Source organism: Staurois parvus, unplaced genomic scaffold, assembly GCF_062004578.1.
Source record: "Staurois parvus isolate SC_StPar_1 unplaced genomic scaffold, SC_StPar_1.0 ptg000132l, whole genome shotgun sequence".
Classification (NCBI taxonomy): Eukaryota; Metazoa; Chordata; class Amphibia; order Anura; family Ranidae; genus Staurois; species Staurois parvus.
In genome coordinates, this window is record NW_028317928.1 from 4,790,189 (window position 1) to 4,862,277 (window position 72,089).

Consider the following 72,089-nt stretch of genomic DNA (forward strand, 5'->3'; position numbering starts at 1 on the left):
TTTTGATGGGGCTATTATATACTACAAGAATTCCTCCTGATATCTGCCTAGCTTGGACATTAAGCATTACAAGTCATTTGTCTTATGTATTTCTCCTGGGAGACTCTTGACATGGACTTGGATGTGCGGAATCTTTGCGACTCCCCTTTGTGGAAAATCTGGTTTGGGATGCTGGTTGGTGATGTTGGTGGACATAAAAAGAAGTTTTTAATTTATTGGTGATTTGGAAAGACCAAGAACAATTGGATGGTATGTAACACATGTACTGTATGAGAATGTAGTTCTCTCACTCCTATAATTGCGGACGTGGATTCTTATTGTTCTCTAATGTACCCATAGAGCTCTTTTCAGACATCCTTCTCCTCTTCTCTCCATCAGTTGAAAAAGGAGGATTCATTTCCACATCAAGCTTGCATCGCCTGTTCAGCCACCTTATATATGGTGTTTTTAGCCCGATGTGTTCTTTTGTGACGATCCAATGTTTTTTAACCATTTGTAATAAAAATGATGACATATTTTTACTTTGGTGTGTTGCCTTAAAAGTCCCACTACATACTAGGGGAAAAACTTTGTTGGCATGCGGTACATAACACATTCCTGAACCCTGCACTCTGTACATAACACAATCCTGAACCCTTCACTCTGTACATAACAAATTCCTGAACTCTGCACTCTGTACATAACACATTCCCGAACCATGCACTCTGCACATAACACATTGGATGAACCATGCATTCTGTACACAACACTTTCCTGAACCCTGCACTCTGTACATAACACATTCCTGCACCCTGCACTCTGTACATAACACATTCCCGAACCCTGCACTCTGTACATAACACATTCCTGAACCCTGCACTCTGTACATAACACATTCCTGAACCCTGCACTCTGTACATAACACAATCCTGAACCCTTCACTCTGTACATAACAAATTCCTGAACTCTGCACTCTGTACATAACACATTCCCGAACCATGCACTCTGCACATAACACATTGGATGAACCATGCATTCTGTACACAACACTTTCCTGAACCCTGCACTCTGTACATAACACATTCCTGCACCCTGCACTCTGTACATAACACATTCCCGAACCCTGCACTCTGTACATAACACATTCCTGAACCCTGCACTCTGTACATAACACATTCCTGAACCCTGCACTCTGTACATAACACAATCCTGAACCCTTCACTCTGTACATAACACATTCCTGAACCCTGCACTCTGTACATAACACATTCCCGAACCCTGCACTCTGTACATAACACATTCCTGGACCCTGCATTCTGTATATAACACATTCCTGAACCCTGCACTCTGTACATAACACATTCCTGAACCCTACACTCTGTACATAAAACATTCCAGAACCCTGCACTCTGTACATAACACATTCCTGGACCCTGCACTCTGTACATAACAAATTCCTGAACCCTTCACTCTGTACATTACACATTCCTGAACCCTGCACTTTGTACATAACACATTCCTGAACCCTGCACTTTGTACATAACACATTCCTGAACCCTACACTCTGTACATAAAACATTCCTGAACCCTGCACTCTGTACATAACACATTCCTGAACCATGCACTCTGTACATAACACATTCCTGGACCCTGCACTCTGTACATAACACATTCCTGAACCATGCACTCTGTACATAACACAATCCTGGACCTTGCACTCTGTACATAACACATTCCTGAACTCTACACTCTGTACATAACACATTGGATGAACCCTGCACTCTGTATATAAAACATTCCTGAACCCTGCACTCTATACATAACACATTCCTGAACCCTGCACTCTGTACATAACACATTCCTGAACCATGCACTCTGTAAATAACACATTCCTGAACCCTGCACGCTGTACATAACACAATCCTGGACCCTGCACTCTGTACATAAAACATTTCTGAACCCTGAACTCTGTACATAACACATTCCTGAACCATGCACTCTGCACATAACACATTCGATGAACCATGCATTCTGTACACAACACTTTCCTGAACCCTGCACTCTGTACATAACACATTCCTGAACTCTACACTCTGTACATAACACATTGGATGAACCCTGCACTCTGTATATAAAACATTCCTGAACCCTGCACTCTATACATAACATATTCCTGGACCCTGCACTCTGTACATAACACATTCCCGAACCCTGCACTCTGTACATAACACATTCCTGAACCCTACACTCTGTACATAACACAATCCTGGACCTTGTACTCTGTACATAACACATTCCTGAACCCTGCACTGTGTACATAACACAATCCTGAACCCTGCACTCTATACATAACACATTCCTGGACCCTGCACTCTGTACATAACACATTTCTGAACCCTGCACTCTGTACATAACACATTCCTGAACCCTGCACTCTGTACATAACACATTCCTGGACCCTGCACTCTGTACATAACACATTCCTGAACCCTGCACTCTGTACATAACACATTCCTGAACCCTGCACTCTATACATTACACATACCTGAACCCTACACTCTGTATCCAATGCACTCTTGTATCTTTCCCCACTTTATGTAACGCTCCACAATTTGTGAAAAATCATTTGTAATGGAAGTTTATTTATTTAATGTTTTAAATGATTGTGCCGGGGTTGTGTCCGTGAGACTCTTGCTTGTGGCACAGCAATGAAAGCATATTTTATAGGTACAAGAATGCTTGGGTTTTGTTTATCCACTCCCCTTAAGCCCCTCCCACTGTCAAGCATTTGGCCACACCCATTTTGTCACAGTGCATTAGGCACACTACAGGACACTGCCATTCTCAGGTGTCCCTCCTTCTGAAGTTCAAAAGTTGGGAGCTATGGTGAGAGGATCTCTGGGGACTCTTATGTAAGGAAGGCTCTGGTGACCAGAGACCTCCTTACATCACAGTTCCCCTTTACATCAAAGTCCGCAGCATTCTCCTTCACACATATACAAATATTTTATGAAGAAAAAAAGTATATCTTTCTTTTTTTTATTGGGGGGGTCATCTGAATTCTCTGCCTATAGGCTCCTGAGATGTAAATCCGGCCCTGACACTTTAGTTCAGCTCTATATGCTCGATATGAGACTAGCATGCAAAAAAAACCAGATGATAATTCGTCCAATATTCTCATCGTGTGTACGGGGCTAAAGTGTTTAGTCAGTTTGACTTAAAATAAAATGACCATATATCCCTGGTTTCTGGGGACCGATCCCACTTTCAGGTTGTTGTCTCTGGATAAAATGTGTCTCCAATTCTTTCTCCGGAAGTGGCTGTGCTCAGGTCGGCAGTCATACTTCTGTCAGTACGGACAGAGTCAGCCTCAACAGACATCACTCAAGACAAATGTTCCAGTGTCCCCAACCCCAGACCAGCCCAGCATGAGAAGGGATAAAGGATTACTAATGCAGGATTACTACAGCTGCACTGCCTTCCATCCCACTGCTTCAACCAATGGGGACAGGCATGACTGAACCTCCAGTACCCCATCTATTCTCCTACCATTAATTCTACCATTCTCCTACCATTAACCCACCATATCTGTATCCACTCCAGAGTCAAGGGAGTTATTTATTATTTATTTATTTATTTCAGGTACTTATATAGCGCCGTCAATTTACGCAGTACTTTACATATATATATATATATATATATATATTGTACATTCACATCAGTCCCTAACCCTCAAGGGGTGTACAATCTAAGGTCCCTAACTCACATTCATACCTACACATACTATGGACAATTTAGACAGGATTCAATTAACCTACCTGCATGTCTTTGGAGTGTGGTAGGAAACCGGAGTACCCGGAGGAAACCCACGCAGGCACAGGGAGAACATGCAAACTCCAGGCAGGTGGTGTCGTGGCTGGGATTCGAACCAACGACCCTAGTACTGCCAGGCGGACATGCTAACCATACTTGGCCCGGTCCCCAGAAACCAGGGATGTCTGGAAGTGAACCCACTTTTGTATCTTTTACCTCCAGGTAAGCTTACAATAAAGCTTACCTGTAGGTAAAATGAATATCTCCTAAACATGCACCGCTTAGGAGATAGTCGCTCTTTTTGTCCACTGGCACATGCGCTCTGAAGGAGTTTCAGAGCACTGTGTCGTGTCCAAAGGGATAAAGGATTATTAATGCAGGATTACTACAGCTGCACTGCCTTCCATCCCACTGCTTCAACCAATGAGGACTGGCTTGACTGAACCTCCAGTACCCCATCTATTAACCCAGGGCTTGAAAAAGCCGCTCGGCTGCTCGCCAAATGCGAGGAGACATTCCTATGTGGCGAGCAGCTGCGAACGGTGAGCACAGATGAAGCATGGAGCGACTGCACCTGTGCTCCAAGCCGCATTGTGAAGCCGAGTTCCGGTTTTCAAATTCCAGTTTTCGGCTTCTGCGGCACCGCCGCTGATGGGATAGGTGCAGGAAAGGTCCGCTCTCCACCGCCGCGGTGGACTCGGGGGGACAGTAAGTACTGTATACAACATGTCCTATCACTATAATGGAGTACAGGGGAGCTGGGATATACATTACTGTGTACATGCCACATCACAATAATGGAGTACAGGGGAGGGGGGTTATACATTACTGTGTACATGTCACATCACTATAATGGAGTACAGGGGAGGGGGGATATACATTACTGTGTACATGTCACATCACTATAATGGAGTACAGGGGAGCTGGGATATACATTACTGTGTACATGTCACATCACTATAATGGAGTACAGGGGAGCTGGGATATACATTACTGTGTACATGTCAAATCACTATTATGGAGTACAGTGGAGCTGGGATATACATTACTGTATACATGTCACATCACTATAATGGAGTACAGGGGAGCTGAGATATACATACTGTATACCTCTCACATCACTATAATGGAGTACAGGGGAGCTGGGATATACATAATCTGTACATGTCACATCACTATAATGGAGTACAGGGGAGCTGGGATATACATTACTGTGTACATGCCACATCACAATAATGGAGTACAGGGGAGGGGGGTTATACATTACTGTGTACATGTCACATCACTATAATGGAGTACAGGGGAGCTGGGATATACATTACTGTGTACATGTCACATCACTATAATGGAGTACAGGGGAGCTGGGATATACATTACTGTGTACATGTCACATCACTATAATGGAGTACAGGGGAGCTGGGATATACATTACTGTGTACATGTCAAATCACTATTATGGAGTACAGGGGAGCTGGGATATACATTACTGTATACATGTCACATCACTATAATGGAGTACAGGGGAGCTGAGATATACATACTGTATACCTCTCACATCACTATAATGGAGTACAGGGGAGCTGGGATATACATAATCTGTACATGTCACATCACTATAATGGAGTACAGGGGAGCTGGGATATACATTACTGTGTAGATGTCACATCACTATAATGGAGTACAGGGGAGCTGGGATATACATACTGTATACATGTCACATCACTATAATGGAGTACAGGGGAGCTGGGATATACATTACTGTATACATGTCACATCACTATAATGGAGTACAGGGGAGCTGGGATATACATACTGTGTACATGTCACATCACTATAATGGAGTACAGGGGAGCTGGGATATACATTACTGTATACATGTCACATCACTAAAATGGAGTACAGGGGAGCTGGGATATACATACTGTGTACATGTCACATCACTATAATGGAGTACAGGGGAGCTTGGATATACATACTGTATACATGTCACATCACTATAATGGAGTACAGGGGAGCTGGAATATACATTACTGTATACATGTCACATCACTATAATGGAGTACAGGGGAGCTTGGATATACATACTGTATACATGTCACATCACTATAATGGAGTACAGGGGAGCTGGAATATACATACTGTATGCATGTCACATCACTATAATGGAGTACAGGGGAGCTGGGATATACATTACTATGATTACTGTATACATATCACATCACTATAATGGAGTACAGGGGAGCTGGAATATACATTACTGTATACATGTCACATCACTATAATGGAGTACAGGGGAGCTGGGATATACATACTGTATACATGTCACATCACTATAATGGAGTACAGGGGAGCTGGGATATACATACTGTGTACATGTCACATCACTATAATGGAGTACAGGGGAGCTGGGATATACATACTGTATACATGTCACATCACTATAATGGAGTACAGGGGAGCTGGGATATACATTACTGTATACATGTCACATCACTATAATGGAGTACAGGGGAGCTGGGATATACATACTGTGTACAGTTTTATATTTCGGACAATTTATTCTAAAGAAAAATTTAATTTCATAAGCTTTAACCACTTGCCTGCCAGGCACTTATACCCCCTTCTTTACCAGGCCAATTTTCAGCTTTCAGTGCTGTCGCACTTTGATTGACAATTGCGCGGTCATGCAAGATTGTACCCATATGAAATTTTTATCATTTTTTTCTCACAAATAGAGCTTTCTTTTGGTGGTATTTAATCGCCGCTGGGCGCTTTACTTTTTGCGCTATAAACAAAAAAATTGCAAAGAATTTGAAAAAAAGTTTCTTTGTTTCTATTTTAAAATTTTTCAAACAGGTAATTTTTCTCCTTCATTGATGTGCGTTGATTAGGCAGCACTGATGGGCACTGATAGGCGGCACTGATGGGCACTAATTGGCAGCACTGAAGGGCACTGATAGGCAGCACTGATAGGCAGCATTAATGAGGTGTCACGGATAGGCGGCACTGATAGGCGACACTAATGATGGGTACTGATAGACAGCACTGATAGGTGGCACTGACTGGCATCACTGCTGGGCACTGACTGGCGGCACTGCTGGGCACTGACTGGCACAACCACTGGGCACTGACTGGTGCCACTGACTGGCAGCACTGCTGGGCTGCACTGATGGGCACTGGTGGGCACAGGTGGGTTGCACTGGTGGGCACAGGTGGGTGGGCACAGGTGGGTGGCACTGGTGGGCACAGGTAGGTGGTACTTCTGGGAACACTTCTGTGACACTTCTGGGTGGCACAGGTGGGTGCACTGCTGGGGACAGGTGGGCGGAGCTAGTGGGCGCACTGCTGGGCACAGGTGGGTGCACTGCTGGGCACAGGTGGGAGGAGTTAGTGGGCGCACTGCTGGGCGCAGGTGGGTGGAACTTGTGGGTGGCACTGCTGGGCACCGATCATCAGGGCACTGATGCTCTAACAACTGCCGGTTCTCGGCAGTACTTTTCTCATGATCTGTCAGCATAAGGAAAGTGCAGCCGAGAACCGGCAATTGCATTTCCCGGTGATCAGCGTGTCATTGGACACGGCTGATCACATGGTAAAAGGCCACTGTGATTCGCCGGGTGTGCGTCTCCAGGGGAGACGTCATATGACGCAGGAGAGTGCGTTCAGGGAGGACGTCATATGACGCCCACCCAGAACTGGCCGGCTGCAGTGTAGCCGTCATTTGGCTATCTGCGGTCGCCAAGTAGTTAAGGGGGTGTGGTTGGGGGTGGGCCGGGGGTGGGGTTGGGGGGGCGGACCTGGGCAAGGTTGGGTGGGGCAACTGATGGCGAGTAAGTTTTGTGACCGGCTAGTAGGTCTGGATTCGAAATTTTAACCCCTGTGTTAATCCACCATATTTGAATCCACTCCAGAGTCAAAGGAGTTATTTATATTAATAAATGTTATTTAACCTTACATGGTCCGGTCCCCAGAAACCAGGGATGTCTGGAAGTAAACCCACTTTTGTATCTTTTACTTCCAGGTAAGCTTACAATAAAGCTTACCTGTCTGTAAAATGAATATCTCCTAAACATGCACCGCTTAGGAGATGTTCGCTCTTTTTGTCCACTGGTACATGCGCTCTGAGGGAGCTTCAGAGCACTGTGCCGTGTCCAGAGACTCCCGTGTGCGGGAGTGACATCAGTGAGGCTCGGCCAGTCAGGAGTCCAGAACTCACGAACCCGGAAGGAAGACTGGCTGAAGATGGAAGCCATTGCAGTGGGGACGCCGCACTGCTGGAGAGGTTTGTTTTAAGGTAAGTCCTGCATAATGTGCTAGTATGCGATGCATCCTAGCACATTATGACATTACCTTCCAGGGGATTTTTTTTTTCAAGTTGCGGTCTACTACCGCTTTAAGCCCCGTACACACGATGAGAATATTGGACGAAAGATCATCCATTTTTTTTTTGAATGTTTGTCTCACTTTGAAAGTAAAGAGGTTACTATAGTTACGAAAATTCTCGTATGACAGAAAGAAAATTCGTAAGTGATGTAATGTATTTGTATTGTATTTTCGGAAGAAAACTGTACTGATTAAAATTAAAATTGTACGATCTGGTTCTCTAAAGTTCCTCCACAGCTCGTACTGGGGTCCCGTAATAAGTCCCCGTTAGCAGTCTGATCAGTGGTCCTTTCTCTAACTTATTTACTTGTATAAAAATAAAAAATGTGTTTTGTCAGGAATTTTGTACTTAATTAGTAAATGTAACAAAATAAAAAACCTAATAAATATAAAGTTTTAGCAGAAACAAAATAACTTTGCTTAAGTCAGATTTGTGTGTGCAGATTTGTGGAAATGTGTGTCCGGATGTTAGAGAACAATTCTGGTACAGAGCAGATACTACATGTTGCACATGGTGTCATTCAAATCTTTGTTACCAGCTGACCAGTAGAAGAGGGGGATGGGATATTGCCCTTCAGTACATAGTAAAACCTAACACACTTTCAATGAATTGCAATATCAATCATGTGACCCAAATATTAGAGATGAGCGAATTATTCAAAAATTCGATTCGGCTGATTCGCCGAATTTGCAGAATAAATTCGATGCGAATTTATTCGCTGCGAATTTAACTTATAAAAAGGGTTTCTAGGCTTCAGAGAGCCTTTATATTAGTGCAGAACACTGTACCTTTAATTTAAATGCCCTTGGAGTCTGCTGGGGAAGAGAAATAATACTGTCAGTCAGTATGACATGCAGATGAGTGCCGTCGATCTTAGAATCACCGCACACTTCACTCATTTGGGCAGTCACGGGGCCAAAACCAGATTGTGGAGCCACAGTGTGGCGGTGGAGGCAGCAGCAATGGGAGGCCATACAGCAACCTATGAAAAAATGGAACCCACCAGCAGTGTGAGGAGACCTGAAAGTGGCACATGGCAGAGTGTGGCGATGGAGACAGCAGCAATGGGAGGCCGTACAGGGATCCATGACACACTCTGGACCTGGCAGCAGCATGAGGAGGCGGTACAGGGGCCCATGGCAAGAAGAAGAAGAAGAAGAAGAAGAAGAGGATGAGGATGAAGAAGAAGAGGATGAGGAAGAAGAAGAAGAGGATGAAGATGAAGAAGAAGAGGATGAGGATGATGAAGAAGAAGATGAAGAAGAGGAGGATGAGGATGAAGAAGAAGAAGAAGAAGAGGATGAGGATGATGAAGAAGAAGAGGATGTGGATGAAGAAGAAGAGGATGAGGATGAATAAGAAGAGGATGAGGATGATGAAGAAGAAGAAGAGGATGCGGATGATGAGGAAGAAGAAGAGGATGAGGATGAAGAAGAAGAAGAAGAAGAAGAGGATGAGGATGAAGAAGAGGATGAGGATGAAGAAGAAGAAGAGGATGATGGTGAGGAAGAAGAAGAAGAAGAGGATGAGGATGAAGAAGAAGAAGAAGAAGAAGAGGATGAGGATGATGAATTAGAAGAGGATGAGGATGAAGATGAAGAGGATGAGGATGAAGAAGAAGAGGATGAGGATGAAGAAAAAGAAAAAGAAGAAGAGGATGGGGATGAAGAAGAAGAAGAAGAAGAGGATGAGGATGAGGAAGAAGAAGAAGAAGAAGAAGAAGAGGATGAGGATGAAGAAGAAGAAGAAGAGGATGAGGATGAAGAAGAGGATGGGGATGAAGAAGAAGAGGATGATGGTGAGGATGAGGATGATGATGAAGAAGAAGAAGAAGAGGATGAGGATGATGATGATGATGAAGAAGAAGAAGAAGAAGAAGAAGAGGATGAGGAAGAAGAAGAAGAAGAAGAAGAAGAAGAGGATAAGGATGAGGAAGAAGAAGAAGAAGATGAAGAAGAAGAGGATGATGAGGAAGAAGAAGAAGAAGAGGATGAGGATGATGATGAAGAAGATGAGGATGAGGATGAAGAAGAAGAAGAGGATGAGGATGATGAAGAAGAAGAAGATGAGGATGAAGAAGAAGAAGAAGATGAGGATGATGAAGAAGAAGAGGATGAGGATGAGGAAGAAGAAGAAGAAGAAGAAGAAGAAGAGGATGAGGATGAAGAAGAAGAAGAAGAAGAAGAAGAAGAAGAGGATGAGGATGAAGAAGAAGAAGAAGAGGATGATGGTGAGGAAGAAGAAGAAGAGGATGAGGATGATGATGATGATGAAGAAGAAGAAGAAGAAGAGGAGGAGGATGAGGATGAAGAAGAAGAAGAAGAGGATGAGGATGATGAAGAAGAAGAGGATGAGGATGAAGAAGAAGAGGATGAGGATGAAGAAGAAGAAGAGAATGAGGATGAAGAAGAGGATGAGGATGAAGAAGAAGAAGAAGAGTATGAGGATGAAGAAGAAGAAGAAGAGGATGAGGATGAAGAAGAAGAAGAAGAAGAGGATGAGGATGAAGAAGAAGAAGAAGTAGGATGAAAATAAGAAGAATTCCAGTCCAGCAAAAAGTGTATCTGCAGAGAGCTCCGCTATTTCTGACAGTTCTCTGACAGTTCCTTCACATTTACAGCGGTTGAAACATTGTATCTATTTGTTTCCGAATAAAAACATCTGTATCCTAAATGGAAACAAATAGATACAATGTTTCAACCGCTGTAAATGTGAAGGAACTGTCAGAGAACTGTCAGAAATAGCGGAGCTCTCTGCAGGGACACTTTTTGCCGGCTGTAGAAGGGATGAAAATCGGCCGATCGGGGAAAATTTGATTCGTGCATCCGAAGTTTGCTAATTTTCGGATTCGGCGCGAATCGAATTTTTCCTAATATTCGAAACGAATTCCACTTCGTCATGTTCGATTCGCGCATCTCTACCAAATATTATTACATATTCTATCACATATATTTAAACCTTATTAGGAAATAGTACAGTAGAAAGCTATTTCTATTCCATATAATGATCAACCATTTTCACATAATTTCAATAGAAACAAAGAAAAGTGAAGGCAGAAAAAGACCGAGTGGTCCATCTAGTCTGCCTGTTTTGTGTGTTTTTTTTGGGGGGGGGGGGGTTGTTAATTTTTTTGTCAATATGCTCATTCTCCTTCTCTATAAACCTGGAACAAATTAAAATCATAGAGACCATTATCTGGGGACTCTTCCCATCCATACAAGAAAAACCTTAATGAAACTCTTAGTCCAGTTAGTAAAGCAGATTCATATACAATACAATTATTTTCCATCTAACATCCTTTAGCACTACTTGAGTGAGGCCCAGAGTGGGTAGACCAGGTGAGGCAAAACGTATTTCTGTTTAAGATAGAAAGCCCTGGAAATGGAGACTAGAACTTTGGTTCTTGTGACTCAGCTCTTATTGACACCTAGGAACCCGCTGTGCTCTTCCTTTTGGGATTGAGGAACAAGATAGGTCAAGACCCCCAATTATTTATTTTATCCATGGGTAGCCAGATCCAGTAAGGTCCAGAAAGCATCAAGTAAATCCATGTCATTAAAAAATACACTCAACCTCCCCATAACGGGTGCCAGGTGTATGCGATTCTTTATGATGATTTCGAGCAAACATTTTATTGTAATGGAACAACCATTTTATGTGCACCTAACAATAGGGGGCCTAGTAATATTTTTGAGTCATATTTTCAATTTTGTCTTCTTTTTCTTTTTCTTTCTATGAATCCAAATTATCCAGAGAGCTCAAAGATGTTCACCTTGAAGAAATCCCTGTTACTCCTTTTCTTTCTTGGCACCATCAACTTATCTCTCTGTGAACAAGAGTAAGTATGTAGAAGACTTTTTTTTAAATATAATATAGATTTCCAATGCTCTAATAGGTTCTATAGTCTAAGTGTGCATTGAGATACAAAACTCTCCACTACGTGTTCTCTCCATCCTAAACAATTACCTGTCCAACATATGCAATATGTCTACCACACTGTGCATTACAATCCCCTGTGCCTTTAATAACAAATCTTGCAATTGTGCCACCTCGATTCCCCCCCTTTGTGAGAAGTGCACACTCACCACCATCCAGTGACCTCTATATTACTAAAGGTCAAGAAGCACTGCAGGATATTGAGTATCCTCCAAACCAGTAATGCCACTCCGATATAGCTCTTCCCCAATCTCCATTGTTCTTGATGCATCCATCCAGAAACACAAAACCATCAAACCAAAAGGAAAGAACTACAGTATAGTGTAGTATCTTATTTATAAAAACGATGAAGAAGGTAATGACCCTGGTAGTCGTCACTTCCAGTTCCGGCTTTCATTGGTTATCTGGCCAGCCGGTGGATGCACCAACTGGTAGCTCAGCTCTCCCGGTGGGATGAGAGAGCCCAAGCAAGGGGCAGAAGGCAGCAGAAGGGGAGGTCATTCCCTTCCACTGCATGTAGCAGTTAGCCACAGTGATCATTATCATGTATGATATAGGTAAAGTTGATCCAGGGAATGTCCGATTGCCTCTTAGGAGATCATAAAGGAAATTGGATCATGCTTTGCTGGGTTTTTTTGCCTTCCTCTGTATCAATTGTGGGTATAGGATTATAACCTATTTTTTTTTTTTTGGTTGAACTGGATGGACTTTTGTCTTTCTTCAGCCAGATTAACTATTTAACTGTATAACTATCATTATTACATGGATGCCGCCTGCTGGCTCTAGAAAACAACACCGGGATGACGCCTGCCGCTGCAGTCATCATCCTGATATACCGGCTCAAATTCCTGGTACATCACAGGGGATGAAGTGCTCTGATGAATGATATTTCAGAATGTCCATATGAATGAAATCCTATTGGTGTATGGTCAGCTCTAGCTGTGTCCAATTACTGATTAGAAATTTCTGTGCCGTAGCATGAAACACATCAGAATGCTCCAGTTGACTATTCAATAAGAGATTCAAGTTTCTGGCATCTCGCTGTGCGCTATCCCTTTAATACGTTAATGTGGTCATGAAATGGTAGTCAATGAGGCTGAAAAATTATTATTATATTATATTATATCAAATGCTGCCATTCTGACTTGTCTGCAAAGTGAGTTACCCCTCCCCCCCCCCTCTCATGGGTAACACTGATCCCGACTTTGAAATCATGCAACTTCACTATAAGTCGCATAAATTCAAAGTCGAGATGTCATTGCAATTTTAGCTGTGATTTGCAAGATATCTGACATAGATGTCTATGCAAATCGCACCAAAAGTAGTGCATGTACTACTTTAGAAATTGGTGTTGCTCCAGCCAAGTTGGAACCGCAACTATATGACTGCTCTGATTGCGGACAATAGGGTGCAACTTGGCAAGTGGCATGGCATGCAAATCACATGCCAAGTCGCCCCCAGTGTGACTGGGAACTTATTCATATGTTGTCAGGTGCTGTTAGACTGCCCACCACTAGATGGCTCTGTTCCCAATATAGCATGGTAAGGGGAAAGTTATAACAGGGTGTTAGCTCCCCTTTTAGAAAATACTTTTCTCTGGTGATGTCATCTTTATCACACCTGTTTGATAGACACATTAAAGCCGATCCACAGATTGTACATCTGAATGTTGCACCTTTGGAGCTGACCAAGAACCAATTTTTTGGTGTACTTTGTGTCTAAAAAGTCCACTCAATATTCTTTTCTCCATTATCAATTAATAGGGACGTGGCACTATGGTATAAGTTGGGTTATGACCTCCTACCACCTGGTGGTCGTCCCATTTTTCTTTTCTCAAGAACCAATCTTGTCTGCTTTTTTGTGCCACGATAGCCACAAAATGTTGAATTTTTTTTATAGAGTGATTCTTAAAAGTATGTTAATCACTAAATCGCACCAATTGATGCTTTTAAATATTCAATATTATATCAAATCAACTGCCACTTTAAATACTATGTAAAACTTATTCCAAAAAATACCACTCCTAATATTGGTGACAATTAGCGGCGCATTATATATATATCACATTAAGACCTTTTGATGGTCTCTATGTGCAAACTCATTTACACAAATATTAAGTGACAAATTAAATGTGACATAAAAATATATGTGACAAAAAATAAACAAACAAATTATATATGATATAATAGTGCCCACAAAACATCATAAAATATAAGTCCAGTGTAATTAATAATAAATTCCAAAAAAACTTCCACAATGTGAATCCTCTGTGACTCCCAGTGCAGAAACAGGGGCATCATCCAAGTGACCCCGCCCCATGTGACATCATTGATGTCACATGGGGTGGGGTCACATGTATGATGTCCCTGGGTGGCCCCACCCCTTACATATTTAAGAACTCTCAACCAAGCTCACAGCAGAAGGCTGATATCACATACCTGGTGATGGAGGCTAATGGAGAAAGGGCTTCCCTTGCGGCTAAGTTCCAAACCCCCTTGAGAGTGGGACAGTGTGAGTCAGGCCCAAAGTTGCACAGGTCGCCTGTAGGAGTGCTGGTTGGTGGTCCACTCAGAAGTACAGCTGGTGCACGGAGATAGGTCTGCAGACAGGAGGCGCCTGTGCTTGGTATGCAAACCCTTCCGGGATTTGGATGTTTACTGGGTAGTCGGTTCAAGCCAAGGTCAGGTACCAGGTGGGAAACAGAGCGGACGTAGTCAGATGGGGAAGCCGAGGTCATTCACAGAGGAGCGAGAGAGAGAGAGAGAGTATCCGTAAGCCAAGTCGAGGTCAGATCAGGGGTAAATCAGAGTAAACAGGTCCAGGAGCAAGCCGAGTCGGTAACAGGAAATCACAAGTCAGAATCACAGGAACCAGGAACAGGGCACGGGGAGCTAGAGATCATCCAGCAACCAGAGGAAGTGATGAGCCTCCTTATAAAGGCCATCTGTCACCAGACTGAGGCTGATGTGTCCTTGTGCTGCCCTGTAGAGTTTTGGCAGAAAATGCCAGATCTTCCAGAACTCCTGTCGTGGATAGGACCCTGACAGTGCCCCCCCCAAAGGGCAGCCTCCGGGTGCCCATCTGGGCCATCTTTTCAGGATACTTGGAATGAAGTTCTCGGAGAAGCCTGGGGGCATCTATATTCCCTTTTTGTTCCCAGGAACTTTCTTCAGGTGGGTACCCCTTCCATCTGACCAGGTACTGAATTTGTCTTCCCCGCCTTCTGCAGTCCAGAATTGCTTCAACCTCGTATTCCATCTCTTCTCCAACTGTTATTGGTGGAGGAGGTGGTTCTACTCTCCCTGGAAAAGAATCAGGAACAGCTGGCTTGAGTAGGGATACGTGGAAAACTGGGTGGATCTTGTATGATTCAGGAAGGAACAGCTCAAACGCCACTGGATTTATTACCCTCTTGATCCAGAAAGGGCCAATGTACCTTGGACCCAACTTACATGATGGGCATGGGAGTTTTAGATTGGCAGTTGATAGCCAAACTTTATCTCCAATCTTCAGAGGAGGGTTTCCTCTCCATTTCCTGTCATAGTGTTTCTTATAATCAGCCTGGGATTTCAGTATAGACTCTCGGAGGACTTTACAGTTGTTCTGTAGCATGGAGAGTCTGTCCTGTACTGCGGGTACGAAGCTGCAGGAATGGTGTCAGGAATGGAAGAAGGGTGGAATCCATAATTGGCCCAAAATGGTGACTGGTTTGTGGCAGAATGGACTGAGTTGTTGTAGGCAAATTCTGCCAATGGGAGTACAGATGCCCAATCATCCTGAGGAAAGGCAGAGAAGCACTGTAAATATTGCTCCAAAGTCTGGTTCGTTCGCTCCATTTGCCCGTTACTCTGGGGATGGTAGGCGGACGATAAGCAGAGTTCCACTTTTAGGGCTTTGCAGAGGGCTCTTTAGAACCTGGACGTAAACTGCACCCCTCGGTCTGAGATGATGCTACTGGGCAGACCATGTAACCTGTCAGGGACCACGGCTCCAGGGTCCGCGATCGCGGCTCCGTCCCTCGCGCATGCGCAGTGGCGGCGGATCGCGCCGGGACACGGGCACTAGGTCCCGGCGAGCCGCGGCTGACAGGACACCGCGCATGCGCAGTAGGAGCCGCGGGCGCGCCTCAGGCGTCCAATGACAGCCGGGGGCGCGTCCTAGCCGGCCAATGACAGTGCAGGGCGCACTATTTAAAGATGCCCTGCACTGTCACAGATTGCCGCAAGGTCTTCTGTGATCCTGAGTTCCTGCACCTATCCTGTGACCCTGATTGACCCTGACTATTCTGCCTGCTCCTGCGTTTGACCCGGATTGTCCTGACTACTCTGCCTGCTCCTGCGTTTGACCCGGATTGTCCTGACGACTCTGCCTGCTCCTGCGTTTTGACCCGGATTGTCCTGACTATTCTGCCTGCTCCTGCGTTTGACCCGGATTGCCCTGACCATTCTACGGATTGACTTCCCTGCTGACCCTGCGTGTGACCCGACTACTCTCGCCTACAGATTCTGTACCCCGCTTACCCTCACGGGCCCACAATCCGTTACTACCCTGCTGGGGCCGCCATCCTCTTCATATCTGGCTCTCCCGGTACCTGTCCCCAAGGGTCTCCTCAGCCACTGGCGGGCCTGCTCGGAGGTCGTGACCTGGCCCGGGACTGTTTCAAGTCCATCCCCACCATCAGGGGCTCTGGTGAAAGCACAGCCCGGGCTTAGACCCCACGCTCTGAGTAGGTCTGTCAGTTGGCAGCCTGAGGCACCACCTGGCAGATCATAACAGTACCTTGCGGCCATGACAGAGCCAGGAAGTGGACCGGCGTCCCTAGAGGATATTTGTCAGCACCTGGCCACCTTGACCCAGGCTTTTCAGAACTTCCACAGTCGCTGCGCCCGACTGGAGGACCGCATGGAGTCAATAGCCCCCCTGACTCCCCCTGCTCAGAGTCCTCCACCTGCAGGACCTCCCGCTAACCCGGTATCCGGAGCGGTTGCCACATCCCCAGCTCCTGAACCCCGCGTTCCTCTGCCGGAACGGTTCCGTGGTGATCGGAGCCGCTTCCGGGCCTTCCGGAACGCCTGCACCCTATACTTTGACTTACAACCCCGCACGTTCACCACTGAGACCGTCAAGGTGGGGTTTATAGTCTCCCTCCTTCAGGATGAGCCTCAGGATTGGGCTCACCGTCTGATGGAGAAGCACGACCCCCATCTTGAATCCGTGACCGAATTCTTTCGGGCCATGGCCGTCTTGTATGACGACCCTCAGCGAGCTGCTTCCGCTGAAGCGACTCTATACTCCCTGCGGCAGGGCCGCCGGACAGCCGAAGAATACGCGTCCGATTTTAGGCGTTGCATGGGCGACACCAGATGGAACGATGCGGCCTTATGCCACCATTTCCGCATCGGGCTGTCTGAGCCTCTCAAGGACGAACTAGCGCGAGTAGGCCTACCTGACTCCCTGGAAAAACTGATTGAGTTGGCCATTCAAATTGACCGTAGACTAAGGGAACGTCGACTGGAAAGGAGCGGTCAGGGTCAAAGGGTGGCATGGATTCCTTCCAGGGATACAGCTCCCACCCCAGGGAACCATCCGCGAAGCACGGAAACAGGGGACAACCCGGAACCCATGCAGCTGGGATTGGCCCGTTCTCACTTATCGGTCGAGGAACGTCAAAGGAGACTATCACAGAACCTATGTCTGTACTGCGGGGAAGCTGGTCATCAGGTGCGCTCCTGTCCTGCTAAAATGAGTAAGTCCACGCCCGTTTCTTTTTCTCTACCCGCAGGAAGGGATGATCTGTCGAGTTACCTGGCCATTCCTGTGTCTTTACAGCTCCCCGGAGGAACATTGTCGGTGACCGCAATCGTTGACTCAGGAGCCTGTAGTTGCTTCATCGATCTGACTTTTGCCCACCGGCAAAAAATCCCTCTCCAGACCAAAGAAAGGGGGTTCAACATCTTCTTGGCAGATGGGTCTCGTTTAAAATCATGGGTGGTGGACCAGGAGACACCACCCATTTTCACCACAATGGCAGACCATCACCAGGAGTTCCTCCGTTTGGATGCCATCGCATCCCCCCTTTTTCCAGTCATTCTGGGCCTCCCTTGGCTGAGGGCCCATAACCCCCAGATTGACTGGGAAAAGGGAACAGTTCAATTTTGCTCACCCTACTGTTTAAGTCACTGCCACGTCACAGGATCCGTGGTCCCCCGGTTCCTCCTGTGCTTGGATGGTGACACCGATCTTTCCCAGGTTATTCCCCCGGCCTACCATGACTTCTTAGACGTCTTTAGTAAGCGAGGAGCTGACGTTCTCCCTCCGCACCGTTCCTACGACTGCCCCATAGACCTCCTACCCGGATCTGAAATCTCTTTCGGCCGTATCTTTCCCTTGTCCGAAGCAGAATCAGGAGTACTGAGGGAATACATTGATGAGAACCTTCGGAAGGGATTTATTCGTCCGTCCACATCCCCAGCCGGGGCCGAGTTATTCTTCGTAGAGAAGAAGGACAAATCGTTACGGCCCTGCATAGACTACCGTGACCTGAACAAAATAACGGTAAAGAATCGTTATCCTTTACCCCTAGTCCCCGAGCTCCTCCAGAGATTGAGATCGGCAACGATATTCACTAAATTAGACCTGCGGGGGCCTATAACCTTGTCCGTATCAGGGAGGGGGATGAGTGGAAGACGGCATTCCGTACGAGATTCGGTCACTACGAGTACTTGGTGATGCCGTTCGGGCTCTGTAATGCACCGGCGACCTTTCAGCACTTTATCAATGATGTTTTTCGTGACCTTCTTGATATTTTTGTGGTGGTTTATTTGGATGACATCTTAATTTTTTCCCCTTCACTGGAGGTTCATCGGGGTCATGTGATACGGGTATTAGAACGGTTGCGTCAACACGGGCTATACGCAAAGGCAGAAAAGTGCTGTTTTGAACAGCACGAAACCACATTCTTGGGACTGGTTCTCTCTTCCGCGGGGGTCGCGATGGATCCCCAGAAAGTCACGGCGATCTTAGATTGGCCAATACCCGCCGACAAAAAGGGGGTACAGCGTTTCATCGGTTTTTCCAATTTTTACAGGAAGTTTATTAGGAACTTCTCCGGTCTGGTCTCCCCGATCACGCAACTGACGAAACAAGGGGTCCGCTTTAAGTGGACTCCCGAAGCGCAGACAGCCTTCGAAAAGCTCAAAGAATTGTTCACCTCTGCTCCCATTCTCTGCCATCCAGATGCTTCTCTCCCATATGTGTTGGAAGTGGACGCCTCCGAAAATGCTGTAGGGGCGGTTTTGTCCCAAAGGAATGGTACCAAGGAACTTCTGCACCCTGTGGCGTTCTTCTCCAGGAAGTTGACTCCAGCGGAACACAACTACGACATTGGAGATCGGGAGCTCCTGGCCATTAAAACTGCTCTAGAAGAATGGAGGTATTTACTGGAAGGAGCCACACACCCAATCCTAATATTCACAGATCACAAAAACCTTGAATATTTGAGAACGGCAAAACGACTGAGACCTCGCCAAGCGAGATGGGTGCTTTTCTTCTCTCGATTCTCATTCCATATAACGTACCGACCCGGTACTAAGAACACTAAGCCAGACGCTCTGTCCCGCATGTTTGAGGACCCCGACAACGCTGTGCTACCTGACACCATCTTACCTTCTGGGAGTTTCCTCGCTCTACAAACGGAACTTCGCTCTCGACTTCTTGATGCTTCTGTAGGACTACCAGTTCCGTCAGAATCACCCCTCCAGAGCCACGGTGGGCTAATTTGGAAGGAAGACCGGATCATGGTCCCAGAAGAAGTGCGAACCCTGGTCCTAGGGCACTGCCACGACCATCCTATGGCGGGCCACTTCGGGGTAACGAAGACGCTGGATCTGCTACGGCGCTCGTTCTGGTGGCCAGACATGATCAAGGATTGTGAGCAGTACGTCCGAACGTGTTCCACCTGTCAAAGGAACAAGCCCTCCAGGAGCAGGGCATGGGGATTGTTACGTCCATTACCCATACCCAAGCGGGCTTGGCAAATGATAGCCATGGATTTCGTGGTCGAACTTCCACCATCCCAGGGCTACACTGCAATAATGGTGATCGTTGACCGCTTCTCAAAGATGGCACATTTCGTGCCCCTGGAGAAGACCCCATCAGCACCGGAAACGGCACGGATCTTCATCAAGGAAGTGGTTAGGCTTCATGGTGTTCCCGAAGATATAGTATCAGATCGGGGGTCCAATTCACCTCCAGGTTCTGGAACGCCTTATGTAAATCGCTGGGAATCAAGCTGTCGCTTTCATCCGCCTACCATCCACAGACCAACGGCCAAACTGAAAGAACAAACCAGACGCTGGAACAGTACTTACGGTGCTACACATCCTACCTTCAGGACGACTGGCTGTCGTTGCTGCCTTCCGCGGAATTCGCGTACAACAACTCGAGTCACTCAGCCACGGGTCAATCCCCGTTCTTTTCCAATTATGGGTATCATCCCACATTCCTCCCTGATCTGATGCCTGAGAATCCGGTACCAGCTTCTCAAGACATCTTGAACTTCTTTTCTGTCAATAACAAGACAATTCAGGAAGCCATCGCTAAAGCCCAAGAGGACAGTAAGAGGGCATTCGACAGAAAGAGAAGAGGAGAATTACTGCTTCAACCAGGGGATCAGGTTTGGCTGGCAACGACCAACTTGAAGATGCTATGTCCTTCAAGGAAGCTGGGACCCAAGTTCATCGGCCCCTTTCCGGTAAAACGAGTGGTTAACGAGGTGGCCTACGAGCTCGAGCTTCCGCAGACCTTCAAGATACATCCTGTCTTCCATGTATCTCTCCTGAAGCCATCCAGACCGGATCCCTTCCCGGACCGTGAATTCAGACCTCCCGAGGCAGTCACTATAGGTGACCAGGAGGAATTTGAAGTGGAGACTATCCTCAGTTGCCGAAGGAGGGGGGGCCAGACACAGTTCCTGATAAAATGGAAGGGGTATGGCCCTGAGGAGAACTCATGGGAACCCGCCCGGAACGTCCACGCGCCCAGGCTCACCCGGGAGTTTTTTCGTGCTCACCCGCGGTGGAGAGATCAGTGGGGCTCCCGGAGGGTGCCCATTGGGGGGGGGCAATGTCAGGGACCACGGCTCCAGGGTCCGCGATCGCGGCTCCGTCCCTCGCGCATGCGCAGTGGCGGCGGATCGCGCCGGGACACGGGCACTAGGTCCCGGCGAGCCGCGGCTGACAGGACGCCGCGCATGCGCAGTAGGAGCCGCGGGCGCACCTCAGGCGTCCAATGACAGCCGGGGGCGCGTCCTAGCCGGCCAATGACAGTACAGGGCGCACTATTTAAAGATGCCCTGCACTGTCACAGATTGCCGCAAGGTCTTCTGTGATCCTGAGTTCCTGCACCTATCCTGTGACCCTGATTGACCCTGACTATTCTGCCTGCTCCTGCGTTTGACCCGGATTGTCCTGACTACTCTGCCTGCTCCTGCGTTTGACCCGGATTGTCCTGACGACTCTGCCTGCTCCTGCGTTTTGACCCGGATTGTCCTGACTATTCTGCCTGCTCCTGCGTTTGACCCGGATTGCCCTGACCATTCTACGGATTGACTTCCCTGCTGACCCTGCGTGTGACCCGACTACTCTCGCCTACCGATTCTGTACCCCGCTTACCCTCACGGGCCCACAATCCGTTACTACCCTGCTGGGGCCGCCATCCTCTTCATATCTGGCTCTCCCGGTACCTGTCCCCAAGGGTCTCCTCAGCCACTGGCGGGCCTGCTCGGAGGTCGTGACCTGGCCCGGGACTGTTTCAAGTCCATCCCCACCATCAGGGGCTCTGGTGAAAGCACAGCCCGGGCTTAGACCCCACGCTCTGAGTAGGTCTGTCAGTTGGCAGCCTGAGGCACCACCTGGCGGATCATAACATAACCTGACAATCTCTTTGATGAAGGTTAGTGCAGTCTCTGGTGCGGATGGCGTACCCACCATTGGTAAAAAGTGGGCCATCTTGGATAGCCGATCCACTACTACCAGAATGATAGTAAACCTCTCCGAGGGCGGCAAATCCACAATGAGGTCCATTGAGTGATAGGGGCAATGATTGTGGAAATGCCCTTAATAAATTTCCGGTAAAAGTTGGCAAAACCCACGAATCTTTGGACTCAGTTTCCTGTCTGAAGGTGCAGGCCAATCCAGGATAGCAGATACTTTTCGAGGGTCCATGGAGATCCCCTCGGTGGAAATTATGAGCCCCAGGAACAGAAGCCCCGTAGAGTGTTTAGCACTTTCCTAACATGATCACGATGGAGTTCCAGTGAGGTAGAGAAAATTAGGATATCGTCCAGGTAGATGATCACAACAAGGTCAAGGTACTCTCTAAAGATGTAGTTCACAAAATGTTGGAACGTAGCAGGGGCATTACATAGCCCAAACGGTATCACTAAATGTTCAAAATGTCCTAAGCGTGTTCTGAAGGCGGTCTTCCACTCATTGCCCTCTCTTATACGGACTAAATTGTAGGCCCCCCGTAAGTCCAATTTAGTGAAGACTCGGGCTGTTTGAAATCTCTGAAATATCTCGGGCACCAGAGGAAGAGGATACCGGTTTTTGATGGTAATTTTATTAAGTTCCCTGTAGTCAATGCACGTCTAAGAGACTGATCTTTTTTTTCTACAAAGAAAATACCAGCCCCGGTAGGAGAGGAAAAGGGGCGGATGAATCCTTTAGCGAGATTCTCGTCTAGATAGTGCTGGAGGGCTTCCAGTTAAAGCTTGGATAATGGGAAAATTTGCCCAAATGGTATTTCTGCTCCTGGGAGTAACTCAATTGGGCAATCGTAAGACCGATGAGAAGGCAATGTGTCGGCTTTCTTTTTATCGGACACATCGAGGAAGTCATTGTAGGTAGAGGGAACGAGTTGACTGGCCTCTGGTGAAGGTTGGACTGAGAGGCATACAAAAGAATTGGTGGGTGTAGGGGCACCACAGTGTTGTAGACAATATTCTGAAGAAAAGGTGACTTCCTTCCTGGGCCAATCGATCTGTGGATTGTGGGCTTGCAACCAGGGTATTCCTAGGATGGCTGGAAACATGGGGGATCTGATCACGTCAAAACAAATAAACTCCTGATGGCCGGAGCCGGTGGTTGCAAGAATAGGAGTGGTTTCTTGGGTAACAGGTCCGGAACTCTGAGTAGTGCCATCTACAAGTAAGACATCAAGTCTCTGTTTCTTAGGCAGAAGAGGGATGTGTAAGTCCTTGGCCAATTGGATGTCTAAGAAACAGCTACAAGCTCCCAAGTCAACGACTGCCTGCAACTTGACATCCCTTCCAGCCACCTGCAAAGACATGGGGAGAATGACATGGGTGGTTAAAGTCCCGGATAGCTGGAGATACGAAGGATTAGGCTGGCTGGACTTACCTGGGCGCACTGGGCAGTTACGCAGGAAGTGGCCCCACAGTAGAGACAGAGGTTGCCTTGCTGTCTGCGTAGCCTTTCTTCCGGAGTTAGGGCAGGTCAGAGAAGGCCAATTTGTATAGGTTCGACTTCCGAATTGTTGAGGGGTTGCAGAGAAAGGGCAGGATTCGTTGGCCCTGGAACTTTTGGCAGAAATGCGAGCAGGATAAGGTTCTCCAAGGAGGAGGGAACTTCCACCCTCGCTAACTTGTCCTTGAGGGACTCAGACAGGCCTAGGCGGAACTGGTACTTCAATGCTGCATCGTTCCAACCGGTGTCTGCAGACCATTTACGGAACTCCACTATGTAGTCCTCCACAGGCCGCCGACCTTGTAGTAGAGCATGGAGGGCGGACTCAGCAGTGGAGGTCTTCTGGGGATCGTCGTAGAGGGCAGCCATGGCTTCAAAGAATTCACTCACTGATTTGAGTGCTGGGCTCTTTTGTTCCAGAAGACTATGTGCCCAAGACTGAGGTTCTTCAGACAAGGGGGAGATGACGAACCCGACCTTGACCGCTTACAGAGAAAAGGTCCTGGGTTGCAGAGCAAAATATAATTCACAGGCATTCTTAAAAGCTCTGAACTTACGTCGATCCCTGAGAAAACGTTGGAGTAGGAACTCTGGGTTCCGGAGGAGGTAACACAATAGCAGGAGTGGTGGCAGGAAACTGACTGGCAGGTGCGGCTACTGGGTTGGAACTGGCGGAGGGAAACTGGTCCGTGGAAGTAGAGATGGAGTAAAGACGCCCTTCTAGCTGGAAGTATCCTTGCTGTAAATCCTTCACTGCTTGGGTAAGTGCCATCATCTGTTGGCACAGGGCCTCTAGTGCGGAAGCGCCTCTCTCGGCCTTGGACATACTGGCTGGATGATATTATCACGTACCTGGTGATGGAGGCCAATGGAGAGAGGACTTCCCTTGCGGCTAAGTAACAGACTCCCCTGAGAGTGGGATAGCGGGAGTCAGGCCCAAAGTTGCACAGGTCGCCTGTAGGAGTGCTGGTTGGTGGTCCACTCTGAAGTACAGCTGGTGCACGGAGATAGGTCTGCAGACAGGAGGCGCCTGTGTGTGGTATGCAAGCCCTTTCGAGATTTGGATGTTTGCTGGGTAGTCAGTTCAAGCCAAGGTCAGGTACCAGGTGGGAATCAGAGCGGACGTAGTCAGATGGGGAAGCCAAGGTCATTCACAGAGGAGCGAGAGAGAGAGAGAGAGAGAGAGTATCCGTAAGTCAAGTCGAGGTCAGATCAGGGGTAAATCAGAGTAGACAGGTCCAGGGGTAAGCCGAGTCGGTAACAGTTAATCACAGGTCAGAATCACAGGAACCAGGAACAGGGCATGGGGAGCCAGAGATCATCCAGCAACCAGAGGAAGTGATGAGACTCCTTATAAAGGCCGTCTGGCACCAGACTGAGGCTGATGTGTCCATCTGCGGCCATGTAGAGTATTGGCAGAAATGCCAGATCTTCCAGAACTCCTGACCCTGACAGCTGAGCAGCCATCGTCGGGAGCGGAACCTTTTTTTTTTCTTTTTTCGGGTCACTGGCGGTGGGCTTCGTGATTGACGTTGGATCTACTTCTGGGGACATTCTTTGAGATATTTCTTTTATTAAAGGACTTGTCAAAGACCGTGTCCTGTGTTTTTTTACACTACTCTTTTTTTTTTTTTTTGTGAATTAGTAGCGATACCATGTACCCCATTCTCATTCACGTGGGGGGGCAGGGATCTGGGGGCCCCCTTGTTAAAGGAGGCTTCCAGATTCTGATAAGCCCCCCGCCCGCAGACCCCCACAACCACCGGACAGGATTGTGGGGAAGAGGCCCTTGTCCCCATCAACATGGGGACAAGGTGCTTTGGGGGGAGCCCCCCCTGCCCCAAAGCACCCACCCATGTTGAGGGCATGTGGCCTGGTATAGTTCAGGAGAGGGGTGGTGCTCACTCGTCCCCCACCCTTTCCTGACCTGCCAACGCTCTAATAGCAGTCACATTGAGTGCGACTCGGCATGTGATTTGCATGACATGCGACTTGCAAATTGTATGCCAAGTCGCACCCTATTGTCTGCTATTACAGCAGTCACATGGGTGCGTTTCCGACACTGATCTCTAAAGTAGTACATGTACTACTTTTGTGGCAATTTGCATAGATATCTGTGTCAGATGTCTTGCAAATCGCAAGGAAATCGGCCTCTTCACTGTACATCGCACAATTTCTAAATCGGCTTTGATGTGACCGGGGTGTAAGACCTTTTAATGTTTGATTTCCTGAGTGTTTTTCCTATTTATGGGAAATCCCGCATACTAGCAACAGTGAACTAACATTTTCAGTATTGCATGCGAGATGTGGTCATGTGACTGCCTTAACTCATGCGATAATCTGAAGTGAATTGTGCCCATAGTGCCAATAAATATTGCCATGGGGTTCCCTTTCACATCCCTGTTCAATGTTCTGTTGTATGCTGCACAGGTACACTTCACTGTGGCTTTCTTTCTGATTTGTGGGGCCTGTATACCAAGGGTTAACCCAGGTGGGAAGAGGATTCATCAGGTGCAAACACTTTCTCTGACCAAATGAATGACAGTGGTGGGTGTGGCCTACCTTATATAAAGAGTTGCAGTAGTGGGTGATTTTGTCTTGTATAGGCCAGGTTATTTTCAGCAAATCCTTGCCTTTGGTGGTTAAGAAGGAAGAGATATTGTGGTGAATTGCCCCAGGCCACACTCACGCTGTGTTTTGATGTGGGCTGTAAATGTTTTGCATTTTTTTCCTTCTAGGGTGTGTTTGTGTGTTATTGTACAATGATTGTGTGTTTATTATCTTTGCATTGTAATCCTAACATCTCAATTGCTCTGCTCTTCCAAATCTGCACTTGGCTATAGTTTGCTTGCTTATTTAGACTGAAATGCAGTTTTCAGACAAACCTGATGAGAAATGTATGTGTGGGGGATTTGGGGAGGTGGGAGGTGTTTTATTTTGGCACATATGTATTTTTATATTGATATTTTGATCTGCAGCTTGTTTTGTGGATAGGTAAGCCTACTACGTGATTCATATTAACCGTTTGTTTCCTGCTGTAACCTGTGAAAGCACAGTTCATTAGAAGTATCATCTTTTAGATTGTAAGCTCTTATGAGCAGGACCGTTCTATTTTATCCACATCAATCCTGCTTTTTTTTCCCACCAAGAAATTGACTACCTACTTGTTGCTGCTTTCCAAATAAATGTGGAATATATATTTGATCAATAAACGTTTGGACTATGTATATTTTTTGTTATTTCATGTTCAAGTTCAATATACTGAATAAAACAAAATACTCTGTGAGCGCTTGGTAGTAATAGCAGCTAAAAGCACAAAAAGGCAACCAGAATAAAACCTCATAAAATACTGTAAAAGAAAGTGCAGCGCTAAAGATAAAACAAAATAAATGAATGATTTCAATCCATAGGATAAGCTGAATGAATAATCCCAGTGAAGCCAATGTAAAAAATGGTGACAGTCTGTGATAAGTGATGGATACAGGAGATATTGGTGACTGTACGTTCCAGGTGGCGAGGTGATAGAGTAGTTAAAATACGCACTCACCAGATGCGTATCTTCATGTACGCATGTAATCAATAACCAGAGGTCCCCCGCATGGGATGGGATTGATGAGTTGCACCGCTTATAACGGACTCTCCCCCTCTTGGTATTGGTCTGGTTAGTGGACGTCACTCCTGGGATAGCCCCGAATACCACCGTGGAAACCTCTCAGATACATAGCTTAGCTGAATCGTACTGGACCTGATGTATTCCTCTTGTCCTACATTGTTTGAATGTCTGTGGAAGCACTGACTAGGCTAGATACTGAGGACCAGAAAAGAACTGTCAAAAGTCCTGCATAACAAGAGATTTTAGAATCTTCCACATATTATTGTTAACATTTTCAAGCTTTGTGAATTGTTCTTTTGTGGAATTCCAGACCACATCTGGACATGGCGAGATCGCTGTTCTTGACCGAGGAGCTGATCCTCGTTTTCAGGGGAAACATTACTAATAATTGTATTTTCAGTTGAAAACATGTCCGATTCCTAGATACATTGAGGTACATAGCAGAGGTTCAAGGTATTCCAAAGAAGAAGTTATTGTTCTTCCTAACTATACAGGTGGCACAGACACAAGCATACACCCAGGACCACTGTTAGATATCACGGGGCCCCGTACAGCATACCTGACAGCCCCCCACCACCAGAGAAAATATCCAAATTATATTTATGGTAAAAATACACTAAAAACATTATGAATGGACATAATCCCAACCATATTCCTGTGAAATCTAATTGATAAAACTGTACTGAGTTCATAAATAAAGCTGTGTGTGTAATTGAGGTCTTGGGGCTCATTCACATTGATGCTGTGGCCTAATCACAGAGTAAATCAGTGGTTTGTTTTTGTGGCTGTCGCACTATGTTACACTATGGAAATGCTGCAGGTCCTAATTTGACAAGCATATGGATGCAGGTGTACAGCCCTGAACACAGACAGTGAGCATTCAGGGCCACTGCCCCACGCCTTCACACCTGTCAGATTAAAACCTGTGTTCATACAGCTGTTTCCCCATAGTGTAACAGGTAGCTCCAGCCACATGAACAACCCCCTCATTCATGCTGTACAGGCCAGAGGACCTGTGTGAATGGAGCATTTTTTACTCCTCAGCTCATTAATTTCAATTGGCTGCCTAACATGTGGGAACATGCAAAAATACTGCAGGCATATTATTGTAAAAGTGTGTTGCACCTAACCGCACAGTAGTGTGGTGTCATGCGTTTTGGTGGCTGTGAATGCGCCAGTGTTTACTAGACGTGTGGAGGTGCAATTAAGTTTTCATCATGGTACCCGCGCACATCTTTAGAGGGCATTGCATTTCTTTGCTGTGCAAGAAAATGCGTGCTCTTGCATGCGTTTCTGCACCACAAATGGTGTGAACGAGTCCTAAGGACCAGTTCACACTATAGAAACACAGTCTAGATGTGTTCCAGATGCATTTTTGCATGCACTTTTTTGATGCATGTTTAGCGTGTTCCAGTGCATTTTGGATGCGTTTTTGATGTGTTCCAGTGCATTTTGGATGCGTTTTTGATGTTTTCCAGTGCATTTGGATGCATTTTTGATGTGTTCCAGTGCATTTTGAATGCATTTTTGATGTGTTCCAGTGCATTTTTTTATGCATTCCAGTTAATTTGTTCCCCTCTTTTTCTTCAATTCAATTGGGGACATGTGCATTTTAGTGCGTTCCAGGGCGTTTTACCGCGTCCAAGTACAGTTCAATGCATAAAAAATGCAGCCTGTTTGACTTTTTTGGCAGCACCTGCAACGCACTGGAACTGCAAGCGCTGATGTGAACTATGACATTGACAACTATATAACCTTCTTTCTGTGCGTTGTGGATGCAAAAAAGCAACTGAAACACATGTAGTGTGATCTGGCCCTAAAGGTTATTAGAGGTCAGGGAACGGGATTGACCAGGAATTGTGAATTCAATCAGACTAGTGGTGAGATACAATCAGGAATTATAATAATGTGAGATCTGGGATGGAGGTGATAGGAAATGAGACACATTAACTTGATCAGTAAAAAAAATAGTTAAATAAAAAGAGTGGGGCGGTGATAAAAAGATTTGCAGATGGAATAGGTGATGACGGGGGTGGGGTGGGGGAGGGGGTCAAGTTGTATAAGGAGAGAGGCTTAAGGGCTTGTTCACACTTGACTTTATTTCTAACTCTTGCCAAATGCCCCTATAGTGTTTGACAGGCGTTTGGGAAGCCTTTTTAACGCTCCTCAAATGCTCCCCAAACACCCTATGTGCGGTTTTGAGGCATTTGATAGGCATTTGCCAAGCTTTAAAACTGCACCACAAATGCCTGTAATGAAGTTAAATGGTATTAACACTCCACAACCGCGTCGCAACCTGCCAGGCGTTTGAGGAGCGGCACCAAAGACTTGAATAGGAGGCTTCAACTCCTCCTGACTTGACATAAGGAGCCAGTTTTGCTGCAACGCAATGCTAATGCTTCAGTGTGAACAGCACTGTGTGCTGACATGTGCAGAATTTTTCCCAAACACCTGCTGACGCCTGCTGACAAAGCTAGTGTGAACGTAGCCAAAGAGAAGAGAAAAAAGTTGCAATTAAATATAAACAGAAGGAAAACTGAAAGTTTCAAACTTGTCAGAAGAACAGGACACAGGTAAGATTCACTCCAATTGATTGATCAATATTCCTGGCACTGACAGAAGCCTGGAAATTGATCTCCATATTTTGGGCATTTACAAATGTCAAGGAGCTTACAATCTGAGGGCAGAAACTCAGACATATACTAGGCCCAATTAACCTAACAGCATGTCTTTGGAGTGTTGGTAGAAACACACCCGTGCAGAGAAAGCATGCAAACTGGCATACAGCCAGGCGCAGCCATCACTGGGATTAGAATCCATGACCCAAGTGCTGTACGTTCTGAGTTCTAACCACTAAGCCACTGTAGGAGACAGAGTTTGAGCTGGAATGTAGAATAGTTACATGATTAAAGAGAAGGAAGATATATAATTATATTGGGAAATTAGAACTAGACATTCAAATTATTTGAGATAAAAGTGTGAAAATGTTTGACATTTGAAAGTAGAATGTATGACATTCTTTAGGAAATGCATTAGTTGGCCAATCATTTTTGGAGAAACATGAAAAAAAAAAATTATAATATAGGTGTGCTTTTTATTTTAAATTATAAGTATTCTCATATGCAAACAGAAAAACTCCAACGGGACAAAGCCAGCGGTTGTGTCAGGAATGGACTTGCCAATAGTGGTGGGACTCACCTGCCTTGTGGGCTGCAGTACCAGGGCTGGCCAGCGGGTGCTCTCAACAACCAGAGGTTCACTTCGGCAATTAGCCATCACCTAGGGCTGATTGCAGGTGGTGTATTTAAGGGATGGCCAGACCTGCAGTCTGTGCCTTGGTGTGTGTTTTTCCATGGGCCCCTGTATCTTGTAACCTGCATTCCTGTTCCTGCCTGACTTGTTGCCGACCCTGCCTGATCCTGACCTCTGCTGACTTCTCCTGTTTGATCCCTGGCTTGTGACCCTGACCATTCTCTGCCTGACCCCCTGTACCTACCTGTCCGTTAGTTGCTGTACCCGGCTCGTGACCTGACTACTCTCCTTCTGCTCCTCCTGTACCTACCTGCCCGATAGTTATCAACCCGGCCTGCCTGACTACGTTGTGCTCTATATGTGTATGTACCTTTGTATCTATATCAGTTTAGGTTTGGGTTTGTTTCACCTTGTTGTATGTATTTGTGTTAGCTTGGGGTTTGGTGCACTGCGTTTATGTTTGTATTGTTAGTCTTAATAAATTGTCTTATTTATACCATATCTGAAGCTTGCGTTTCCCTGTGTCAGTCCACACACTTCTGCTCACACCCGCATCCCTGACAGGTTGTGCGCCACCTAGCGAACATATCCGGTATTGCATCTAGAAATGTGCCTGACGTGATTCCGGATTTACTAATGGGAAAGAGTCTACAAAGTAGACTCTTTTCAATGAGCTTGCTAGATGCCTGTCTGATGACTGACAGGTCTAGATTGATTGAATTGAGTCTGCCTGAATGTTCAGCGTCTGTTGGTAGACTCAATTCTTAATAAATCAGGGCCTTGGAGTCATTGGTTAGTGCCAACATATGTCTATTTCTGATCATGCTCCTGTCACAATGAGACTACGGGTAGGAGGGGATCAGGATAAAATAACCATGTGGAGATTAAATGAAATTATACAGGATCCTGAATTAGAAAAAAGGTTAAGGCAGGAACTTAAGCAATTCTTCAAGCTCAATGAGACCGAGGAGGTTTCGGTGGCCACAATCTGGGAAGCACATAAAGCATATATCAGAAGAACACTGATTTCGATGGGAGCAGAAAAAAAAAAAGAACGAGGGAAAAAAATAGACGGTGATGGAGGAGCTCTACAAGTTAGAACAGTCACACAAAAAGAAGACAGGTACAGACATATATCAGAAGATAAGTATTACAAAAGAAGAATTAAACGATCTTTTGGAACAGGAGTCGAGAAGGATATTTAACAGGAAATTCTGAAGGACCCTCTGCACACTGGTATATACCCTTTCAAGCAAACTATGCAATAAATAGGGATATTTGGTTCACACATATTGCAATACATGCTTAAGCTGGCCAACTGAGTCAAAGTAATCCCTCTATGGCCAGTCCTACTCTGCCCTGCCTACACAAGTGCTACTGTGGACACAATGCTAGCATAGGGGAAAAGACACAATGGGGAGAGCTACAAGGTTCAGGTCTGGCTATACCAGTGTGCAGAGGGTCCTTCAGAATTTCTAGAGTTAATGTGGTTACACCCCTTTAGAACCTGATGGATAAATGCATGCACTAGCTGTATGGATTTGAGCACAGGGATCTCTTGTTTGTTGTATTGTTGGGTCAGTAGCCAGACCTGAACCTTGTAGCTCTCCCCATTGTGTCTTTTCCCCTATGCTAGCATTGTGTCCACAGTAGCACTTGTGTAGGCAGGGCAGAGTAGGACTGGCCATAGAGGGATTACTTTGACGCAGTTGGCCAGCTTAAGCATGTATTGCAATATGTATGAACAAAATATCCCTATTTATTGCATAGTTTGCTTGAAAGGGTATATACCAGTGTGCAGAGGGTCCTTCAGAATTTCTAGAGTTAATGTGGTTACACCCCTTTAGAACCTGATGGATAAATGCATGCACTAGCTGTATGGATTTGAGCACAGGGATCTCTTGTTTGTTGTATTGTTGGGTCAGTAGCCAGACCTGAACCTTGTAGCTCTCCCCATTGTGTCTTTTCCCCTATGCTAGCATTGTGTCCACATTAGCACTTGTGTAGGCAGGGCAGAGTAGGACTGGCCATAGAGGGATTACTTTGACGCAGTTGGCCAGCTTAAGCATGTATTGCAATATGTGTGAACCAAATATCCCTATTTATTGCATAGTTTGCTTGAAAGGGTATATACCAGTGTGCAGAGGGTCCTTCAGAATTTCTAGAGTTAATGTGGTTACACCCCTTTAGCACCTGATGGATAAATGCATGCACTAGCTGTATGGATTTGAGCACAGGGATCTCTTGTTTGTTGGATATTTAACAGGGTCTCAAAGGAAAGATATCAGTGGGGGAATAGACCTGGGAAATATTTGAGGAAACTAAAAGGTAAAGAAATCCAAATATTTTATAGAAAGAATTAAAGATGCCAAAGGAGAAACGGTGTACACCACCACTGATATCACTAATAGGTTCCAAAAATATTATAGCCGGCTGTACGATGTGAGCCCCAGAAAACAAAAAGAAACAGAGGAGAAAAAGAAGAAAAATAGACAGAAATATGCAAATAAAGTGGAGTTGCCAAGAACAGCAGAATAAAAATTATAGGCCCTAGAGAGACCTATTAGCCTGAAGGAAATCGCCTTGGCCCTAAAAAATACAGCTGCAGGAAAGAGCCCTGGCCTGGACGGATATACTGTGAGCTATTATAAAAAAATTTGAGATCTCCTAGTCCCTAAAATGTGTGGTTATATGAATGCAATAGGGGAGGGGCTGGAAATGAGGGATGAGTCATTGCAGGCACATATAACAATTATACTTAAAGAAGGGAAAGATAGCACACAGTGTGCCAGTTACAGGCCCATATCGCTACTAAACATTGACACCAAACTGTATGTTAAGGTATTGGCAACCAGACTGAAGGAGTTAATACACCTGGATCAGGTAGGATTCATTCCAGGAAGAGAAGATGGGGACAATGGTCTGAGACAAGAAAAAGAGAGGAAGGCGCCTCTAAGTGTAGTATTGACAATTTATTCAGTAAACAATGGAAAATTTGAACTTACAAGATAAACTGTTAAAAAGACTCATCGTGTGGTAATTAGATCCAGGTGGGACATCCAGCTGTCCAGCAGCAGACTATGCCTATAGGATCAGGAAGTAAAGACCAGGATATGCCTGTGCATCAAAAATGAAGCTTGGAGAGCAGAGTCAGATGTAGCAGGTGAAGGGGGTAGTAATGCATTTCGGAGCATGCTCAATAGGCTCCTTCTTCAGACCTCTGACACCTTTATCTTACAGCTACAGAGGTTGAGCTCCTACAAGCAAGCCCTATACAATATACAAACAATGGTCTGAGACAATTGCTCCTCCTATAAAGAGTAAAGAGAGAGAAACTGCCGACATTATTCCTGTCAATTGATGTCGAAAAGGCTTTTGACAGGGTTAACTGGGGTTCCATGATTGATACGCTAGAGGTCTTAGGAATAGGGTCCAAAATGTTAAAGTGGATAAAAGGGCTTTATAGCGCTCCGACAGCAGCGGTTAAAGCGGAGTTCCACTCTCTTTGTAAAAAAATAAAAGTCAGCAGCTACAAAAACTGTAGCTGCTGACTTTTAAAAAACAGCCACTTACCTGTCCCTTGGTCCCACGGTGTGTCCCCCCGCAGCCCATTTCACCAGCCATCCTGTATTCTAGTAGGCCAGCATCTTCAGTGTGGGCACCCGCCTGTGATAGCTTACGGCTTCACAGCCGGGTACCCACTGCACATGCGTGAGTAGCGTTGCGCTTCATAAATGGTCCTGTAGTCTTCTGGGACCTGTCACATGTCCCAAAAGACTACAGGGAGGGAGGGAGGACACCTTCTGTTTCCGATCGCCTAGGTGATCGGACCGGAATGGGAGCGGGTACCTGTCAAATTCGGGTACCCGCTCCCCCCCGCCCCCCAGAGGTGCCAATCCTTAACAGGGAGCGGGGGAGCAGTCCTTAAAGCGGAACTTCCCCTTTTGGGTGGAGCTCCACTTTAAGGTTAACGGATCCCTCTCTCAGTTCTTTAAAATGTATTATGGAACCAGACAGGGATGCCCACTCTCTCCTTCATTATTTGTTTTATCCGTGGAACCTGTCCTGGCGAGGGTAAGAAAGTGTGTAGACATAGCAGGAATAAAGATAGGGGAAATGGAGCATAAGGTGGCAGCATACGTAGATGACATGTTGTTCTATGTTGTAAATCCTAGAATAACGTTGCCTAATTTAATGAGACTATTAAAACAATATGGCGGGCTATCAAATCTGAAAATAAACCCTGCAAAGTCAGAAATATTCAACATCATTATACCAAAAGTTGAGAAGCTGAGTCTACAAAAAGACTTTCCATTTACTTGGAGGGAAAAAGAAATAGGCTACTTGGGAATAAAACTAACTCCTTCAATAAAAGGCCTGTACCAGGCAAATGATATCTCTTTAGTAAACAAAATAAAAGAGGAGCTTGGGAGATTGTCAAAAGGTGGCGCTTCCTGGATAGGTCGTATAAATCTGGTAAAGATGGTGATAGTACCAAAAATCCTGTATAAGTTTCACATGCTCTCAGTACATCTACCAGGATCTTTCTTTGGGATAATAAAGAAGATACTAAAGTTTATCTGGACAAACAAGAAACCGAGAATTAGGTACGAGGTATTGTGTAGGGCAAAAGGGAATGGAGGTTTGGGTATGCCAAATGTTAAGAAATATTATCAAGCGGTGATATTATCACAAATAATAGACTGGATATATAATTCAGAAGGGAAAGGTTGGGTAAATATGGAAGGGATCCTGAGTAAGGCACAGTTAGGGAAGATGGTTTGGTTACCACATAAATTCCGCACATTAGATGTGAATATTAGTCCACTGACAAAGAAAGTTTTCAGTGTGTGGGATAGAATGCATCAGCAAAAGGGATGGAAATATAATTCAGTTTTGATTCCCTTGGCGGGAACAGAGTATTTCCCTCCCCAGGGAAGGATAATATTTCTGGGAAATGGATTAAAGATCAGAATGCACGTTTGAAAGATATACTAAGTAAGGGTAAATTGCAAACTTTTTCTGATTTAAAGAAAAAAAAAAGATTTATTTTTCACATTGATGAGTGGCGGTATGGCCAATTAGGTAATTTTGTTTCAACGCTCCCATGACCACTGAAGATGTTGGAGGATCTGTACCTATTTAAAAAACTGTTGAATGTAACTATAGTCCCTAAACAAGGCACCTCCAGGATTTACAAGATTCTTATGGATATGGAGGGTACTGATCCTCCTGAGTTTCTGGAAAAATGGGAATAGGAGATTGGAACAAAACTGAATGAGCAACAAAAGAATAACATTTTCAAATCAGGTGATGAATATGAGCACAGTTGAAATGAATTACAAATGTTTGGCTAGATGATATATTACACCATGTAAGGCACGTAAACAACAAGTAGATATTTCACCTTTATGTTGGAGAAGATGTGGGGAAAAGGGAACAATGGTAAACATATAGTGGGATTGCCCGAAAATACAGGATTACTGGAAGGGAATATTACAATAAATTCAGGAAATATGTGGGATTACAGTACAGAGAGACCCGTGGACATGTTTATTTTATAAATTTGATCCTTTAGTAAAACCACATAAGAACAAGATGCTATATCATTTAATTAGTGTGGCTAAGAGCTTGATTCCCAAATTTTGGCTTGCCCCAGACCCACCAAGAATAAATGACTGAGTTAACAGAGTGGAAAATATCTACAGGATGGAGGAGGAGGAGAAAATCGAAAAAGTTTGGAAAATGTGGAGTAGCTGGTTAATTTTCAAAACATCTAAAAGATATCTGGAACTGGTGGGAATATAGGTGGAAAAGTATCAGAGGGAGTTTTAATGGAATACCCAACAGAGAGAAGGAGATGGGAGGGAAGGGATACAGATATAGATAGATAATCACGAGAAAGAATAGAAGCTAGGATTTTGGTATGGACTGGGAAATTGGAGGGGAGGAGGGTGAAAGGAAGGGTGGGGTAGGGGATAAGATGAACCAAATGGAATTTATGTATTGGTAAAGTTCTTTTTATTGTTGTGTTTGTTAGATGCTCTTTTTGCATTTGAAAAAATGAATAAAAGATATAATAAAAAAAAAGTTTACCCTGTGTATGCCTAACTTTTTAATTTTTTGGACGAACGTTTCATTTTCAGGGATTTGGATGTACAGTTGTGTTTAAAATAAAAGCAGTCAGACATCACTAACCTGATCAATCACTGTTTTTGGTAGAACTGATATTTCTACATGGCAAATAATTTACTAGCAGGTGTAGTAGAGTAATAGAAATCCAACAGACCCGACAGTCATGACATGCATGCTGCTGATTCTGTGTAATTGAATCACTAATTGAAAGGGGCATGTTCAAAATAATAGCAGTGTGGAGTTCTATTAGTGAGGTCATTCATTCTTTGAAAAACAGGTGGCAATTATTGCCCTTATTTAAGGAAGGAAGGCAGCAAATGTTGTACATGCTGGTTACAGTGCATTTCTCTCTGAAGTTCTGAGGGAAATGGGTCGTTCCAGACATTGTTCAGAAGAAAAGCGTACTGTGAGATGAGGAAACAGCTCTCATTGTTTGAACACTGTTTGTGTAGAAGTAAATTGATGTTTTGACTGACATTCTGCGGTTTGGCCACAAGATGTCACTGTTTTTCTAACACAGGCTCAGACTGCATAGATGTTTGTGTATTGGTTAAGAGGTGGGGTTTTCACACAGAGTTGAGAGTGAACAGGAAGAGGAGACTGCAGCCATGTTTCGGACGATGCTGAATAAAGGGGCCGTGTGAGCTGAGAATCCGATGACATCCAGGTGTGAATGCGTCCCTCACTAACCAGAGATTGCTGCCAGGAAGCTGATGAGATTGCTGCCAGGAATGCTGATGAGATTGCTGCCAGGAAGCTGATGAGATTGCTGCCAGGAATGCTGATGAGATTGCTGCCAGAAAGGCTGATGAGAGCAGAGGAACTAAGCAACATTTGTTCTGTTTAGAGTCACCAGTGGATGAAAAGCAGACTCGGGTCGGTAAGATCGTGCACGCACCTCATTTTAGTGTTGGCGCCTTGAGACTGAGTCCAGGCCTATAGTTAGTTAGTTAGGGTCTCTGTTTGTGTCAGGCCACAAATGTTGTTACTGATTATTGGAAGGACTATACAACTTAAAGTGACATTTCACATTGGAGAGCTGATAAAATCCTACAAATTCAAGCCAGACTGGCGTTTTGCTCAGAAGGAATACTCTGGCACGTGCTACAGGACCAGATATGGGAGGGGGAATACTGTAGATTTGTGTAAGATTGTAAGCTGTTGTGCTGCACCGCAGGCTAGCCCATACCGTACACCCATACACTGATTCCTGCTCTTTTAGGGTAATAACAGGTAAGGTGTGGCAGCTTATTTGTGCCCGCCAGTAGGTAAATTACTTCACTTTCTACCTTCATCCATCAGAAGGAGCCATACTGTGCAGCACAAGGGTCTCAGCCATTGGGCTGGGTGTACTCCACGCATGCCGATCCATTAGATCCGGCGGACACTGAGACATGGACAGAGGCAGCCACGCATGCGCACTCGCGATCGCGGCCGCTCACCTGGCACCAATGGCAGGGCAGGGCGCACTATTTAAACCTGCCCTACACTTACACTCATTGCCGTATGGTCTTTGCTTCTGTGTTCCTGTATTCCTGCTATTGAGATTCGTTGCTGACTTTGCCTGAACCTGACCTCCGCTGACTTCTCCTGCTCTGACCCCCTGGCTAGTTTGACCTCTCTTGACCTCTCTTCTGGATATCCCCATACCTGATCTGAACTTCCAGCCTTCCGCCTCTTCACGTCGGGCTCTCTACCTGCATATACCTCTGGTGGATCCCTCTACCACGGGCGGGTGTACTCAGGGGCCGCGACCTGGTCCCTGTCTGCTCCAAGCCCATCCCCACCATCAGGGGCCCTGGTGAACAAGCAGACTGGGGTTTAGACTTCGCGCCCTGGGGAATCCTGTCCTGTGGACTGCCAGAGGCCCCGCTAGGTGGTTACTAACACAAGCTATCTGCAAGAAGCCCCGCAAAGTCCCACTGTTGAAAAAAAGAAGAGGTTACAATTTGCCAAAGAGCACATTGACTGATGAAAGTAAGATTGTTCTTTTTGGGTCTAGTGGCAGGAGACAGTTTGTCAGACGACCCCCAAACACTGAATTCAAGCCACAGTACACTGTGAAGACAGTGAAGCATGGTTGTGCAAGCATCATGATATGGTACAGGGGCCCATGGCAGATTACGGGCCTGGCAGCAGCAATGGGAGGCCCGTAATCTGCCAGCACCCTATGACAAAAAATGGAACCCACCAGCAGTGTGAGGAGACCTGAAAGTGGCACATGGCAGAGTGTGGCGATGGAGACAGCAGCAATGGGAGGCCGTACAGGGACCCATGAGACACTGTGGACCTGGCAGCAGCATGAGGAGGCGGTACAGGGGCCCATGGCAGATTACGGGCCTGGCAGCAGCAATGGGAGGCCCGTAATCTGCCAGCACCCTATGACAAAATGGAACCCACCAGCAGTGTGAGGAGACCTGAAAGTGGCACATGGCAGAGTGTGGCGATGGAGACAGCAGCAATGGGAGGCCGTACAGGGACCCATGAGACACTGTGGACCTGGCAGCAGCATGAGGAGGCGGTACAGGGGCCCATGGCAGATTACGGGCCTGGCAGCAGCAATGGGAAGCCCGTAATCTGCCAGCACCCTATGACAAAAAATGGAACCCACCAGCAGTATGAGGAGACCTGAAAGTGGCACATGGCAGAGTGTGGCGATGGAGACAGCAGCAATGGGAGGCCGTACAGGGACCCATGAGACACTGTGGACCTGGCAGCAGCATGAGGAGGCGGTACAGGGGCCCATGGCAGATTACGGGCCTGGCAGCAGCAATGGGAGGCCCGTAATCTGCCAGCACCCTATGACAAAAAATGGAACACACCAGCAGTGTGAGGAGACCTGAAAGTGGCACATGGCAGAATGTGGCGATGGAGACAGCAGCAATGGGAGGCCGTACAGGGACCCATGAGACACTGTGGACCTGGCAGCAGCATGAGGAGGCGGTACAGGGGCCCATGGCAGATTACGGGCCTGGCAGCAGCAATGGGAGGCCCGTAATATGCCAGCACCCTATGCCAAAAAATGGAACCCACCAGCAGTGTGAGGAGACCTAAAAGTGGCACATGGCAGAGTGTGGCGATGGAGACAGCAGCAATGGGAGGCCGTACAGGGACCCATGAGACACTCTGGACCTGGCAGCAGCATGAAGAGGCGGTACAGGGCCCCATGGCAGATTACAGGCCTGGCAGCAGCAATGGGAGGCCCATAATTTGCCAGCACCCTATGACAAAAAATGGAACACACCAGCAGTGTGAGGAGACCTGAAAGTGGCACATGGCAGAGTGTGGCGATGGAGACAGCAGCAATGGGAGGCCGTACAGGGACCCATGAGAGACTCTGGACCTGGCAGCAGCATGAGGAGGCGGTACAGGGGCCCATGGCAGATTACAGGCCTGGCAGCAGCAATGGGAGGCTCGTAATCTGCCAGCACCCTATGACAAAAAATGGAACACACCAGCAGTGTGAGGAGACCTGAAAGTGGCACATGGCAGAGTGTGGCGATGGAGACAGCAGCAATGGGAGGCCGTACAGGGACCCATGACACACTCTGGACCTGGCAGCAGCATGAGGAGGCGGTACGGGGGCCCATGGCAGATTACGGGCCTGGCAGCAGCAATGGAAGGCCCGTAATCTGCCAGCACCCTATGACAAAAAATGGAACACACCAGCAGTGTGAGGAGACCTGAAAGTGGCACATGGCAGAGTGTGGCGATGGAGACAGCAGCAATGGGAGGCCATACAGGGACCCATGAGACACTGTGGACCTGGCAGCAGCATGAGGAGGCGGTACAGGGGCCCATGGCAGATTACAGGCCTGGCAGCAGCAATGGGAGGCCCGTAATCTGCCAGCACCCTATGACAAAAAATGGAACACACCAGCAGTGTTAGGAGACCTGAAAGTGGCACATGTTTGGGGCATGATTCATGGCGGATTTAGTCAGTTGTGTCAGGAACTGGTGGTTTGAAATCCAGACTAATCCACGCCTGATTCATTTTCACAAACGTGAGTCTCTCCACACTTTGGGTGGACAGTTGTGTCCTCCGCGGAGTTACAATACCTCCTGCCGCACTAAACACACGCTCCGATGCCACGCTACTGACCGGGCATGACAGCCTTTCAAGGGCAAATTCAGCTAGTTGGGGCCAAAGGTCAAGTTTCGTTGCCCAGTAGTCAAGGGGATTGTCTACCTCGGTTGGCAGGGTGCTGTCCAAGTAGGCCCAAGCCTGTTGTTTGAGGTCCTGCTCCAGGTCCACCTGATGCTGCTGCTGCTGCGGCTGGTTAGTAGTTTCCTCACTGCGCTGGTGAAGAAAGCTACTCATCATCGACTGCAGACTGAGGCAGCCGCTGCTGGTGGAGCTGCCACTGCTCCTACCACCCCACCCCTCCCCTGCTGCCATGGCAGCGGAACGCTAGCGCACAGGGCCCACAGTGTCTGAGGATGGACGTTGGCGCACAAAGGCAGAGACCAACTGACTACATAGGTGGTTTTTATAGTACGTTATTTTGGCCTCCCTCTCAGCAGGTGTGAAAAAGGCCACCATTTTTGAACGGTAGCGAGGGTCCAACAAGGTGGACAGCCAAAAGTCATCCCTCTGTCTGATGGTTATTATTCGGCTGTCGCTACGCAAGCAACCGAGCATGCTATGGGCCATTTGTGCCAAGGAATGCGAGGGACTCCCTGCCTCCATCTCCACAGCATACTGCCACGGTGCGTCTGGGTCCTCTGTCTCCTCCTCCTCCTCCTCTACCAGATGCTCCTGCTCCTCCACTCCTGTCCGCTGAGTGGAAAAACCACCCATTTCACTCAATAATTCCTGAGCACAAATGTCCTCCTCTACCTCCTCCTCTTCTTCCTGTCCTGCCCCCACAGAGGTCATGTGGCGTTGAGATCTGTGCGCCACGTCTACCGCACCCTGACCAGCCATTGATAACAGCATTTGTTCCAGGACGTGCAACAGAGGAATGACGTCGTTCATCCCATAGTCCTGCCGACTCACGAATAGCGTGGCCTCCTCAAAGGGCCTGAGCAAGCGGCAGGTGTCACGCATGAGCTGCCAATGGCTGACATCGAAGTTACACAGGGGAGTACCTTTATCCGCTTGTAACATCAGGAAATTGGTGATGGCCTTTCGCTGTTCGTAAAGGCGGTCTAACATGTGTAGGGTTGAATTCCACCTTGTTGCAACGTCGCAGATCAGGCGATGCTGTGGAATTCCGTTCTGCCGCTGCAGCTCAAGGAGGGTGTGCTTTGCGGTGTAGGAATGGCTGAAATGCATGCAAAGTTTACGTGACATTTTAAGGATGTCTTGCAGTGGGATGGTGGATTTTAGGAACCGCTTGACAACCAGATTGAACACGTGAGCCATGCATGGCGCATGGCACAACCTTCCTTGACGCAGAGCAGACACCATGTTCTTTCCGTTGTCGGTCAACATGGTTCCGATTTTCAGTTTGCACGGAGACAGCCATCTGTCGATTTCTCTGTTCATTACACTCAGAAGTTCCTCCCCTGTGTGACTACGTTCGCCAAGGCATACCAGGTGCAGCACAGCGTGACACCGTTGCGCCCTGCACATGTGATATGCCGGTCGGGTAATGGGACTTGGCACGGGGGTGGCGGCTGAGGACACGGCGGAAGAAGAGGTGGTAGAGGCGGACATCTTTTGTGGACCAAGGACGTGCAAACGTGGAGGCAAAAGCGGCGTGACCTGTCCAAGTTGCTGGTGCAGCTGTGCCGGCACCACGTTCACCCAGTGGGCCGTAAATGACATGTACTGTCCCTGACCGTAGTTACAGCTCCACACGTCGACGCTGCCGTGCACTTTGGCAGAGACCGACATGCTCAAAGACTGGCCCACCATCTCTTCTACATGTGAATGCAGGGCTGGCACTGCCTTTTTTGCGAAGAAATGCCGGCTTGGCACTCTCCACCGCGGCGCGGCACAAGCCATCATTTCTCGGAAAGGTGCTGAGTCCACCAGTTGGAAAGGGAGGGACTGCTGCACCAGCAACTTGGACAGGAGGACGTTCAGCTTTTGCACCGTCGGGTGCGTGCTCGCAAACTGTTGTCTCTTGGAAACGGATTCCAAGAAAGACTGCTGACGGAATCCGTGAAGAGGAGTAGCAGGAGAAGGAGCATCTGAACGAGTGGAAGATGCCAACGAGCGACAACTCCCCTCAGCTGAGGTGTTGGAGCCTTTACTGGCTGATAGAGGGCGATTGACGTCGGGTGACGGAGCAAGTAACGGAGCGGGTGATGGAGCGGGGGCTGGGGCAGGCAGAACCGCTGTATCTTTATCACGGTTTTCCCAGGCCACCAAATGGCGACGCTGCATATGCTGACGCAACGCTGTAGTCCCAACATGGGCCCCCTGGCCACGCTTGACTTTCTGGCCACATAGTCGACATACGGCTACTTTTACTTCCTCGGGCGGCTTGACGAAAAATTGCCACACCGCCGAGTAGGAAACTTTGCCCCCGATACACCTCACTGGCTGACTGCTACTTCCTCCGTGCACACCGGCACCACTACTGGCCATGGTGGTAGGCTGCAGTGGAGCTGGTGCTCTACTCCGTGGCCGTTTGCCTCCACTGACACTGCTGCGACCCTGCTGCCTCTTGGGCAACCCACCGACTGTTTTGCTCGCTGCCAAGCTGCCACCCTCTTCTCCTGATGATGCGGAAGCAATAGCCTGATGACGACGAGGCTGCCAAGTGCGATCAGCCTCATCATCATCAATTAGGGTCTCCGCCTCACTACTAGCCCCCTCGGCTGCGTGTGGGTCAGGAGACAGACCTGTCTCTAGACCGGCTACCGAGCCACTCTCCTCGCCACTACTTCTTCGCCTGGCTGCTGAAGAGGCGGATGTCTCCCCCCGTTCCTGACCGCCCTCTGTTAGCTCTTCCTCACTGTACAGTTGGGCTGAGCCCACAGCATGCGATACTTCGCTTGGTGAGGGAACACCAAAGGACAGGGGCAGGTAGAGGACACGTGATTTCAGTGGGCTTGCTCCCGGGCCATGCCAACTAACGGTTGTGTCTGACGTACCCACCGACCGTTGGCTGTAGGTGTCAGAGGTGACCTGGGAAGAGGAAGACGACCAACCAATCGATGACGGCAGGGTTGTCGGTGGAGACACGACCGCTGGATGACACCGGGAGCACTGGCCTCTGGCTGCGACTAGTGCTGCCTCGACCCCTTCCTCTGCTGCCACGTCTGCTTGCTCCTAAAACATTGCCTCCTCTGCCACTCCTCTGCATGTTGTCTGACATACTCTTTAATTCAACGATTCTGTGTCCCTGAGTAACGATTCTGTGTCCCTGGGTAACAATTCTGTGTCTGTCCCTGAGTAACAATTCTGTGTCCCTGAGTAACAATTCTGTGTCCCTCAGTAACACTTCAGTGTCCCTCAGTAACAATTCTGTGTCCCTCAGTAACAATTCTGTGTCCCTCAGTAACAATTCTGTGTCTGTCCCTGAGTAACAATTCTGTGTCTGTCCCTGAGTAACAATTCTGTGTCCCTCAGTAACAATTCTGTGTCCCTCAGTAACAATTCTGTGTCCCTCAGTAACAATTCTGTGTCTGTCCCTGAGTAACAATTCTGTGTCCCTCAGTAACAATTCTGTGTCCCTCAGTAACAATTCTGTGTCTGTCCCTGAGTAACAATTCTGTGTCTGTCCCTCAGTAACAATTCTGTGTCCCTCAGTAACCATTCTGTGTCCCTCAGTAACAATTCTGTGTCTGTCCCTGAGTAACAATTCTATGTCCCTCAGTAACAATTCTGTGTCCCTCAGTAACAATTCTGTGTCCCTCAGTAACAATTCTGTGTCTGTCCCTGAGTAACAATTCTGTGTCTGTCCCTGAGTAACAATTCTGTGTCTGTCCCTGAGTAACAATTCTGTGTCTGTCCCTGAGTAACAATTCTGTGTCCCTCAGTAACAATTCTGTGTCCCTCAGTAACAACTCTGTGTCCCTCAGTAACAATTCTGTGTCTGTCCCTGAGTAACAATTCTGTGTCTGTCCCTGAGTAACAATTCTGTGTCCCTCAGTAACAATTCTGTGTCTGTCCCTGAGTAACAATTCTGTGTCTGTCCCTGAGTAACAATTCTGTGTCCCTCAGTAACAATTCTGTGTCCCTCAGTAACAATTCTGTGTCCCTCAGTAACAATTCTGTGTCTGTCCCTGAGTAACAATTCTGTGTCTGTCCCTGAGTAACAATTCTGTGTCCCTCAGTAACAATTCTGTGTCCCTCAGTAACAATTCTGTGTCTGTCCCTGAGTAACAATTCTGTGTCCCTAAGTAACGGTTCTGTGGCCCTAAGTAACGGTTCTGTGGCCCTAAGTAACGTTTCTGTGGCCCTAAGTAATGTTTCTGTGTCCCTAAGTAACGGTTCTGTGGCCCTAAGTAACGTTTCTGTGGCCCTAAGTAACGGTTCTGTGTCCCTAAGTAACAATTCTGTTGCCCTAAGTAACGGTTCTGTGGCCCTAAGTAACGTTTCTGTGGCCCTAAGTAACGTTTCTGTGTCCCTAAGTAACGTTTCTGTGGCCCTAAGTAACGGTTCTGTGTCCCTAAGTAACGATTCTGTGGCCCTAAGTAACGGTTCTGTGGCCCTAAGTAACGTTTCTGTGGCCCTAAGTAACGGTTCTGTGTCCCTAAGTAACGATTCTGTGGCCCTAAGTAACGGTTCTGTGGCCCTAAGTAACGTTTCTGTGGCCCTAAGTAACGGTTCTGTGTCCCTAAGTAACGATTCTGTGGCCCTAAGTAACGGTTCTGTGGCCCTAAGTAACGTTTCTGTGTCCCTAAGTAACGTTTCTTTGTCCCTAAGTCACGTTTCTGTGTCCCTAACTCTCTCCCTCAATACAGCCAGGTCTGCCTCTCTTGAATGACTGGAGGCAAATGGAGAATTCTAAAATGGCCGCCATTTATAGCTCGACCATTACACAGTGCTGGCTGGCTGGCTGCTGATTGGCTAATGCGATCGCATGTCATGAATGAATGCATTATGGGTCAGCGCGCCTTGTCTGCGCGCCTTCCCAGACATCCCCGCTCCGTCGCCGCACACGTCGCGAAGTCTGCTAATTTTCTGATTCGTCGCGAATCGAAATTTTCCTAATATTCGAAACGAATTCCACTTCGCCAAGTTCGATTCGCTCATCTCTATCCATCACCTCTGGATGCATCTTGCATACAAAGATAGAAGGATCTGAGATCAGATACTTCCCAGTGCAGCTGATCTGATCATTAGTGGCCTTAGTGTTCTGTTAGGGGTACCAAATGTAGGTTTCCATCAGGGATGACCAGATAAGTGGGCTACACTTCAAGGAATCAAGAACCAGACCAAATATGATCAATAAAGTTTATTAATATAAATAACTCCTTTGACTCTGGAGTGGATTCAAATATGGTGGGTTAATAGTAGGAGAATAGATGGGGTACTGGAGGTTCAGTCATTTCCACATCAAGCTTGGATCGCCTATTCAGCCGCCTTATACATGGTGTTTTTAGCCCGATGTGTTCTTTTGTGACGATCCAATGTTTTTTAACCATTTGTAATAAAAATGATGACATATTTTTACTTTGGTGTGTTGCCTTAAAAGTCCCACTACATACTAGGGGAAAAACTTTGTTGGCATGCTGTACATAACATATTCCTGGACCCTGCACTTTGTACATAACACATTCCTGAACCCTTCACTCTGTACATAACACATTCCTGAACCCTGCACTTTGCACATAAGACATTCCTGGACACTGCACCCTGTACATTACACATTCCTGGACCCTGCACTCTGTACATAACACATTCCTGGACCCTGCACGCTGTACATTACACATTCCTGGACCCTGCACGCTGTACATTACACATTCCTGAACCCTTCACTCTGTATATAACACATTCCTGAACCCTGCACTCTGTATATAAAGCATTCCTGAACCCTGCACTCTATACATAACATATTCCTGGACCCTGCACTCTGTACATAACACATTCCTGAACCCTGCACTCTGTACATAAAACATTCCTGAACCCTTCACTCTGTATATAAAACATTCCTGAACCCTGCACTCTATACATAACATATTCCTGGACCCTGCACTCTGTACATAATACATTCCTGAACCCTGCACTCTGTATATAAATCATTCCTGAACCCTGCACTCTATACATAACATATCCCTGGACCCTGCACTCTGTATATAAAACATTCCTGAACCCTACACTCTGTACATAACACATTCCTGAACCCTGCATTCTGTATATAAAACATTCCTGAACCCTGCACTCTATACATAACATATTCCTGGACCCTGCACTCTGTACATAACATATTCCTGGACCCTGCACTCTATACATTACACATTCCTCGACCCTGCACTCTATACATAACACATTCCTGAACCCTGCACTCTGTACATAACACATTCCTGAACCCTGCACTCTGTACATAACACATTCCTGAACCCTGCACTCTGTACATAACACATTCCTGAACCCTGCACTCTGTACATAACACATTCCTGAACCCTGCACTCTATACATAACACATTCCTGAACCCTGCACTCTGTACATAACACATTCCTGAACCCTGCACTCTGTACATAAAACATTCCTGAACCCTTCACTCTGTATATAAAACATTCCTGAACCCTGCACTCTATACATAACATATTCCTGGACCCTGCACTCTGTACATAATACATTCCTGAACCCTGCACTCTGTATATAAAACATTCCTGAACCCTGCACTCTATACATAACATATCCCTGGACCCTGCACTCTGTATATAAAACATTCCTGAACCCTACACTCTGTACATAACACATTCCTGAACCCTGCATTCTGTATATAAAACATTCCTGAACCCTGCACTCTATACATAACATATTCCTGGACCCTGCACTCTGTACATAACATATTCCTGGACCCTGCACTCTATACATAACACATTCCTGAACCCTGCACTCTATACATAACACATTCCTGAACCCTGCACTCTGTACATAACACATTCCTGAACCCTGCACTCTATACATAACACATTCCTGAACCCTGCACTCTGTACATAACACATTCCTGGACCCTGCACTCTATACATAACACATTCCTGAACCCTGCACTCTATACATAACACATTCCTGAACCCTGCACTCTGTACATAACACATTCCTGAACCCTGCACTCTGTACATAACACATTCCTGGACCCTGCACTCTGTACATAACACATTCCTGAACCCTACACTCTGTATCCAATGCACTCTTGTATCTTTCCCCACTTTATGTAACGCTCCACAATTTGTAAAAAATCATTTGTAATGGAAGTTTATTTATTTAATGTTTTAAATGATTGTGCCGGGGTTGTGTCCGTGAGACTCTCTTGTGGCACAGCAATGAAAGCACATTTTATAGGTACAAGAAAGCCTGGGTTTTGTTTCTCCTCTCCCCTTAAGCCCCTCCCACTGTCAAGCATTTGGCCACACCCATTTTGTCACAGTGCATTAGGCACACTACAGAACACTTCCATTCTCAGGTGTCCCTCCTTCTGAAGTTGACAAGTTGGGAGCTATGATGAGAGGATCTCTGGGGACTCTTATGTAAGGAAGGCTCTGGTGACCAGAGACCTCCTTACATCACAGTTCCCCTTTACATCAAAGTCCGCAGCATTCTCCTTCACACATATACAAATATTTTATGAAGAAAAAAAGTATATCTTTCTTTTTTTATTGGGGGGGGGGCTCATGTGAATTCTCTGCCTATAGGCTCCTGAGATGTAAATCCGGCCCTGACACTTTAGTTCAGCTCTATATGCTCGATATGAGACTAGCATGCAAAAAAAACCAGATGATAATTCGTCCAATATTCTCATCGTGTGTACAGGGCTTAAGTGTTTAGTCAGTTTGACCTAAAATAAAATGACCATATATCCCTGGTTTCTGGAGACCGATCCCACTTTCAGGTTGTTGTCTCTGGATAAAATGTGTCTCCAATTCTTTCTCAGGAAGTGGCTGTGCTCAGGTCGGCAGTCATACTTCTGTCAGTTCGTACAGAGTCAGCCTCAACAGACATCACTCAAGACAAATGTTCCAGTGTCCCCAAGCCCAGACCAGCCCAGCATGAGAAGGGATAAAGGATTACTAATGCAGGATTACTACAGCTGCACTGCCTTCCATCCCACTGCTTCAACCAATGGGGACTGGCATGACTGAACCTCCAGTACCCCATCTATTCTCCTACCATTAATTCTACCATTCTCCTACCATTAACCCACCATATCTGTATCCACTCCAGAGTCAAGGGAGTTATTTATTATTTATTTATTTATTTCAGGTACTTATATAGCGCCGTCAATTTACGCAGTACTTTACATATATATATATTGTACATTCACATCAGTCCCTAACCCTCAAGGGGTGTAAAATCTAAGGTCCCTAACTCACATTCATACATACACATACTATGGACAATTTAGACAGGATCCAATTAACCTACCTGCATGTCTTTGTAGTGTGGGAGGAAACCGGAGTACCCGGAGGAAACCCACGCAGGCACAGGGAGAATATGCAAACTCCAGGCAGGTGGTGTCGTGGCTGGGATTTGAACCAACGACCGTAGTACTGCCAGGCAGACATGCTAACCATACTTGGCCCGGTCCCCAGAAACCAGGGATGTCTGGAAGTGAACCCACTTTTGTATCTTTTACCTCCAGGTAAGCTTACAATAAAGCTTACCTGTAGGTAAAATGAATATCTCCTAAACATTCACCGCTTAGGAGATAGTCGCTCTTTTTGTCCACTGGCACATGTGCTCTGAAGGAGTTTCAGAGCACTGTGTCGTGTCCAAAGGGATAAAGGATTATTAATGCAGGATTACTACAGCTGCACTGCTTTCCATCCCACTGCTTCAACCAATGGGGACTGGCTTGACTGAACCTCCAGTACCCCACCTATTAACACAGGGCTTGAAAAAGCCGCTCGGCCGCTCGCCAAATGCGAGGAGAAATTCCTCTGTGGCAAGTGGCTGCCAACAGTGAGCACAGATGAAGCATGGAGCGACTGTACCTGTGCTCCAAGCCTCATTGTGAAGCCGAGTTCCAGTTTACAACTTCCGTTTTGCGGCTTCTGCGGCACCGCCGCCGAGTGGACAGGTGCAGGAGAGGTCCGCTCTCCTCTGCTGAGAGGAGACACCATCGCTGCGGGGGACTCGGGGGGACAGTAAGTACTGTATACAACATGTCCTATCACTATAATGGAGTACAGGGGAGCTGGGATATACATTACTATGATTACTGTATACATGTCATATCACTATAATGGAGTACAGGGGAGCTGGGATATACATTACTGTGTACATGTCACATCACTCTAATGGAGTACAGGGGAGCTGGGATATACATTGCTGTGTACATGTCATATCACTATAATGGAGTACAGGGGAGCTGGGATATACATTACTGTGTACATGTCACATCACTATAATGGAGTACAGGGGATCTGGGATATACATTACTATGATTACTGTATACATGTCACATCACTATAATGGAGTACAGGGGAGCTGGGATATACATTACTATGAATACTGTATACATGTCACATCACTATAATGTAGTACAGGGGAGCTGTACCAATAAAAACCCTGTAAAAGTATAGATAAATAAGTGGGGTGTAGCGCTCAAAACAAATAAAAACAATATGTCCACATATTTAAACGCATGTGAATGCGTAAACGGATATAGAGTCTGTATCAAGAAGAAATATAGCAGATGAACTTGTGACTCCAACCAAAAGTGAAAAATGCGCACTCACCGGAAGTGCATAGATAATGCGCATATATATATATAAATTTCCAGAGTAGATTGGCCAATCCGGTGAACTTTATCCTATGGTGCAGTCATCAAGCCCTTGGAGAACGGTGTTGAATCCCTTGACCAGGAGTTCCTTCTTTAGGCTAAATGAGGTAATCAGCCTGGATACAGGGCTCCTGTTCCTCCAGATATGTTGGGTACTGACAGGTACCTGTGGGCTTAATAGCTCCAAATAGGAGCCATAAAAAAGGTGCCCATAGTGTAGTATGTTAATGAACTTTTATTTGCAGTACCACATATCACAGACAGGGTATAGTGATATACAATAAAAAAGCACTATACCTTCATTTAAAATAGCCGCCCGGGCTTCAATCCAGCACCAGGCGGCAGAAGTGTGCTGTACTGTCTAGTTCAGGGGTGGGCAAACTTTTTGACTTGAGGGCCGCAATGGGTTCATATATTGGACCCGGGGGCCGGACCAAGAGTAGATGAATGATGTGTCATCCATAGTAAGTATAGTAATATTCCCCCATAGTAAGCATAGTAATTAATCCCCCATATAGTAATTAATCCCCCATATAGTAATTCATCCCCCATAGTAATTCATCCCCCATATAGTAATTCATCCCCCATAGTAATTCATCCCCCATATAGTAATTCATCCCCCATAGTAATTAATTCCCCATAGTAATTCATCCCACATATAGTAATTCATCCCCCATAGTAATTCATCCCCCATAGTAATTCATCCCCCATATAGTAATTCATCCCCCCTATAGTAATTAATTCCTCATATTAATTCATCCCCCATATAGTATTTCATCCCCCACAGTACTATTCCCCTCCAAGTAGTAAGCCAAGTCCCCCCTGTGTCAATTAACTTACCTTTGCTCCGCGCGTTCCTCTCGCCGTGTTCCCGCGCCGTTCCGATCTTCAGGGCAGACTGTGAGAAGAGCCTAGCTCCCCTCCCCTCACATTCGTCACGCTGCCCCGCCTACACACATCCTGACAGCCACATCCGCGGGCCGGATTAAAAGGTCCGCCGGGCCGTAGTTTGCCAATTGCTGGTCTAGTTCCTCCTGAGGCCTTTCGTGCAAATAGCACTTGATCAGAACCAAGTTGGATTGAAGCCAGGGCGGCTATTTTAAATGAAGGTATAGTGCTTTTTTATTGAGATATTCGCTCTTTTTGTCCACTGGCACATGCGCTCTGAAAGAGCTTCAGAGCACTGTGCCGTGTCCAGAGACTCCCGTGTGCGGGAGTGATATCAATGCGGCTCGTCCAGTCAGGCGTCCAGAACCAGGAAGGAAGACTGGGTGAAGATGGAAGCCTCTGCAGTGGGTACGCCGCACTGCTAGAGGGGTTCGTTTTAAGGTAAGTCCTGCATATGCATCCTAGCACATTATGACATTACCTTCCAGGGGATTTTTTTTTTCAAGTTGCAGTCTTCTACTGCTTTAAGCCCCGTACACACGATGAGAATATTGGACGATTGATCATCCATTTTTTTTTTTGAATGCTAGTCTCACTTTGAAAGTAAAGAGGTTACTATAGTTACGAAAATTCTCATATGACAGAAAGAAAATTTGTAAGTGATGTAATGTATTTGTATTGTATTTTCGGACGAGAACTGTACTGATTAAAATTAAAATTGTACGATCTGGTCTCCTGCAAGAAAAATATTTGTGCTCGTCCCTTCAAATATTTTCTGATGAAAGCTGTGTACTAATAATCAGATTATCATACGATCCCTTTAAAACTGGTATTTTTCATATGATTTTCTGATCGTGAGTACCAGGCTTTAAAAAAGATCACATAACTATCCAAAATGACTCCATGCTACTGTATAGGAAAAAAAATAAACTGGAATTCCACTTAAATTGATTTATTTATTTTTTAAACTCTACGTAGCAGATCAGGAGATATCTAAACTCCTGACTGGGTGCTGATATTTATCCTACCTGGAGGCTAGAAGATAAATATTTGAATGAATACATATGGTATCAGTTATATGTACCTAAGAAAGATGTGACTATTAAATCAAACTTTAATTAAAACTTCTATTAACTCAACTTGTTTGTCTTCTAATATATAAGCCGACCCTGTTCTTCATTGGGTAGACCTTCATTGAAGTCTTCCAGCTGTCTACATTCTCAGTACCAACTGAACCCCCCCGGTAAGTACTGTCTATGCTGGAATATCATTATCTTATTATTATTCCTAGTACTGTATAATTGTTGATTAGGAAAGAAACCTTCGTATTCAGATTTCAGGTAAAGATGAATTGCCTCCTCTGTTTTATTTTGACTTGAAATGATGGTAAGGTTCCTCATATCATTTTCCCCACAATGGCTTATTTTGCACAATGAATGTTTTAGGTAAATCCTCTTCCCAAGTTTCTTCAAACTTTAACTACATTTGAAATGTAAAGGAGGAATCCAATGTTGCACTATAATGGTCACTAAAGGGTTATGGTCAACTAAAAGTTCTCTAAAGTTCCTCCACAGCTCATAGTGGGGTCCTGTAATAAGTCCCCGTTAGCAGTCTGATCAGTGGTCCTTTCTCTAACTTTATTTTCGGTACTTCTTAAACTTTGAAAAAATACCTTTTAGGGATGAGAAGTGTTTAAAGATAAATGGTACTTATTTGCTTGTATAAAAATAAAAAATGTGTTTGTCAGTAATTTTGTACTTAATTAGTAAATGTAACAAAATATAAAAGCTAATAAATATAAAGTTTTAGCAGAAACAAAAAATCTTTGCTTAAATCAGATTTGTGTGTGCAGATTTGTGGAAATGTGTGTCCGGATGTTAGAGAACAATTCTGGTACAGAGCAGATACTACATGTTGCACATGGTGTCATTCAAATCTTTGTTACCAGCTGACCAGTAGAAGAGGGGGATGGGATATTGCCCTTCAGTACATAGTAAAACCTAACATACTTTCACTGAATTGCAATATCAATCATTTGACCCAAATATTATTACATATTCTATCACAGTTATACATATATGTATGCCCTTATTAGGAAATAGTACAGTAGAAAGCTATTTCTATTCCATATAATGATCAACCATTTTCACATAATTTCAATAGAAACAGAAAAGTGATGGCAGAAAAAGACCGAGTGGTCCATCTAGTCTGCCTGTTTTGTGTGTGTTTTTTTTTTTTGGGGGGGGGAGGTTGTTAACTTTTTTGTTAATAGTCTCATTCTCCTTCTCTATAAACCTGGAACAAATTAAAATCATAGAGACCATTATCTGGGGACTCTTCCCATCCATACAAGAAAAACCTTAATGAAACTCTTAGTCCAGTTAGTAAAGCAGATTCATATACAATACAATTATTTTCCATCTAACATCCTTTAGCACTACTTGAGTGAGGCCCAGAGTGGGTAGACCAGGTGAGGCAAAACGTATTTCTGTTTAAGATAGAAAGCCCTGGAAACCATAGACAATGGAGACTAGAACTTTGGTTCTTGTGACTCAGCTCTTATGACACCTAGGAACCCGCTGTGCTCTTCCTTTTGGGATTGAGGAACAAGGTAGGTCAAGACCCCCAATTATTTATTTTATCCATGGGTAGCCAGATCCAGTAAGGTCCATGTAATGGACATGTAAAATTTATTGTAAGGGACATGTAAGATTTGAGTGGAAATATGGTATCATAGCCATGACAGGTTGAGTAGATTAGATTATGTCAGGCCCTTTCATTGCAAAGGTGTGTGCAGGAACAGTCTGGTAATTAAGGATGTACAGTGAGCCCCTGGGCAGTAGGGAAATGAATAGAAGGTACAAACAAATGGTCTGGGATCAGATGTGTATGTATACACAATTACTCAATAGGCCTTACAGACTCAATCATCATTTAGCATCAATTAGCGTTAATTAGCCTAAAGCCAGGCCTCCTGGAGGTGACGCCTTTGTGTTAATGAGATTATCACCTGCTGGGAAAACCTGTTTAGGAATTTGTTATATTAGACAGGACGGATAGGTTTATGTATTCATCAAAGGGGTATGTTTAATCTCTTATAAAAGATGAAATATTAGTTGGAGAGAGATGGAAATGCTTCCTTTGTGCAGGCCATTCTGTACGCTACATTTGCATATAAGAATCATATTTGTGGCTTGGGGAGGAAGCTGTCAGGGCAGGGGCCGAGGAACGGACAGGCAGGCCTAACAATGTAACGCACTGGCTGACGACAACCACCACCCACAGACCGAAGTCCCTCAGGGCGCGGAGTCTAAGTCCCAGGCTGCCCTTCACCAGGGCCCCTGATGGTGGGGATGGACTTGACGCAGCCAGGAACCAGGTCGCGGCCCCCGAGACACCTCAGCTGCGGTAATGGCCGCCGCCAATGGCGTGTAGCTGGTGGAAGAGACAAAAGAGTAGTCAGACAGGCCGGGTCAACAACAACAGGACAAAACAGTACAGGACAGCAGACGAGAATCACAGGTCACGAGCCAGGTTCAGCAACAGAGGGTCAGATCAAAGGAGAATACAAAGAATAGTCGAGTCACAAGCCGAATCAGATACCAGGAGAGTCACGAGAGGGTAAAGTGTTATTCTGTCTTTTTATTCCCTTTTATTTTGTAGTAATTAGTCATTTGTGTGTCTTCTTATATCTTTTGTATTTCTGTAACTTTTTATATTTTGTACATTATTTATGCACTGCCCACTTTGGGAAATTAAATCTTAAAATTAATTAGTGAACTTCTGTGTATTTAAGCACATGCTCATATCTTCGGAGAGACTAGATCGGAAAGATTAGATTGGGTTATATTGTATTGTATTTTAGTGCCTCGGTTAAGCTCATTGCCAATCTGTATGCAACTGCACTGTGAATGGGCAGATTGCACGCAGATTGCAAAGGTATCAGATCTGCCAGACGGAGATCTGTGTGTGTGTGGTGTCTCAACAGACCGTTCTGCGGATAAACTGTTGGGTGGTGGCAGGCTACCTTTGTGGTGCGTCTGGTGTGGGGGTGTGTGGACAGTGGAAGGGTTATCAACACCGGGGTTCAAGCTAGGATAGCTGAAGAGACCTTAGAAGGGTGTGTGATTACTAAGCTGGTCCTCAACTCTAATCAGGGCACCAGGTTGTATGTAAGATCGTATCTGCCAGTGTGTGGTCGACCAGCTGGATTGGAGTGGAGTCTCCATCTGGTGGTGGCCAGAGGTAGTGCGGGCTGTGAAAAGGTATCACGGCTGGTCTTATATACGGTTTGAGATATTTAAGTGTAAATCCCTTTATTTTCCCCTCTTTACCACCCTGTCGCGGCCACACGCGTGCGTCACGGTTAGCTAGTCGCTGTGGGCATGGCGTGTGGTGGACACGTGACAGGGTGATCGTTTAACGGATCCTTGACAGTCCAGAAAGCATCAAGTAAATCCATGTCATTAAAAAATACACTCAACCTGCCCATAATGGGTGCCAGGTGTATGCAATCCTTTTTGATGATTTCGAGCAAACATTGGACTTTTTATTGTAATGGAACAACCATTTTATGTGCACCTAACATAGGGGGCCTAGTAATATTTTTGAGTCATATTTTCAATTTTGTCTTCTTTTTCTTTCTATGAATCCAAATTATCCAGAGAGCTCAAAGATGTTCACCTTGAAGAAATCCCTGTTACTCCTTTTCTTTCTTGGCACCATCAACTTATCTCTCTGTGAGCAAGAGTAAGTATGTAGAAGACTTTATTTTAAATATAATATAGATTTCCAATGCTCTAATAGGTTCTATAGTCTAAGTGTGCATCAAGATACAAAACTCTCCACTACTTGTTCTCTCCGTCCTAAACAATTACCTGTCCAACATATGCAATATGTCTACCACACTGTGCATTACAATCCCTTGTGCCTTTAATAACAAATCTTGCAATTGTGCCACCTCGATTCCCCCCCTCTGTGAGAAGTGCACACTCACCACCATCCAGTGACCTCTATATTACTAAAGGTCAAGAAGCACTGTGGGATATTGAGTATCCTCCAAACCAGTAATGCCACTCCGCTATAGCTCTTCCCCAATCTCCATTGTTCTTGATGCATCCATCCAGAAACACAAAACCATCAAACCAAAAGGAAAGAACTACAGTATAGTTTTAGTATCTTATTATAAAATGGATGAAGAAGGTAAACAAAAGTATTGTACTCACGTACAGTAATATTGTGCCCAAGTTCAGCACTGATGTAGACGGTCTGTTACCAAAGAACAGTCACACCCCCTTGTGTTCGGCGTTCCACCGACCGGAATGGTGTAGGCTGGAATTGACATCTACTGGAACTGGAGGTGATGATTGCCATGGGACCCTGGTAGTTTTCACTTCCAGTTCCGGCTTTCATTGGTTATCTGGCCAGCCAGTGGATGCACCAGCTGGTAGCTCAGCTCTCCCGGTGGGATGAGAGAGCCCAAGCAAGGGGCAGAAGGCAGCAGAAGGGGAGGTCATTCCCTTCCACTGCATGTAGAAGTTAGACGCAGTGATCATTATCATGTATGATATAGGTAAAGTTGATCCAGGGAATGTCCGATTGCCTCTTAGGAGATCATAAGGAAATTGGATCATGCTTTGCTGGGTTTTTTGCCTTCCTCTGGATCAATTGTGGGTATAGGATTTTAACTTTTTTTTTTTTGTTGTTGAACTAGATGGCCTTTTGTCTTTCTTCAGCCAGACTAACTATGTAACTATATAACTATCATTATTACATGGATGCTGCCTGCTGGCTCTAAAAAGCAACACCAGGGTGACGCCTGCCGATGCAGGCATCATCCCAGTATACCGGCTGAAATTCCAGGTACATCACTGGGAATGAAGTGATCTGATGAATAATTTTTCAGAATGTCCACATGAATTAAATCCTACTGGTGTATGGTCAGTTCTAGCTGTGTCCAATTACTGATTAGAAATTTCTGTGCGGTAGCATGAAATACATCAGAATGCTGCAGTTGGCTATTCAATAGGAGATTCAAGTTTCTGGCATCCCGCTGGGCGCTATTCCTTTAATATGTTAATGTGGTCATGGAATGGTAGTCAATGAGGCTGAAAAATACACATTTGTGGTCCCAGTGAAATGCAGTTTTTGTGTCATAATCAATGTTGCTTTATTTACTGATTACTGTGTCTTCTCCCAGGAGAGATGCCAATGAAGAAAGGAGAGATGATGAAGATGGAGGGGATGTTGAAGTGGAAAAACGATTTTTAGCAGGGTTGGTTAAAGCGGCCGCTGGTCTTGTGCCCACAATCATGTGTAAAATACAGAAAACATGTTGAAACGTGAATTGTAAATCATCTGATGTGGAATGTCATTGAGCTAATTGCACAACAGATGTCTTATAAATAATAAAGATGGAGCATACACTGAGTTTTTTTCTTTTTTTTAATCATTTTTATATCATGAACCCACATTAGTTGGGGGGAAATCATGTCCTTAGCGCACTTATCAGCTCTCAGTTGGATTCAGCAGCCCCACTGATCCGGAGAGATCCTCCACTTTATCCAATCAAGATAAAAGCATACAGAATGGATCAGTCCGCACTTACTCTTTATACTTTTACTTTCTCTTTAATAACATTTATAGAACATTTTCCATCCAGCAAACCGCCATCAGCAATGCTCACTGGAATTCATTGCAGCAATACTAAAATTGTTATTCCCGTATAAGATTAGCTGTATAGGAGGAAATTCCCTCTATTTTAAAATTACCATCGTTCTCTGTCCATGAAACACAGCAGCACACTACGTATAAAGCTTTCACTGTACAAATATGGCCAAATGCTGCCATTCTGACATGTCTGCAAAGTGAGTTGAGTTACCCCTCCCCCCCTCCCCCCCGGTCACACTGATCCCGACTTTGAAAGCATGCAACTTCAATATAAGTCGCATAAATTCAGAGTTGAGGTGTCATTGCGATTTTAGGTGTGATTTGCAAGATATCTGACACAGATGTATATGCAAATCACACCAAAAGTAGTGCATGCACTACTTTAGAAATTGGTGCGGCTCCAACCAAGTTGGAACCGCAACTATATGACTGCTCTGATTGCGGACAATAGGGTGCAACTCGGCAAGTCTCATGGCATGCAAATCGCATGCCAAGTCGCACCCAGTGTGACTGGGGACTTATTCCTATGTTGTCAGGTGCTGTTAGACTGCCCACCACTAGATGGCTCTGTTCCCAATATAGCATGGTAAGGGGAAAGTTATAACAGGGTGTTAGCTCCTCTTTTAGGAAAGTCTTTTCTCTGGTGATGTCATGGGTGAGTGCCCATTTAAATGTCAGCGTACTATTTTTCCACACCTGTTTGGTAGACCCATTAAAGCCGATCTACAGATTGCACATCTGAATGTTGCACCTTTGGAGCTGACCAAGAACCAATCTAGTCTCCTCTTTTATGCCACGATAGCCAAAAAATGTTGAATGTTGCACCTTTGGAGCTGACCAAGAACCAATCTTTTGGTGTACTTTGTTCCTAAAAAGTCCACTCAATATTCTTTTCTCCATTATCAATTAATAGGGACATGGCACCTCCTACCACCTGATGATCGTCCCATTTTTCTTTTCTCAAGAACCAATCTTGTCTGCTCTTTTGTGCCACGATAGTCACAAAATGTTGAATATTGCACCTTTGGAGCTGACCAGGAACCAATCTTGTTACCTCTTTTATGCCACGGTAGTCACAAAACAAACAATTGCTAGGCCTTGGAAGACACCAACTTTTTATACTCCTATTACTAAAGCTATGGTCACTTAATCTATGGTACATGCACCATGGACCATGAAAGTGTCGGGTATTTTATACCTTGTGTTTCACTGGGTTTCAACCATTGTGTCTGCCATTGTTCTTTAGTTCCTTCTTGGACTCTAAATGCTGATCCCTTGTTGAGGGACCCACATCTGGCTCTACTTTCTTCTTGTGCATTGTTCTTGACAACTATTCTGTTGCAATGGCATATTCATCCCTCAATAAATATTTTTGAACCTTGAATGTCAGTGTAGGAGGGGCCCGAGGTAGACAGGGCATGGTCATGAGATACTCGAGTACTGCTGAAGATGTAGTCCCTGCAGAGCTGAACTAAAGTGTCAGGGCTGGATTTACATCTCAGGAGCCTATAGGCAGAGAACTCAGAGCCCCCTCCCTCAAACAAAAAAAAGACAGTAAGAACTACTTTTTTTCTTCATAAAACATTTGTATATGTGTGAAGGAGAAAGCTGTTGACTTTGATGTAAAGGGGAACTGTGATGTAAGGAGGTCTCTGGTCACCAGAGCCTTCCTTACATGAGTCTCCAGAGATCCTCTCACCATAGATCCCAACTTTTGAACTTCAGAATGAGGGACAGTTGAGGGTGGAAGTGTCCTGCAGCATGCCTAATGCACAATGACACAATGGGTGTGGTCAAATACTTAACAGTGGGAGGGGCTTAAGGGGAGTGGTTAAACAAAACCAGGGCTTTCTTGTACCTATAAAATATGCTTTGATTGCTGTGCCACAAGCAAGAGTCTCACGGACACAAACCCTGGCACAATCATTTCAAACAATAAATAAAAAGCTTCCATTACAAATGGATTTTCTCAAAATGTGGAGTGTTACATAAAGTGGGGAAGGATTCAATAGTGCATTGTGTACAGAGTGCGGGGTCAAGGAATGTGTTATGTACAGAGTGCAGGGTTCAGGAATGTGTTATGTACAGAGTGTAGGGTTCAGGAATGTGTTATGTATAGAATGCAGGGTCCAGGAATGTGTTATGTACAGAGTGCAGGGCTCAGGAATGTGTTATGTACAGAGTGCAGGGTCCAGATATGTGTTATGTACAGAGTGTAGGGTTCAGGAATGTGTTATGTACAGAGTGCAGGGTTCAGGAATGTGTTATGTACAGAGTGCAGGGTTCAGGAATGTGTTATGTACAGAGTGCAGGGTTCAGGAATGTGTTATGTACAGAGTGCAGGGTCCAGGAATGTGTTATGTATGTAGTGCAGGGTTCAGGAATGTGTTTTTCCCCTAGTACAGGTGAAACAGGGGCATTATCATGAGAAAGATGAGAGACATGAGACCGAACAATGCAGAAGAGCTGAAGGCCGCTATTGAAGCATCCTGGTCTTCCATAACACCTCAGCAGTGCCACAGACTGATAGCTTCCTTGCCACGCCGCACTGAGGCAGTAATTGCTGCAAAAGGGGCCCAAACTAAGTACTGAGTACATATGCATGCTTATACTTTTCAGAGGTCTTGTTCTATGTACAATCTTTGTTTTATTGATTGCATGTAATATACTAATTTTCTGAGATTGTGGATTTGGGGTTTTCATGAGCTGTAAGCCATAATCATCACAATTATGACAAATCACAGCTTGAACTATCTTGCTTTGCATGTAATGAGTCTATCTCATATATTAGTTTCACCTTTTAAGTTGCATTACTGAAATAAATGAACTTTTGCACGATATTCTAATTTTTAGAATTTCACCTGTATGTAGTGGGACTTTTAACCAGGGCCAAATCTAGACTGTCTGATGCAGGGGTGCAGTAAAATCTCAGGGGGGCAGAGAATGTGAGGTCAGTAGGGCAATGTACAGGGGGCCAGCAGGGCAGAGGATAGGGTGAGCAGTTTATAGGGCAGTCTACAAAGGTAATTAGTTTGTAGGACAGTGTGCAGGGGGTTATCAGAGCAGAGGACAGTGTGCAGGGGGTTATCAGAGCAGAGGACAGTGTGCAGGGGGTCAGCAGAACAGAGGACAGTGTGCAGGGGGTTATCAGAGCAGAGGACAGTGTGCAGGGGGCTATCAAAGCAGAGGACAGTGTGCAGGGGGTCAGCAGAACAGAGGACAAGGGTCAGCAGGGTGGAGAAAATGTGTTGTCAGGTCAGCAGTGCAGAGGACAGGAATCAGCAGGGTATAAGACATTGATCAGCAGAGAAGGGGACAGAGTATTAGCTGGCAGAGCACTCAGCAGGTCTCCCCCTCCCTTCCCTACACTGCATACAGTCTGGGTAATCAGCTCTCCTGCACCCCACACAGCACATAGCCGAGATCAGATTCCTTTACAGACACAGCATCCATCTGCACAGTGTTTAGCTGACTACAGATCGAGGCTGTGTCTGTAAGGAAATCCGATCTCAGCTGTGTGATGTGAGGAGAGGGGATATACTGAATGCCCTCAATTCATGTCTCAGCATAAATCTCTCCTCCTCAAAAAACAAAAAAACAAACAGTACTGATCAGCACACTCACCCCCTAAGCATTAATTCCCTCTGCAAGCCAACAGCACAATGTAATAAATCCTCCTCCTCCTAGTCCAACCCCCCCCCCCCATCACAAAAACCTATGGCACTCAATCCAACTTCCCAGCTCAAATCTCTAATTCCCCAGCACAAATCTCCCCTACCCAATAGAATCCCCCCCCCCCAGCACACATCTTCTTTTCCTCAAATTTCTTATTCTCGCATCCCATCTTATTACTTTTCCCAGCACAAATCCTCCCTCCCCACCCAGACCCCCCAAATTCCCCTTCTTAGCCCAAATCCCCCACCCCCTCTTAGCAAAAACTCCCATCCCCAATCCCCCCTCTTAGTACATATTCTCCCAATCCCCCCTTCATGCGCATATCACCCCCAAACCCCCTCATAGCACATATCCCCCCAATACCCCTCCTAACACATATCCCCCCAATCCCCTCTCCTAGCACATTTCCCCCTCTTAACACATACCCCCCCAATCTGCCCTCCTAGCATATATTCACCCAATCCTCCCCAGCACATATTCCCCAATCCCCTCTCCTAGCACATACCCCCTATTTTCACCTCCTTGCACACATCCTTCCCCTCCCCCTAATCCCCCTCCTAACACATACTCCCCAATCTCCCCTCATAGTACATACTGCTCAATCCCCCCTTCAAGCTCATATCCCCCAATCCCCCTCCTAGCACATATTCCCCCAATCCTCCCTCCTTGCACATATACCCCCAATCCCGCCTCCTTGCACATATCCCCCCTCCTTGCATATATTCCCCCAATCCTTCCTAATTGCACATATCCACAATAATCCCTCCTCCTTGTACAAATCTCCTCCCCCCAATCACCCTCCTTGCTCCTTGTACATATCCTCCTTAATTCCTCCTTCTTGCATATATTCCTCCATCTTGCACATATGCCCACCTCCAATCCCTCCTCCGTACACATTTCCCCCAATCCGCCCTCCTTGCACATATCACATTCATTCCCCCCCTCCTAGCATATATTATCCCAATCCCCCCCCCCAGCACATATTCCCCAATCCTTTCTAATAACACATACTCCCTCTTTTCACCTCCTAACACATATTCTTTCCCTCCCCCCCCAATTTCCCCCAATACATATCCCCCAATCCCCCCTCATAGCACATATTCCCCCCAGTCACTCGTCCTTTGACATATCCTCCCCAATCCTTCCTCCTAGTGCATATCCCCCCCAACACCCCTCAATGCACATATTCCCCTCCAATCACTCCTCCTATTGCATATCCCCCCAACACCCCTCCTAGCACATATTAGGGATACCATCCACTTACTGCAATATCTGGATGGTATCCAACTATCTAAGCAGTACTTGTAGCAATCCATGTTGAGGCGTTGTACAGTTCTATCTCCCATGACAAAGGCTTACTGATCATTAAACATATACTTTCTCAGTCATATAGACAAAATTACAATCTCAATGAATTCATTGTTTTGGTGTTGGAAAACAATTTGACCCACAATATTTTCAATTTTGAGGGTTTCCACTTCCTCCAGGTACAGGGCATAGCGATGGGAACATGTTTTGCCCCATCCTACATCAATCTGTACCTCTTTGACCAATGAGGAATTGGGGTCACTGACAAGCCACATTGCGATGTGGTATCGTTTCATAGATGATATCTTTCTCATATGGGAAGGACCCCTTGATCTACTCTTTCGATGTGTCCAGGCTAGAAGATCCTACTTTGAAGAAATATATTGGCAACTACTCAGAAATAGTGTTCAGGAAATCTACATCTTTACGTGATAAACTAGGTAAGAGTCGTTACATGCCCTGTCCATCACATTTAAAACCTGTCTTACAGGAATGCTTAAATGTAACCAATGTAATTTATGACCCTGGATTAATTCAGACAAACTATTGACCCTACCCAATGGAGAGACTTTCCTCCCAAAATTCTGTGCGGACTGTAACATAGAAGGTGTGGTATATCTGATGACCTGTAAATGCCGGGCATTTAATGCTGGTAAGACTCTTAGGACGTTACGACTCTGACTTTGGGCCTTCTGGACTCTGAGTGCTTGTGGTAATTACACTTGGCCTTGGAATTTTTTCTTATACATTATGAAGATTGAGGAGTCTGGGGTTTGTGCATGTGCAATTCTAAATACATATACTCCCCCTTCTGATGGGGCTATTATATACTACATGAAGTCCTCCTGATATCTGCCTGGCTTGGGCATTAAGCATTACAAGTCATTTGTCTTATGTATTTCTCCTGGGAGACTCCTGATATGGACTTGGATGTGCGGAATCTTTGCGACTCCCCTTTGTGGAAAATCTGGTTTGGGATGCTGGTTGGTGATGTTGGTGGACATAAAAAGAAGTTTTTAATTTATTGGTGATTTGGAAAGACCAAGAACAATTGGATGGTATGTAACATATGTACTGTACTGTATGAGAATGTAGTTCTCTCACTCCTATAATTGCGGACGTGGATTCTTATTGTTCTCTAATGTACCCATAGAGCTCTTTTTAGACATCCTTCTCCTCTTCTCTCCATCAGTTGAAAAAGGAGGATTCATTTCCACATCAAGCTTGCATCGCCTGTTCAGCCACCTTATATATGGTGTTTTTAGCCCGATGTGTTCTTTTGTGACGATCCAATGTTTTTTAACCATTTGTAATAAAAATGATGACATATTTTTACTTTGGTGTGTTGCCTTAAAAGTCCCACTACATACTAGGGGAAAAACTTTGTTGGCATGCGGTACATAACACATTCCTGAACCCTGCACTCTGTACATAACACAATCCTGAACCCTTCACTCTGTACATAACACATTCCTGCACCCTGCACTCTGTACATAACACATTCCCGAACCCTGCAGTCTGTACATAACACATTCCCGAACCCTGCACTCTGTACATAACACATTCCCGAACCCTGCACTCTGTACATAACACATTCCCGAACCCTGCACTCTGTACATAACACATTCCTGAACCCTGCACTCTGTACATAAAACATTCCAGAACCCTGCACTCTGTACATAACACATTCCTGGACCCTGCACTTTGTACATAACACATTCCTGAACTCTGCACTTTGTACATAACACATTCCTGAACCCTACACTCTGTACATAAAACATTCCTGAACCCTGCACTCTGTACATAACACATTCCTGATCCATGCACTCTGTACATAACACATTCCTGGACCCTGCACGCTGTACATAACACAATCCTGGACCTTGCACTCTGTACATAAAACATTTCTGAACCCTGAACTCTGTACATAACACATTCCGGAACCATGCACTCTGCACATAACACATTCGATGAACCATGCATTCTGTACACAACACTTTCCTGAACCCTGCACTCTGTACATAACACATTCCTGAACTCTACACTCTGTACATAACACATTGGATGAACCCTGCACTCTGTATATAAAACATTCCTGAACCCTGCACTCTATACATAACACATTCCTGGACCCTGCACTCTATACATAACACATTCCCGAACCCTGCACTCTGTACATAAAACATTCCTGAACCCTGCACTCTGTACATAACACATTCCTGGACCCTGCACTCTGTACATAACACATTCCTGAACCCTACACTCTGTACATAAAACATTCCTGAACCCTACACTCTGTTCATAAAACATTCCTGAACCCTGCACTCTGTACATAACACATTCCTGGACCCTGCACTCTGTACATAACACATTCCTGAACCCTGCACTCTGTACATAACACATTCCTGAACCCTACACTCTGTACATAACACATTTCTGAACCCTGCACTCTGTACATTACACATTCCTGGACCCTGCACGCTGTACATAACACAATCCTGGACCTTGTACTCTGTACATAAAACATTCCTGAACCCTGCACTCTGTACATAGCACATTCCTGAACCATGCACGCTGCACATAACACATTCGATGAACCATGCATTCTGTACACAACACATTCCTGCACTCTGTACATAACACATTTCTGAACCCTACACTCTGTACATAACACATTTCAGAACCATGCACTCTATACATAACATATTCCTGGACACTGCACTCTGTACATAAAACATTCCTGAACCCTGCACTCTGTACATAACACATTCCTGAACCCTGCACTCTGTACATAACACATTCCTGGACCCTGCACTCTATACATTACACATTCCTGGACCCTGCACTCTGTACATAACACATTTCTGAACCCTGCACTCTGTACATAACACATTCCTGAACCCTGCACTCTGTACATAACACATTCCTGAACCCTGCACTCTGTACATAACACATTCCTGGACCCTGCACTCTATACATTACACATTCCTGGACCCTGCACTCTGTACATAACACATTTCTGAACCCTGCACTCTGTACATAACACATTCCTGAACCCTGCACTCTGTACATAACACATTCCTGAACCCTGCACTCTATACATTACACATACCTGAACCCTACACTCTGTATCCAATGCACTCTTGTATCTTTCCCCACTTTATGTAACGCTCCACAATTTGTGAAAAATCATTTGTAATGGAAGTTTATTTATTTAATGTTTGAAATGATTGTGCCGGGGTTGTGTCCATGAGACTCTTGCTTGTGGCACAGCAATGAAAGCATATTTTATAGGTATAAGAATGCCGGGGTTTTGTTTATCCACTCCCCTTAAGCCCCTCCCACTGTCAAGCATTTGGCCACACCCATTTTGTCACAGTGCATTAGGCGCACTACAGGACACTGCCATTCTCAGGTGTCCCTCCATCTGAAGTTCAAAAGTTGGGAGCTATGGAGAGAGGATCTCTGGGGACTCTTATGTAAGGAAGGCTCTGGTGACCAGAGACCTCCTTACATCACAGTTCCCCTTTATATCAAAGTCCGCAGCATTCTCCTTCACACATATACAAATATTTTATGAAGAAAAAAAGTATATCTTTCTTTTTTTTATTGGGGGGGTCATCTGAATTCTCTGCCTATAGGCTCCTGAGATGTAAATCCGGCCCTGACACTTTAGTTCAGCTCTATATGCTCGATATGAGACTAGCATGCAAAAAAAACCAGATGATAATTCGTCCAATATTCTCATCGTGTGTACGGGGCTTAAGTGTTTAGTCAGTTTGACTTAAAATAAAATGACCATATATCCCTGGTTTCTGGGGACCGATCCCACTTTCAGGTTGTTGTCTCTGGATAAAATGTGTCTCCAATTCTTTCTCCGGAAGTGGCTGTGCTCAGGTCGGCAGTCATACTTCTGTCAGTACGGACAGAGTCAGCCTCAACAGACATAGCTCAAGACAAATGTTCCAGTGTCCCCAACCCCAGACCAGCCCAGCATGAGAAGGGATAAAGGATTACTAATGCAGGATTACTACAGCTGCACTGCCTTCCATCCCACTGCTTCAACCAATGGGGACAGGCATGACTGAACCTCCAGTACCCCATCTATTCTCCTACCATTAATTCTACCATTCTCCTACCATTAACCCACCATATCTGTATCCACTCCAGAGTCAAGGGAGTTATTTATTATTTATTTATTTATTTCAGGTACTTATATAGTGCCGTCAATTTACGCAGTACTTTACATATATATATATTGTACATTCACATCAGTCCCTAACCCTCAAGGGGTGTAAAATCTAAGGTCCCTAACTCACATTCATACATACACATACTATGGACAATTTAGACAGGATCCAATTAACCTACCTGCATGTCTTTGGAGTGTGGGAGGAAACCGGAGTACCCAGAGGAAACCCACGCAGGCACAGGGAGAACATGCAAACTCCAGGCAGGTGGTGTCGTGGCTGGGATTCGAACCAACGACCCTAGTACTGCCAGGCGGACATGCTAACCATACTTGGCCCGGTCCCCAGAAACCAGGGATGTCTGGAAGTGAACCCACTTTTGTATCTTTTACCTCCAGGTAAGCTTACAATAAAGCTTACCTGTAGGTAAAATGAATATCTCCTAAACATTCACCGCTTAGGAGATATTCGCTCTTTTTGTCCACTGGCACATGCGCTCTGAAGGAGTTTCAGAGCACTGTGTCGTGTCCAAAGGGATAAAGGATTATTAATGCAGGATTACTACTGCTGCACTGCCTTCCATCCCACTGCTTCAACCAATGAGGACTGGCTTGACTGAACCTCCAGTACCCCATCTATTAACCCAGGGCTTGAAAAAGCCGCTCGGCTGCTCGCCAAATGCGAGGAGACATTCCTATGTGGCGAGCAGCTGCGAACGGTGAGCACAGATGAAGCATGGAGCGACTGCACCTGTGCTCCAAGCCTCATTGTGAAGCCGAGTTCCGGTTTACAAATTCCAGTTTTCGGCTTCTGCGGCACCGCCGCTGATGGGACAGGTGCAGGAAAGGTCCGCTCTCCAACGCCGCGGTGGACTCGGGGGGACAGTAAGTACTGTATACAACATGTCCTATCACTATAATGGAGTACAGGGGAGCTGGGATATACATTACTGTGTACATGCCACATCACAATAATGGAGTATAGGGGAGGGGGGGATATACATTACTGTGTACATGTCACATCACTATAATGGAGTAAAGGGGAGGGGGGATATACATTACTGTGTACATGTCACATCACTATAATGGAGTACAGGGGAGCTGGGATATACATTACTGTGTACATGTCACATCACTATAATGGAGTACAGGGGAGCTGGGATATACATTACTGTGTACATGTCAAATCACTATAATGGAGTACAGGGGAGCTGGGATATACATTACTGTATACATGTCACATCACTATAATGGAGTACAGGGGAGCTGGGATATACATACTGTATACATCTCACATCACTATAATGGAGTACAGGGGAGCTGGGATATACATAATCTGTACATGTCACATCACTATAATGGAGTACAGGGGAGCTGGGATATACATTACTCTGTAGATGTCACATCACTATAATGGAGTACAGGGGAGCTGGGATATACATACTGTGTACATGTCACATCACTATAATGGAGTACAGGGGAGCTGGGATATACATACTGTGTACATGTCACATCACTATAATGGAGTACAGGAGAGCTTGGATATACATACTGTATACATGTCACATCACTATAATGGAGTACAGGGGAGCTGGAATATACATTACTGTATACATGTCACATCACTATAATGGAGTACAGGGGAGCTGGGATATACATACTGTATACATGTCACATCACTATAATGGAGTACAGGGGAGCTGGAATATACATTACTGTATACATGTCACATCACTATAATGGAGTACAGGGGAGCTGGGATATACATACTGTATACATGTCACATCACTATAATGGAGTACAGGGGAGCTGGAATATAAATACTGTATGCATGTCACATCACTATAATGGAGTACAGGGGAGCTGGGATATACAATACTATGATTACTGTATACATATACATCACTATAATGGAGTACAGGGGAGCTGGGATATACATTACTGTGTACATGTCACATCACTATAATGGAGTACAGGGGAGCTGGGATATACATACTGTGTACATGTCACATCACTATAATGGAGTACAGGGGAGCTGGAATATACATTACTCTATACATGTCACATCACTATAATGGAGTACAGGGGAGCTGGGATATACATTACTGTATACATGTCACATCACTATAATGGAGTACAGGGGAGCTGGGATATACATTACTGTATACATGTCACATCACTATAATGGAGTACAGGGGAGCTGGGATATACATACTGTGTACATGTCACATCACTATAATAGAGTACAGGGGAGCTGGGATATACATACTGTATACATGTCACATCACTATAATGGAGTACAGGGGAGCTGGGATATACATACTGTATACATGTCACATCACTATAATGGAGTACAGGGGAGCTGGGATATACATACTGTGTACATGTCACATCACTATAATGGAGTACAGGGGAGCTGGGATATACATTACTGTATACATGTCACATCACTATAATGGAGTACAGGGGAGCTGGGATATACATACTGTGTACAGTTTTATATTTCGGACTATTTATTCTAAAGAAAAATTTAATTTCATAAGCTTTAACCACTTGCCTGCCAGGCACTTATACCCCCTTCTTTACCAGGCCAATTTTCAGCTTTCAGTGCTGTCGCACTTTGATTGACAATTGCGCGGTCATGCAAGATTGTACCCATATGAAATTTTTATCATTTTTTTCTCACAAATAGAGCTTTCTTTTGGTGGTATTTAATCGCCGCTGGGCGCTTTACTTTTTGCGCTATAAACAAAAAAATTGCAAAGAATTTGAAAAAAAGTTTCTTTGTTTCTATTTTAAAATTTTTCAAACAGGTAATTTTTCTCCTTCATTGATGTGCGTTGATTAGGCAGCACTGATGGGCACTGATAGGCGGCACTGATGGGCACTAATTGGCAGCACTGAAGGGCACTGATAGGCAGCACTGATAGGCAGCATTAATGAGGTGTCACGGATAGGCGGCACTGATAGGCGACACTAATGATGGGTACTGATAGACAGCACTGATAGGTGGCACTGACTGGCATCACTGCTGGGCACTGACTGGCGGCACTGCTGGGCACTGACTGGCACAACCACTGGGCACTGACTGGTGCCATTGACTGGCAGCACTGCTGGGCTGCACTGATGGGCACTGGTGGGCACAGGTGGGTTGCACTGGTGGGCACAGGTGGGTGGGCACAGGTGGGTGGCACTGGTGGGCACAGGTAGGTGGTACTTCTGGGCACACTTCTGTGACACTTCTGGGTGGCACAGGTGGATGCACTGCTGGGGACAGGTGGACGGAGCTAGTGGGCGCACTGCTGGGCACAGGTGGGTGCACTGCTGGGCACAGGTGGGAGGAGTTAGTGGGCGCACTGCTGGGCGCAGGTGGGTGGAACTTGTGGGTGGCACTGCTGGGCACCGATCATCAGGGCACTGATGCTCTAACAACTGTCGGTTCTCGGCAGTACTTTTCTCATGATCTGTCAGCATAAGGAAAGTGCAGCCGAGAACCGGCAATTGCATTTCCCGGTGATCAGCGTGTTATTGGACACGGCTGATCACATGGTAAAAGGCCACTGTGATTCGCCGGGTGTGCGTCTCCAGGGGAGACGTCATATGACACAGGAGAGTGCGTTCAGGGAGGACGTCATATGACGCCCACCCAGAACTGGCCGGCTGCAGTGTAGCCGTCATTTGGCTATCTGCGGTCGCCAAGTAGTTAAGGGGGTGTGGTTGGGGGTGGGCCGGGGGTGGGGTTGGGGGGGGGCGGACCTAGGCAAGGTTGGGTGGGGCAACTGATGGCGAGTAAGTTTTGTGACCAGCTAGTAGGTCTGGATTCGAAATTTTAACCCCTGTGTTATTTATATTAATAAATGTTAATTAACCATACATGGTCCCGTCCCCAGAAACCAGGGATGTCTGGAAGTAAACCCACTTTTATATCTTTTACTTCCAGGTAAGCTTACAATAAAGCTTACCTGTCTGTAAAATGAATATCTCCTAAACATGCACCGCTTAGGAGATGTTCGCTCTTTTTGTCCACTGGTACATGCGCTCTGAAGGAGCTTCAGAGCACTGTGCCGTGTCCAGAGACTCCCGTGTGCGGGAGTGACATCAGTGAGGCTCGGCCAGTCAGGAGTCCAGAACTCACGAACCCGGAAGGAAGACTGGCTGAAGATGGAAGCCATTGCAGTGGGGACGCCGCACTGCTGGAGGGGTTTGTTTTAAGGTAAGTCCTGCATAATGTACTAGTATGCGATGCATCCTAACACATTATGACATTACCTTCCAGAGGATTTTTTTTTTCAAGTTGCGGTCTACTATCGCTTTAAGCCCCGTACACACGATGAGAATATTGGACGAATGATCATCCATTTTTTTTTTTGAATGCTTGTCTCACTTTGAAAGTAAAGAGGTTACTATAGTTACGAAAATTCTCGTATGACAGAAAGAAAATTCGTAAGTGACGTAATGTATTTGTATTGTATTTTCGGAAGAAAACTGTACTGATTAAAATTAAAATTGTACGATCTGGTTCTCTAAAGTTCCTCCACAGCTCGTACTGGGGTCCCGTAATAAGTCCCCGTTAGCAGTCTGATCAGTGGTCCTTTCTCTAACTTATTTACTTGTATAAAAATAAAAAATGTGTTTTGTCAGGAATTTTGTACTTAATTAGTAAATGTAACAAAATAAAAAACCTAATAAATATAAAGTTTTAGCAGAAACAAAATAACTTTGCTTAAGTCAGATTTGTGTGTGCAGATTTGTGGAAATGTGTGTCCGGATGTTAGAGAACAATTCTGGTACAGAGCAGATACTACATGTTGCACATGGTGTCATTCAAATCTTTGTTACCAGCTGACCAGTAGAAGAGGGGGATGGGATATTGCCCTTCAGTACATAGTAAAACCTAACACACTTTCA

General features: G+C 45.6%; 1 long non-coding RNA gene across 1 annotated transcript; it reads left to right on the plus strand.

Moving 5' to 3' along the window:
• The first annotated feature begins 11,918 nt into the window (after window positions 1-11,918).
• On the plus strand, window positions 11,919-57,769 carry LOC149466209 (uncharacterized). The gene is made up of 2 exons (XR_016312108.1): window positions 11,919-12,014; window positions 57,540-57,769. It is a non-coding gene; the product is annotated as an uncharacterized LOC149466209 (long non-coding RNA).
• Window positions 57,770-72,089: the final 14,320 nt, after the last annotated feature.